This window comes from Triticum urartu, chromosome 2A (assembly GCF_056163025.1).
Source record: "Triticum urartu cultivar PI428250 chromosome 2A, HENAU_Tu73, whole genome shotgun sequence".
In the NCBI taxonomy this organism is placed as follows: Eukaryota; Viridiplantae; Streptophyta; class Magnoliopsida; order Poales; family Poaceae; genus Triticum; species Triticum urartu.
In genome coordinates, this window is record NC_141874.1 from 52225406 (window position 1) to 52296756 (window position 71351).

General features: G+C 46.2%; 6 protein-coding genes across 7 annotated transcripts; 2 read left to right on the top strand and 4 right to left on the bottom strand.

The window, feature by feature from the left end:
• The first annotated feature begins 10771 nt into the window (after positions 1-10771).
• On the top strand, positions 10772-11789 carry LOC147983630 (putative FBD-associated F-box protein At5g50270). Its single transcript, XM_087540800.1, has 2 exons — positions 10772-11209; positions 11298-11789. Exons 1-2 carry the CDS (start codon positions 10772-10774, stop codon positions 11787-11789), a joined length of 930 nt encoding a protein of 309 aa, XP_087396926.1.
• Positions 11790-13765: 1976 nt separating this feature from the next.
• On the top strand, positions 13766-15719 carry LOC147983631 (uncharacterized). The gene is made up of 5 exons (XM_087540801.1): positions 13766-13773; positions 13971-14093; positions 14219-14483; positions 15025-15201; positions 15336-15719. Exons 1-5 carry the CDS (start codon positions 13766-13768, stop codon positions 15717-15719), a joined length of 957 nt encoding a protein of 318 aa, XP_087396927.1.
• Positions 15720-17651: 1932 nt separating this feature from the next.
• LOC147983632 (mitochondrial import inner membrane translocase subunit TIM17-2-like) lies at positions 17652-18074 on the bottom strand. The gene has a single exon (XM_087540802.1). It carries the CDS (start codon positions 18072-18074, stop codon positions 17652-17654), a length of 423 nt encoding a protein of 140 aa, XP_087396928.1.
• A 7736-nt stretch (positions 18075-25810) lies between these two features.
• Positions 25811-28939, bottom strand: LOC125535492 (uncharacterized). 2 transcript variants are annotated; one of them, XM_048698552.2, is made up of 3 exons: positions 28661-28938; positions 28083-28557; positions 25811-27978 (listed from the first exon to the last, which is right to left on the bottom strand). In XM_048698552.2, the coding sequence occupies exon 3, from the start codon at positions 27946-27948 to the stop codon at positions 25909-25911; it is 2040 nt and encodes a 679-aa protein (XP_048554509.2). In that variant the 5' UTR covers positions 27949-27978; positions 28083-28557; positions 28661-28938; the 3' UTR covers positions 25811-25908. The 2 variants fall into 2 exon arrangements, with proteins under 2 accessions (XP_048554509.2, XP_048554510.2); XM_048698553.2 differs by lacking the exon at positions 28083-28557 and having other exon boundaries at positions 28661-28939.
• On the bottom strand, positions 28748-30921 carry LOC147983633 (uncharacterized). Its single transcript, XM_087540803.1, has 2 exons — positions 30566-30921; positions 28748-28889 (listed from the first exon to the last, which is right to left on the bottom strand). Exons 1-2 carry the CDS (start codon positions 30919-30921, stop codon positions 28748-28750), a joined length of 498 nt encoding a protein of 165 aa, XP_087396929.1.
• Positions 30922-66537: 35616 nt separating this feature from the next.
• LOC125534896 (mitochondrial import inner membrane translocase subunit TIM17-2-like) lies at positions 66538-67047 on the bottom strand. The gene has a single exon (XM_048697950.2). The coding sequence runs from the start codon at positions 67005-67007 to the stop codon at positions 66573-66575; it is 435 nt and encodes a 144-aa protein (XP_048553907.2). The 5' UTR covers positions 67008-67047; the 3' UTR covers positions 66538-66572.
• Between the last annotated feature and the right edge of the window lie 4304 nt (positions 67048-71351).

Consider the following 71351-nt stretch of genomic DNA (forward strand, 5'->3'; position numbering starts at 1 on the left):
TCCGCGTTCAACACACGTACAGCCCGGTGACGTCTCCCATGCCTTGATCCAGCAAGGAGAGAGGGAGAGGTTGAGGAAGACTCCATCCAGCAGCAGCACAACGGCGTGGTGGTGATGGAGGAGCGTGGCAATCCTACAGGGCTTCGCCAAGCACCACAGAAGAGGAGGGAGAGAGAGATGCAGGGCTGCACCAACGAGAGATCAAATCACGTGTGTTTTGGGGCAGCCCTAGGCCTCTATTTATATGGGGAAGGGGAGGGGCTGCACCCCCTCTAGGGTTCCCACCCCTAGGGGGGCGGCAACCCTAGATGGGGACAAGGGTGGCGGCCAAGAGGGGATGGGAGAGGGAGGCGCACCAATATGGGCCCTAAGGCCCATATCCCATTAGGGTTTGCCCCCCCTCTCTCTCTTAGGCGCATGGGCCTTAGTGGGGCTGGTGCCCTTGGCCCATGTAGGCCAAGGAACACTCCCTACAGCCCATGTGGCCCCCCGGAGCTGGTGGCCCCACTTGGTGGACCCCCGGGACCCTCCCGGTGGTCCCGGTACGTTACCGATAAACCCCGAAACTCTTCCGGTGACCAAAACAGGACTTCCCATATATAAATCTTTACCTCCGGACCATTCCGGAACTCCTCGTGACGTCCGGGATCTCATCCGGGACTCCGAACAACATTCGGTAACCACATACAAACTTCCTTTACAACCCTAGCGTCATCGAACCTTAAGTGTGTAGACCCTACGGGTTCGGGAGACATGCAGACATGACCGAGACGTTCTCCGGTCAATAACCAACAGCGGGATCTGGATACCCATGTTGGCTCCCACATGTTCCACGATGATCTCATCGGATGAACCACGATGTCAAGGACTTAATCAATCCCGTATTCAATTCCCTTTGTCTATCGGTACGATACTTGCCCGAGATTCGATCGTCGGTATCCCGATACCTTGTTCAATCTCGTTACCGGCAAGTCTCTTTACTCGTTCCGTAACACATCATCCCGTGATCAACTCCTTGATCACATTGTGCACATTATGATGATGTCCTACCGAGTGGGCCCAGAGATACCTCTCCGTTTACACGGAGTGACAAATCCCAGTCTCGATTCGTGCCAACCCAACAGACACTTTCGGAGATACCCGTAGTGTACCTTTATAGCCACCCAGTTACGTTGTGATGTTTGATACACCCAAAGCACTCCTACAGTATCCGGGAGTTGCACAATCTCATGGTCTAAGGAAATGATACTTGACATTAGAAAAGCTTTAGCATACGAACTACATGATCTTGTGCTATGCTTAGGATTGGGTCTTGTCCATCACATCATTCTCCTAATGATGTGATCCCGTTATCAACGACATCCAATGTCCATGGTTAGGAAACCATAACCATCTATTGATCAACGAGCTAGTCAACTAGAGGCTTACTAGGGACATGGTGTTGTCTATGTATCCACACATGTATCTGAGTTTCCTATCAATACAATTATAGCATGGATAATAAACGATTATCATGAACAAGGAAATATAATAATAATCAATTTATTATTGCCTCTAGGGCATATTTCCAACACGAACAACCTTCGGTACATCAAAATGCATAAACTCATAATATAACTGTCATCGTAACCTTAAGCGTGCGGACCCTACGGGTTCGAGAACAATGTAGACATGACCGAGACACGTCTCCGGTCAATAACCAATAGCGGGACCTGGATGCCCATATTGGCTCCTACATATTCTACGAAGATCTTTATCGGTCAGACCGCATAACAACATACGTTGTTCCCTTTGTCATCGGTATGTTACTTGTCCGAGATTCGATCGTCGGTATCCAATACCTAGTTCAATCTCGTTACCGGCAAGTCTCTTTACTCGTTCTGTAATACATCATCTCGCAACTAAATCATTAGTTGCAATGCTTGCAAGGCTTATGTGATGTGCATTACCGAGAGGGCCCAGAGATACCTCTCCGACAATCGGAGTGACAAATCCTAATCTCGAAATACGCCAACCCAACATCTACCTTTGGAGACACCTGTAATGCTCCTTTATAATCACCCAGTTACGTTGTGACGTTTGGTAGCACCCAAAGTGTTCCTCCGGCAAACGGGAGTTGCATAATCTCATAGTTATAGGAACATGTATAAGTCATGAAGAAAGCAATAGCAACATACTAAACGATCGGGTACTAAGCTAATGGAATGGGTCATGTCAATCAGATCATTCAACTAATGATGTGACCTCGTTAATCAAATAACAACTCATTGTTCATGGTTAGGAAACATAACCATCTTTGATTAACGAGCTAGTCAAGTAGAGGCATACTAGTGACACTTTGTTTGTCTATGTATTCGCACATGTATTATGTTTCCGGTTAATACAATTCTAGCATGAATAATAAACATTTATCATGATTATAAGGAAATAAATAATAACTTTATTATTGCCTCTAGGGCATATTTCCTTCACTACGGTGGTGAGGGGCTACGCCGGCGGTGGGGGCAGGGGAGCTACGCTGGCGCGCGGTGGTCGAGCGCAGAGGCGGCTGCGCGGTGCGTGAACTAGCTAGGTTTCGGGGCGGCGGCGGCAGGGGATCTGCTGGATGCAGGGGATTTGGGGGTGGCGTGTTGTGGATCTGGTCGTGGTAGGGCCGGCGCTAGTATTTCTCAATGGGCCAAAATATTCGTCAAGCCGCGCGCTTTTTTTCCTCTCTGGCGCGCGCTTATCAGGGCTGTTTTCCCGTTTCGCGCCAAAGACGGTCTCCGGCATGGGCCGGCAGATTATGGGCCGAGATTTTGTTCTCCCGGCAGACTTTGTGCCGTAAAGTGTACCGGTAGTGCAGATGCCGTTGTTATTAAAGTTCTCCCGGCAGTTTTACCGCCCTAACACGTTTCTAGGGGCAATAACACATGTCCCGGCAGTTAGTTTGCCCTTAAATAGGTTTTTCTCCCGGCAGTTAACTGCCCCCAATCAAGTGTTGTGGTGTAGTGACATTTTAATTTTCAAGATGCGTGAAGATTTCCAAATCCATTGGAAAATAGGATCTACAACAATATCTTGATGCTCATATACACAAAAGGATTTAGGTCTGAAGCACCCCTTATTAAAAGGCCATATCCATGTGTCATAATCTGCAGTGCAAGCATAAGCATTTATCATTTGTTGTAGACATTCTAGCTCATCAACTTTTTCAAAATTGATGAACCTTTTCTAAATAGATGAACTTTTCTTCGAATATGAACATTTTTTCAAAATCAATGAACTTTTTTCTTAAAATACAAACCTTTCTCCAACGTATCTATATATTTTTATTGTTCCATGTTGTTATATTATCATTCTTGGATGTTTTACAATCATTTTATAGCAACTTTATATCATTTTTTGGGACTAACCTATTGACATAGTGCCCAATGCCATTTGTCGTTTTTTTGCTTGTCTTTTACTTTCCAGAATATCAGTACCAAACAGAGTCCAAACGCAGCGAAACTTTTTGGAGATTTTTTTGGACCAAAAGACACCATGTGGGCCAAAGAATTACCAGAGGGGAGGACCGTGGGGAGCACAACCCACCAGGGTGCGCCCAGGGGTTGTGCCCCCCCCCCACACACACACGAAGCCCCCGTGCACCGCCTCTTCACGCTATAAATTGCCAAATATTTCAGAAACCCTACGGGAGTCGACGAAACATAATTCCAGCCGCAACAAGTTCCAGAACGATGATATCCAATCTAACACCATCATAGAGGGGTTCATCATCCTCATTGGTTCCTCTCCGATGATGCGTGAGTAGTTCACCATAGACCTACGGGTCCGTAGGCAGTAGCTAGATGGCTTTCTCTCTCTCCATTGATTCTTGATACAACGATCTCTTGGAGATCTATGTGATATAACTCTTTTTTGCGGTGTGTTTGTTGTGATCCGATGAACTTTGAGTTTATGATCAGATCTATGTCCATGAATATTATTTGAGTCTTCTTTCATCTCTTATATGCATGATTATTTATAACCTCGTATTTCTTTTTCGAATCTTTGGTTTAGTTAGGCCAACTAGATCGATTTTTCTTGCCATGGGAAGAGGTGCTTTGTGATGGGTTCAATCTTGCGGTGTTCTTTTTCAGTGACAGAAGGGTCAGCAAGACACACATGTACCGTTGCTATTAAGGATAACAAGATGGGGTCTATTCCTACATGAATAGATCTTGTCTACATCATGTCATCATTCTTATTGCATTACTCTATTTCTCCATGAACTTAATACACTAGATGCATGCTGGATAGCGGTCGATGTATGGAGTAATAGTAGTAGATGCAGGCAGGAGTCGGTCTACTAATCTTGGACGTGATGCCTATATATCGATCATTGCCTTGGATGTCGTCATAATTATTTGATCTTCTATCAATTGCCCAACAGTAATTTCTTATCGAGAGCTATTTATTCAATATATCACAAATTTTCTCCCATCAACTTGCCAATTTCTAACGCCGTTACCCAGGAGGGATCGACAACCACTCTTACGCATTGGGTTGCAAGTATTTGTTCTTTGTGTGCAGGTGACGTTTATATAGTGTTACTTGGTTCTCCTACTGGATTGATACCTTGGTTTCATAGCTGAGGAAAATACCTACCGTAGTTGTACTGCATCATCCCTTCCTGTTTGGGGAAATACCGACGCAGTTTCAAGCAACATCAGAGCCATGATAGCATGTAGTCGATGCAATGATGATTAGAGATTCCCATGTATGGTTGTGATGCATACGATGCAATCTTTGCGGCAATTCTTGTTGCCATGTGATAAGTCATTACCTTATGTTAAGGTCACACATGTTTTTCCCGCATGGAAAAATAGATGTGTACTTCTCCCGGATTCACTAGTCTAGTCACAAAGGAGATAATTTTGACGTGAAAAATTGTATGGGAGAATTCGGGACGGTAAGATCATACATGCTTTTTCTCACATGGAATGTAGATATATACTTCTCTGATTCACTAGTCCAATCACAAAGTATCGAACCTTGGCGGGAGAATTTGGCCAGCAAGAATATCGGGCGCGAAGCAAAATTGGGCGAAACAGGGAGGGAGGCATGGGTGAACACCGTCATAGACGGAGATGGAGCTTTAATCTGAGTACTCGCCGAGCCAAAACGGAATTCAAGTTATGAGGGACATACGACCGGTCTAAGTGGCCATTGCATTCTTGCATGAAATGGCGCGTTGCGCGAAAGTGCCCGGGAAGTGGAAGGCTATCGTACCTGAGGCTATCATACCCAAAATCGTCTGGATTGGAGCTCATATGCCCAAGCCGCGGGTTCCTCCCCGAGGCTATCATATGTTGCACGAAATATTAGAAATGCCCATTTTATCCTTTTTGGCACCATCCGGGAATTGGGGTCAACCTAACTCCATGCCCTGTGCCTATACCCGTTTTAGACCTTCGGACACGTTTTTAGGCACTCGTCGTCATAGTCACTTTTTGCGATTTTGGGAGGGAATTTTTTTTAGGGCGGTAGGGAAATTTTTTGCTCATACGCACTTTGGTAGGATTGGTAGGAAGAGTGAAACTCGGCAAAAATGAGTTCCCCGTGAAGGCCTTCCGGTACAACAGGTGTATCTCCCTCAGGCGGACACCATTTCGGCTCCGTGGGGCTATCTTTCAACTGGAGACATGATTGCATGTGTTCGATCAGGACTGGAGCATGCCTACCTAGAATATATATATGATAGTTAAGTATCCCCAAAAGCATGTGGGGAGTGTGAGTAATGATATAAGGGTGAGAATGGTACTAGAATAATTTTATCACATGTAACACTATACATTTTGTATGTCCTATCATAAAATAATAATATTCGTTGCACATAAAATAATGGATAGTTTGAAATAATATATTTAGAACATATATGGTCAATTAAGGGAAACTCAATCAAATCACTGAGGCTCGGTCAACTCAACTCAATCCATAATTGTCTCGATGGACTCTTTTCTTTCTTTGGTCCTCACCGTGGCTAATAGCCCTGCAATCAAAATGCCTAATATGAATATGGTTTGTGCATAAACGAGTGATTATGCGAGGACGATAATGATATGTGTGATGACCTAGAGCAATCATACAAGGATGAGAATGATAATTGTTAGAAAAGTTGGATTATAAAGAATGTAATTAATTCAAATAAAAAGATGGACAATGTGTAGTTTGTGAATAGAAAAAACTAGTTCCATAAGTTAGAGTGGGATTTCTACTATGGTGGGTAATTATACACGCACTCATAGTGGTTTATATCTTTCTAAGTTCCGGAATTGCTTAGGGTCTCTTTCTAATGTGAGCACCTACATTAGACATGAGTGCATGCATGCATATATTTTGTGTTGTATAATGTGACCACTTTTCTTGTTATGTTTCTCTATGTATAGATAAAATCAATATGCAACAGTGGTTTTCTTTTGTTTTTGAAAAGGCCACTGATGACGTGGCACACCTCCTTTTCTCCTTGTAGAAGTATCCTCCGTTCTCCCATTTTCTCCACTCGAACGCAAGCCGTCGCATGCATCAATGGTTAGGCTGGTTGTAATGAGGAGTATCATATACTAGTATCATATGCATGATACTAGTGTACGATACTAGATCCCTAATGCATAATATCATATATTGGTATCATAGAAGGCTATATTTATTGTCATGAATGACACAAAGTAGCACAACATTTAATATGATACGGTATCATGATATGATACTCAAGCATCTCTTTTTTCACTTAATTCCATGCCACCTTATCAAAATTGCTTACTAGTTGGCATGCATAATACTTCCTTCGTCCGGGTTTATTGGGCTTGCATGCAGAAACTCAGGTATCAAGGAAAAAAGTTAATACAAATGGTTGGTGATTTAACGCTAAGAATGCATTGTCCCGAGAATGCCAATGGCCAACCAGAGTAGCTCAATTTACGGCATGCAGCTGCTGGCCCACGTTTAGCACTAGCCAAGCAGTTATTGCGTAGTGCATTCAGCTAATGATGCGGCTGCCTAACCAATCCTGCGTGCATGCATAAGAGAGAATCGAGGGAAATTTACTGCGAAAGTTTAGGGGCCTTACAAAAATGGGACGCGGTTAGTTTGCTGAGAGGCCCAATAAACCTGGACGTAGGGAGTACTATTTATGATACTCCTATTACGAGCAGCCTTACCACGGGTCTGAAGTCTTGGTGTGTGTGCCATGCTGCCTCAAGACGTCCTAATATACTCGTGTCCTCTCGCGGAATGGCTCGGCGACAATTTGAGTGGGTGATGTGGTGTCAGTTGCCGCGAACGGTGGGGAGTGTCGAGGAAGAAGGTAGTAATTTGTTGTTGAGAAACCTTTTTTTATCCGATACTCCCTCCTTTCCGCTTTATAGGGCTTATATCAAAATCTTAGTTTTTCCATTTTATAAGACTCAATTTGGTTGTTTCCTAGTATCACAAGTTCAGATACCAAGGTGCATTAAATCATTGCATGCAAGTATTAAGAGAAAATTGATCAATGCATGTACTCTATGCATGCATGCTTTACAATTAATACATTGATAAATATAATTTTTTGAGGAAAACAAAAGCATTAATTGGGTGTTTTTACAAATTACAAAAGGTATTCCACCACTCACCATCTACCTTGGTTGGTAAGATTTTTGAATTGAGCCATATAAACCAGAAAGGAGAGAGTATCATCTTTCTTCAACTATTATTGTGTTTGAGGTGGTGTTTGGTTCTCTAGTTCTACGACTTTTTCTAGTCCCAACTAAAAAGTCCCTAGTCCCTAAAAATTCCCTCCCTGTTTGTTTCCAGAGACTAAAAAGTCCCTAGTCCCTAAAAATTCCCTCCCTGTTTGTTTCCAGAGACTAAAAAGTCCCTAGTCCCTTCCTAGAGGTTATTAAATGACTTTGTTGCCCCTAGTATATAGAAAAATAACAATCAAACAACACCATGGGGTGGCGGGCCAATGGGTGCATAGAGGGGCATTGTCGAAAAAGTCCCAAAAAGACTCTCCTTGAGTGTCTTCTTCATTTAGTCCCAAATGCCTGGTTTAGTCCCTAAGAAGTCCCTCCTGTTTAGTAAAAAAGTCTTTAAAAAGGACTTTTTCTAGTCCCTACATAAAAAAGTCCCTGGAAACAAATACCCCCTGAGCTCTAGTCCGCCTCCGTTTCCGATGGTTGCGCGCGCTAATTAATGGCATGTCATGGAAAATCGTTTCGGGCAAGCTGTTGGTCTAGCTCCTCTCTGCCACAACCCGTATCGTCCGATCAGCAACCACACAACTCGCGACAACGACATGCTCATCCACTACGGCCATGCCGTGGTGGCTGGCACAGGAGGGAGGGATTAAGAGTGTCGGCTAGAATTGTGGCGGTTGGGGAAGGGGGAAAATTGGTGGCTATCGCAGGAGAGAAGGGTTGTGAGTGTCAGCAAGAATTGTGGAGCTGTCTACGGTGGCTTCGATGACTTCCTCCGCTGCGCCATGCCCGACGCCTCTCTTTCCGTCGGCGCATCATCACTGCAGTCACACATGTTGTCGTCCGGCACGGTGGCCATTGCCAACCGCCTCTGACTAAGCGGCAGCCTCTGCAACTACGCCGACGTCGCCGCGACCGTTCTCACCCTGTCTCTCCCTCGGACCTGGCATGGACCAAGGCCATCAGCGACTTAGTGTGGTCGTCCGCACCTACGGCCTTCTCTGTTTCGACACAAAAAAGAGTAAATTCCGGTTTTTACCCCCTATTTTGATATTTTTGACACTAATTACCTCATTTAGCCATATTTCATCCATTTTACCCAATTTAACAAAAGTTCTGCCACAATTTATCCTGTTTAAAATTTTGTGAGCGTTCTGACCGACATGTCCCAATTGTCAGGTCCACTTGGCATCCCACATCAACCGTTTTTTCCTACCTATTTTCTTCCTGCTGGACCGGTCCTCCCAGCTTCTCCTTGACCGGGAACAGGACCAGCCCGATGGAGGTCGCTCGCGTCGCATCCAACGCACAACGCCCCCTATCGCTCGCGTCGCATCCAACGCACAACGCATCCAACGCATCGCTCCAGTCGGTTCTTGCTTGTGTTGCCTGTCCCCTATCGATTGCATCGCCCGTCTAGGTTTCCAACCCACACACATGCTAGGCTCGCTCGAACCTTGGGTTGGGGATTGTCAGGCAGCGGTGATGATGACGGCGGTGGCGGCGATGAGTGCTGAGCGGCCGGCCATGCGATTTCATACCTCCTCGAGCAGGGTTGTATGGCCGCGACATCCAAGCAAGAAATGACCCCGTGGAATCCGATGGCTCCCTCAAGCTCGCCGACGTTGGCATAGGCGCGTCCATGTACATGATCCCATCAGGCTGTGACCAGTTCATCTTACTACTTTGGCGACATAGCAGGGACCCCATGAGGATGTGCTCAGTTGATGGCGGGGCTATGGCGATGGCTGGTCCAACAAATTAGTGAGGTTGGTGAACAAACAATCCCTCTCAGTCGTACCCCATTCCGCAAGATTTTGACCATATCTATCATAGCAATTTGTGTAGTCTGATATTTTCCCGACTCATGCATTAGCCGGCGAGGCGTTTCATTAGGACAGAATTAAGATGCTTATTGAAGATCATGTGTATACATGTCACCCTTCTACAATGTGTACGAGCTAAGAAAGGTGAAGACTGACAAGGTGTTTGTGCCGCTGCTTGTGTAGCCTGTCATTGCCACTGCCACTGTTTGGTGTATTCTGTAGTTTGTGTAGTTGTGAACTAGTGAAGCTATCTATAAATGGGAAGCATTATTCAGTCCTGTTTCGATCATGTGAATCCAGAGCAGTCTATAGCCTATATTAATCAGTTTTGACAGTAGTGTGAAGCAGAAATACGATCTGTTTGGCAAAAGAGAGATAATTTGACAGCATGATCCTTGAATAAGGAGACGAATTGACATCATGACCCAGAGAACAAATAGGCAGAAATAGTTGTCATAACACAAATTTTTCGCATTTTATTTCCATGATCTGTTGCAAATAATAGAGAAGGATCTATTTTATAAATAATAGGAGAATACCATCAACTCCAAAAAATAGACAGGGTAAATAGGCACAACACAATTGGACCTGTCGGTTAGAATGCTCACAAAAAATTAAACAGGGTAAATTATGGCAACATTTCTACTAAACAGGGTAAAATGGATGAAATCCTGCTAAATGGGGTAATTAGTGTCAAAAATGTCAAAATAGGGGGTAAAAACCGGAATTTACTCACACAAAAAACCAGACTCGGAATACTTGATCACGCGCGTACTCGTGATCCAGCTGGTCTTATATTACCTTAATCCTTGATCACGCCGGTGGACCGGCACTGAGCGTTGCCCGATAGGAAAGCTACTGTCCTTTTTTCCGGACTGAACTAGGCAGTAGGCAATACGCAGTATGTAAGGATCCGACTACAGTACTGATTCTTTAAACAGAGAAGTACATATTTCAACCCTGAATTCTTGCCCTAGTCTAATTTACAACCCCGAACTAAATACGCAGGGTTGAATTCTAACCGGTTTTGAGAGTTGGGGGTTATAATTTAGATGGTATTGGAGTTCGGGGTTGTAAATTAGACTAGGGCAAGAGTTCGAGGTTGAAATATGCACTTCTCTCTTCTTTAAAAACCCTAATACGGAGTATTCGTTACCGGTTGGTATAATAATCACATCACAGATCCCACGCCACGCCTCTGCGATTGCGCACGTCGATGCATTGGTGATGGGAAAGAAAACAGCAATGCCCTCGGCGTGCGAGGGCGAGGACGACGGCGTAGACCTGATCAGCAACCTCGGCGAGGACCTGCTCCTCCGCATCTTCGGCCTCCTGCCTGACGCACGCGACTTTGCCGGGTTGGCCGCACTCTCCAGACGCTGGCGCGACCTCTCCACGCGCTCCCCGACACTAGACCTCCACCCCGTCTACCTCACCGACACGGATGACGACGAGACCCGCAAGCGGTTCCGCGCCTCCCTAAGGCGGTTCAACGCCTTCGTCGACGCCGTCCTCGAGCGGCGCGTCTGCAGCATCGACACGCTGAAGATGGACGTCCTGCGCTGGCCCGGCGGAGCGCGCGCGGGCCTCTGGCTCCGCCGGGCGATGGAGCTGGTGGTGAAATCACTGGACCTTCGCATGTCCCCGCCTCTGCGGAGTAGGCCGGGCGACAAGGACTGCAAGGTGCGGCTGCCTCGCTTCACGACGGCGGCGGAGATAAAGCTAAATCTGAACTACGCCACCCTCTGGCTCCCGGCCGGCCGCGGTCGAGTTCAACGCGCTCACCGACCTGTCCCTATGGGTCATATCACTCGCGCGAACCGACGGCGGCCGCCTCGGCCGCCTCCTGTCTTCGCCGTGTTGCCCAAGGCTGCGGAAGCTGCATCTCCTTAATGTGTGCGGGCTGGAGGAACTGCAGCTCCACGCCAGAGCGCTGGAGATCCTGAAGCTGAGCCAGCTCGCCGACCTGAGGCGGCTGGACCTGGACACGCCGCGGCTTTCTTCCTTGGACGTCGGTACCTCAGTGATGTGCAGCAAGCCCTCCAACTTCACCATCCGGGCGCCGGTGCTGGAGCGGCTTCAGTCCACCCTCATGCCCTACCCGTACGAGAAGATCCTGTACAGCTTCAACTTCCAACTACTGCAGAGCTGCACCGTCCGTCGGCTCGTCGTCGGTCTCTACGTCCCAACAAAGGTGCTAACTACAGTACTACTTCCATCAATCCTTCTATATGTTCACGTTGGAGTGAGGACTCTAGTCTAGACCCTAGAGGCTAGAGCACAATTATAAGTCCGTTTTAAAAGTAAATTATAAATGCCAATAAAAAGTATCGGGCAAATAATAAGAACTGATTTTTAACATATGGATAGGTGATTTATTTCTTTGCCCGGTTGCGGCATCATCAGTGTTAGTAGGAAACGATGTCATGATCAGTCGCCAGCTGGCTGAAGCACCATGATAAAGCCGACGCCAAAGAAAGATTGGCTGCTACTAGTTTTTTTCCATGTTATTTAGTAACATCCATGTTCGTCTTAGATTGTAAATTTAAATGCATAATCACTTGCAAAAAATTAGGTGCATAATTTATTACGGACTATTTTTGGCCCATTTACACTTTAGAAGGTGGTAGCTTTAGCTAAACTATCTAATAACAAGATATATCATATAGTGCAGCAGCTATTTCCCGCTATATATAACGATTGTTGGTTTAGTCATACAAAATGTCGTAGCTTAGATTTTAGACTCCAAAGTGTTGCATCGTGGTTATAGCTAGCAATGTAAATCCTCTACATGCCTTTTGATGCAGAAAATGGAGGCAACTAAAGCAGACAATGTGATGGTAGACATACCACTTCCTCATGTCACAAATCTGGAGCTGGATTTCCTGTCGCCAAACAACCACATTTTTGGTGCATGTGTATCTAGCATCCTTGCGCGTTGCAGCAATCTTCAACACCTCAGACTAGGCATCAACAAATTCGTGAGCATACATAACTTTTTGTCCTAAATTCTTTGTACATTCTATAAACTTTAACCATGGGTTCGTAGGCGCATGAGTAATTGCTAACTATATGTATATGTTTCTATGTCGACATGATTGGATGTACCTTCAAAGTACCTTCGCCGATGTAGGGAGGGGTGCTGCATATGCGGATGCGTAGGGAGCTGGAAGGAGGACAAGATCTCACTGGATCATCTTCGCGAGGTGGATTTCAATGGCTTCTCGGGGCAGGAGTGCCATGACATGGCACACTTGTTGGTACTGAATTCACCAGCGCTCCAGAGGATGACTGTGGTCGTTGAGGCATTTGGAGAGATCTCACGGGACGATAGTTCTGATGATGAAAGCCCACCATGCAAGAGAGAAATCATGGAGACTTCGGTGTTAACGCTTCCACGCCCTAGAGGGAAGTGGAGGGCACACGCCTCGACTAATGAGGCAACATCGGAGTACGAGTGGACGCCAGGGCCATGAACACTACTTTCAAGCAAAGCTAAACATTTTGACATCTTACAATTTGTTGTCTATTTTCTTCATTGGAAACTGTGGGCCTTGGTGTTCCTTGATTCAGAAAAATAAAGAGCATCAGACGATTTAAACCATTAAACTCCATAGTAGGAGTGTATATTTTGATTTTCGTACCTTCAAACATGGTGGGTTTTAGCATTGAATCTTCTTGAGACAGGCCTTTCAACACCCGGTGCTCCTACACCTCTATGAACAGTAAATTCAAAAAAATTGAATACGAAATAAAAAACTGAAACTTTGGGACTTGAAACATTTGATGTACTTGCAATGTTTCAGCCACAGATAATATTCATGGAGCTCTCACAAAAAAAATACATGTTTTTTGGCGAGGGCTCCTCGAATGTTATTTGTGGCTGAAACTATGTAAGAACATCAAATGTATGATCATATTTGAGTCCCATAGTTTCAGATTTTTTAAAAAAATCATTTTTTTTCAGCTTACTGTTCATGAGGGTGTAGGGCATCCGGGAGATATACCACACCTTTCACAACTTCTTTGTTAGATTTGCTACCTTTACGTCTGGAACAATAACCTACTGATGGATAGTACGGATCCGACTACTGATTCGTTTACTACTGAACTAGGCAGTAGTATGTAAGGATCCGACTACTGATTCGTTTACTACCCTAATACGGAGTCATACATTACCGGTTGGTATAATAATCACACCACAGATCCCACGCCACGCCTGTGCGATTGCGCAAGTCGATGCAATGGTGATGGGGAAGAAACAATAATGCTAAATATATAAAGAGTTATACGCAATTATACACTGATTAGGATTTTTTTTTATCTACTAACCAATCACAAACTTGCCTCCCCTGAAATTTCAGGAGGGTGGGCCGCCTCCTCACCTATTAACCAATCAAATTAATCCTGTTTGTAAAACCTTGTAACTTGTTTGTACGTGTAGCATTACTCCTGTGCCCTCGGCGTGCGAGGACGAGGACGACGGCGTCGACCTGATCAGCGACCTCGGCGACGACCTGCTCCTCCGCATCTTCGGCCTCCTGCCCGACGCACGCGACTTTGCCGGGTTGGCCGCACTCTCCAGACGGTGGCGCGACCTCTCCACGCGCTCCCCGAATCTAGACCTCCACCCCGTCTACCTCACCGACACGGAGGTCGAGGACGATGAGACCGTAAAGCGGTTCGACCCAGAGCGCTGGAGATCCTGAAGCTGGACCAGCTCGCCGACCTGAGGCGGCTGGACCTTGACACGCCGCGGCTTTCTTCCTTGCACGCCGGCAGCAAGGTGCTGCCCCGCGAGCCCTCCAACTTCACCATCCGGGCGCCGGCGCTGGAGCAGCTGCAGTCCACCATCATGCCCTACCCCCGCGAGATCGAGATCATGTACCGGTTCAACATCCAACTACTGCAAAGCTGCCCCGTCCATCGGCTCGTCCTCGGTCTCCATGTCCCAAAGGTGCTACTACTAACATCAAATCCTTCTATTTTCATGTTGGAGTGAGGACTCTAGACCCTTGAGGCTAGATCGAGCACAGTTATTTAGCACGGTACTTATAGACTCTGTAACTATATAGAAGAATTTGAGTGAGAGACAGTAGATATATAATTTGCATTCCTATATATGTGACTACAAGTCAGCTCCCTACACATTCCTATATATGTGTCAACTCTCAGCTATCGCGGAAGCTATTTACAATAGCATTCTAAAAGTAAATTATTAAAATGCCAATAGAAAACAGCGGCCAGGTAATAAGAACAAAAAAAGAATACATGGATTTACTGATTTTAACATATCAATAGATGATTTATTTTCTTGCCCGGTTGCGGCATCATCAGTGTTAGTAGGAGCCGATGTCATGATCAATCGCTAGCTGTCTGAAGCTCCAAGATTGTAGGGATAGTCATACAAAGTGCCGTAGCTTAGATTTTAGACTCAAAAAGTGCTGCATCGTAGCTATAGCTAGCAATGTAAATTCTCTACATGCTTTTACATGCAGAGAAGGGAGGTAAATATAAGAGATGATGTGATGGTAGACATACCACAACTCCCTCATGTCACAAATCTGGAGCTGGATTTCCGGTCACAAGACAAGCACATTTTTGGAGTATGTGTATCTAGAATCCTGGTTCGATGCAGCAATCTTCAACACCTCAGTCTAGGCATCAACAAACTCGTGAGTATATATAATTTTCCCTCTAAATTCTCTATAAATTGAATAAACTTTAACCCTGGGTACGGAGGCACATGAGTAATTGCTAACTGTATGTATATGTTTCCATGTCGACTTGATTGGATGGACCATAAAAGTACCTTGATCGGTGTGGGGAGGGGTGCTGTATATGCGGATGTGTAGGGAGCTGGAAGGAGGACAAGGTCTCACTGGACCATCTTCGTGAGGTGGATTTCAGCGGCTTCTCCGGGCAGGAGTACTGCCACGACATGGCATACTTGTTGCTCCTGAATTCACCGGCGCTCCAAAGGATGACTGTGGTTGTCGAGGCATTCGCAGAGATCTCATGTGACGATAGTTCAGATGATGAAAGCCCGCCGCGCGAGAGAACGATCAAGGAGACATCGGTGTCAACGCTTCCATGCCCTAGAGGGAAGTGGAGAGCATGCACCACGGCTAATGAGGCGACTTCAGAGTACGAGTGGACCAGGGCGATGAACACTCCTTTAAAGCAAAGCTAAACATTTTGACATCTTACGATTTGTTATCGGTTTTCTTCATTGGAAACTGGGGGCCTTAGTGTTCCTTGATTCAGAAAAATAAAGAGCATGAGGTGACTTAAACCATTAAAATCCATAGTTGGAGTGTATGTTTTGAACGTGGTGGGTTTTACCACTGATTTTTTCTTTGCTGTACTTGCTACCTTTACGTCCGGAACAATAACTTACTGATGGAGAGTACATGTCCTCACCCAATTAGCCCCACATGAACTTCCCTCACACAGTCACACGGTAATATTCTTCTGTAAGTCTTCTCCCGCAGATGTAGCTGCTTTTTTATTACATGATCATGTAAGCTCAAGTCATGAATGTTGGATGGGGCATTTGTAAGAATGATGAATGACATAGATGTCAAAGAGTACTTAGCGGTTGGTACCTAAGTGGACCGACTCATAGAAAAGGTCAGTCTAGCACTCCTTCACGGAAGATTTAACTGAAACTTAGTCGACATCCCAAGCCATTAGGTCATCATCTGATGATCTTGATAATTACCTAAGGGCATGTTCAATAGTTTAATGAACGACCATCAATAATTCTTTTCCATGTCATTTAAAAGAGCTAGCGGCTTCCACATGTTGGCTGGTTGTTTTAGTTGTCCATGAAACACTGGTAGCAAAAAATTGGAAAAAACATCCAGTAAACAATGGATAGTCATTAGCAAAATCATTCGAAATCACACATCGTCTGAGGCTTTGAGCTCTCTTTCAATCTTCCCTCCATGGTTGTAGCTCCCAAATCCAGGACGATTGTGATGTGGTGGATTAGGGATCTTTCTGTCTTACATCGCCTGAACTGCAGCGTGATTTTCCTAAAACTTCTCCCTGTTTTTTCTCGATTTTTAATCTTTTCAGAAAAATATCTAAAACTAAAAATATCAAGAAACAGAGCCGTGGAGGTGTGTTGAATCTTTGAGAGGACTGGTGTATCTCTTCTGGGTCGGTCATTGTTGAAGTACACTCTCTTCTACAATGTATTCATTGTTTATGGTAGGGGAGAGATGATGTCATGGCAAATGTAGTTCTTTTGGGGCACTCCGGGGTTTACCCAATCGCCTTTAGGGTTGCTCTTTATCCAATTCAATCCAATACTTGTGTGGAGTTTCTTCGCTCCAAATATGATTTTCACATGAGTTGCCCACACAAAGTTAGTTGCTGCCATCAGTGGGAATTTCGGTTGTTTATTTTGATCATCTACATATACAACGATTGCGTGAGTTTACAGCAGGTACTAAAAGTGTGAACATTGTACTCGCAGCTTGTAAATTTCTTGAGATTTTATCAGTAATTTGCCCTAATGGCAACTTTAGTTTTCTCGAGATTTTATCACTAATTTTTTATTTACCCATCTACTCCCTCCGTTTTTAAATGTAAGTCTTTTTAGACATTTCAAATGGACTACAAGATACGGATGTATGTAGACATATTTTAAAGTGTAGATTCACTCATTTTGCTCCGTATGTAGTCAATTGTTGGAATATCTAAAAAAAACTTATATTTGGAAACGGAGGGAGTACTAGTTTGGTAGCGATTTCTGGCGTTCGCCCTCTATCATACGGGCATTAGAGACTACAGAGCGCAGTATTTTACATAATAATTGCATTCACAGCTTGACAAGTGTTAACTAGAACAACTGGAATAACGAAAGAACCAAATAAACTGAACAACCCGAATAGCAAAATAACCTCCATGGATGTAATTGGTATGGCAGTCATCATCTTCTAAATGTTAGTAATATTCAGAGTAGAAGCAGTAAAGCTGTAATAATAGGCAGTGAAAGAATTATACAATTTAATATAGGGGAGCAAAGACAAGTTGATGTGGTTTAATTAAGCGCTCCCTGCAAGCTCGGAAAAGCAGCAGAAAAAAGCCTCGCGTCACAACAACATCACTATGATCAGTCTTCGGCCATGAAGTGGTTGAGGCTGTACATAGCGATCCCCACGACGCCACCGAAGGCCGCGCCCTTGAGCCCGGAGAGCACGGCCGCGAGCGGCCTCCGGCGGATGGAGCAGAGCGCGTTGGCGCCGCCCCAGGCGATGAGCGCGTTGATGGGGTCGTCCTCCTGGTTCGCGTGCTCCATGGCGCAGTGAATGGCTCTCACGGCGCCGAGCCAGGCCGCCCAATGGCCGACGCGGGGCGCGTTCGCGAGGACCCCCTCGGCGCCGCCGGCGAGGCGGCGGCCTTTGGAGTGGCGGGCGCCCTTGAGGAAGTAGAAGGCGGAGCCTCCAGCGGCGCCGAGTATGACGACGAGGCCTGCCTTCCCGGCGATGTCCTGCAGCGGCATCTGCTCCGTCGACGTGCCCATCAGGGTCGGCATCGGTGCAGTGGCGAAGGTGGGGCGGCGGTGGCTTGAGTTGCAAGTTGGCGACGACGGCACCGCGCGCGGCCTATAAATCAGGGACGTGGGGTGGCTCGAGTTTGGAGTTTGGACCTCTCGCGTCTACTGCAAGACATCGATACACGAAAGATTGCGTACGTCCACGGTAGTCGTGGTGGGTTCGAAGTTTTCGTGTTCCGAATAAGATTGGAAACTCCTTGGCTCCATCCGGATGCAAACAGCCCCGAGTCATCCGCCTCCAATGTGCGACACGGGTCATGTGGGCTCCCCACGCGCGTAGGGTTAAAAAATTCAACGAAATTTCAGTGAAATTTCACATATTTCAGTGGGGTTCGAAACATTTTTACAACCGAAATTCTGATGTATTTTAAAACTGATTTTAAAATAAATTTAAATTATGTCAGAATTCATTAAAATCAAGTGAAATTTAAAATCTTAAAATCTGAAATAATTTGCGAAATACACGTAATTTCTGAAATTTCGTATATTTCAGTGAGGTCTGAATTTTTTTGTTTCCGAAATTAAAAACCTTGCGCGTAGCATCCTCTGATCCTTATACCGAACAGCACAAGTTCTCTGGTTCTCTCCGACCATCGGTCCATCTCATGATGTTTTTTTGACCTCCTGCAACAACGACGTGAGCCATGGCGGCGCGCCCGCAGCTAACGGCACGAGCCGCCGACCGTCTGCAGAGCTCGCCTGTTGCCATGCCGAGTGGTATGCGCTGTAAGGAACTGCCACAAACGACCACTTGTGCTGCAAGCTCGGCCATCGCCGGGATGTTACGACGACCATGACAAGGCGTGCTCCACCGCTGTGACATGGCTCCTCACCGTAGTGCCGGATGTTGGTATGCTGCAATGACGCTGCAACGGCACTGGCAATGTTGCGAGGAGGATGGGATATTGTGGGGGTGCATTTTCAAGGACCACGGTGATGCTTTGACGACCACAACAAAGCGTGTTCCGACGGTGTCGACGGCCATTGCAATGCTGTGAGGCATGCTTGCTTCAACGACCATGACGATGAGGCGTGTTTCAACGGCGTTGGCAGCCGTAGCCATGCTGCGAGCCGTGCTTCAATAAAATGGTGTGTCGATGCTTCGATGACCACGACACATCACCGCAGTGACGAGGCGTGCTGCAACTATGTCTACGGTCGCGACCATGTTGAGTGTTATGCTTCAATGGTTGTGACAATGCTTCGACGAAAATGACGCATCGCCGCAATGACGAGGCATGTCGTGACGGCGTCGACGGTCGTGGCCATGCTGCCTGCCACGCTTGAATGGTTGCGGCAATGCTTCAATGAGCACAACACATCACCACGGCGAAGAGGCGTGCTTCAATGGCTGTGACAATGCTTCAACAACTACGATGACATGGATGATTGCAACGATGTGTCAACGCGTGCTTAAACGGACACGGCGATGATGCATGTCGCTACGCTTCGGCATTCTTTGACGGCCACGACAACGAAGCATGTTGTGATGCAGCTGGCCATGCTGCAATCACTGAAGTGAGAGTAGGAGCAGTGCTACAACGACCTGCTGCAAAGGTCGGTGGCAGGTGAAGCCAATCTTTTGTCGTAAGTGGCACTAATGTTGTAACGAGTGTCGGCCCGCAGGGGACAGACGCGCTATGGTGCTATGAGCGGGGTGATGGTATGGCCGCTGTGAGTCAAAAGCGAGTAACGCTGTAAGAAGGGAGACTCGGCGTTTGCATGACATGGTCGCGTCGGAGCGGGCCAGAGGAAGAGATCAAACGGTTGTGCACGTCGCATCGGACGACTTCAGAGGCGACTTATTATGTTTGTATATTGTTGACTATAATGATTATTAGGAAGTATAGGATTTGCTCCTACCTTTGACTTGACGAGGCTGAAACAATACAACCATCGATTTCATCAATCTTTCTCTATCCCTTCTAACATAATATCAGCCTAACCGATCCAACTCTAGCCGTCGCATGCCGCTTTCATCCTGCGCGCCGCCCTCGGGGCGATCGGCCTCCATGACCGCCGCCGGGGGCCGCGCCGCCCGTACTTAGGGTTCATCCGCCGGTCGTGTTGACCGGCTGCTTTGATCGGCGTTTACTTTTTTAGTTTTCCGATCTAAGATTGGTTTGCGTCGCCCATCGTCGCCGTCGACCCCGCGCCTCTACTCCGACACCAGCGCGACCACTTGACCTTTTCCTTGACCCGGCGGCCTCGCGCCATGCGGCAGCCCATCACCGTTCGCGCTCCGGCCCGCCCGTCGATCTATGCCGGCCATCACCGCCCTGCTCCGACCGAGACTCCTGCATAGCCCGACTCGGCGACCTCGCTCCATGCGGCAGCCCATCACAACCGTCGTTCACGTGCCGGCCCGCCTGTCGATCTACGCCACGCCTGTACGGCGGCCCTGCCGACCGTCGTCGCCGACTTCGTCTCGGACTCCGCCGCCACCCCTTCTCCACCGAGCGGCGTCCCAGACCTCGCGCGCGATCGGATTGATAACCCGCCCGCCGTTGCGATCCGCCTCATCTACGCCGTGCGATCGACCTAGCCCGTCAGTTGTGCGCGCCTCCGTAGGTCCCGTGAAGATTATCTCGAGTACAGCACGCCCCTCCACCGATCGAGCCATAGGTTGCAGCCACATTGTCCCTTCGGACCGATGCGTTGCCGCCCCGAGGTCTTCTCGTCGGCTGCCCCGAACCGCTGCTACTCCCTCTGACGCCCCTTCAGGTTGTCGCGTCGCGGCCCGCAGTCCACGCCGCCGCCCCGAGGTCCTCCCATCGTCTACCCCCGTAGCCGCCGCCATCTTTGCGTCGCCCCTTAGGGTTGTCGTATTGCGGTACGCGGTTCATGCCACCTCCCGTCGGGTCGTCACCCCCGGCCAGTGGTTCTCCCGACGGATGCCCCGACCCGCGAGCCGCTGCGCCTCTTCAGGCTATAGCGCCACGGAACGCGGTCAACGCTGCCACCCGAGGCCGTCCCGCGGCACGACCCGCGGACCGCCGCTGCGCCACCCCTTCGAGTCGTTGCGCCGCGGCACGTGATCCACGCCGCCCTGAGGTCTTCCCATCATCGCCCCGACCTGCCCGTCGCCGCTGCGTCGCCCCTTCGGGCCACAGCGTCGCGGCCCGCGGTCCATTCCGCCGTTGCCGCGCGTTGACTTCCCATGGTACGCGTCGCGCCGCCCCCCTCGACGCGAGAACGCCACCGTCCGCGCCAGTCTTCGTCACGCTGCCGGGTTCCTCGCCTACTTCGAGCACCGCCGTCGGGCTCCTAACCAAGCCGTAGCCCATCCACCCCCTTTGTCTTCGTCCAGCACCATCCGGCCACCAACGTCGTTGTCATCTACCCCGACCACTTCGTCTACTCCGACCACCGTTGGTGACATCGGCTTCACGCGGTCACGCCGATTGGCGGCACAACCGTCTTCAATTATCTTTCTTTGCTGACCCTCCGACTCCTCGACATGGCGCACAGCTCGTGCAGGTCCCTAGTCTATGCATGCCTAGTGCTGGCAACACCGATGTGTGCCTTCATCCACGACGTGTTCGGTGCGGCGCTTCGTCAACTTCGCCTTCGTCCGTCTTCGCATGCTCGGTGCTGGCAACACCGACGTGTGCCTTCGTCTACGACGTGTCCTCGGGTTTGGCAAACCCGGCGCGACGCCTCATCAACAACATCTTCTCGGCGCACCACTACTTCGACACCACTGCGCCCATGCTAACTCGGTGCCCCCTTGCCCCCGCGGCTCCACGACGACTCTCTCGACACCGGCCACCCCAACTCGACATCGACCACGGCGTTCTTCCCGCGGCTACCTCGACCACGGCTACACCACCCTACTCTCTCAACTACCTCGACAATGGCATAAAGGGCTACCGCCTTGCTTGAGCAACCTCGTCAGTTTCCACTCCAGCCACGACTTCCGCGATGCATGGACCATTAAGACTGTGGGGGGTGTCCGTCGGCTTGCCTTCGGATTCTTCTCCAGTCTCACTGTCTGCGTCGCTACCATTGTGACCGCGGGGGATGTTGAGTATAATGATTACTAGGAAGTATATGATAGACTAGGATTTGCTCCTGCCTTGACTTGTACTCGAAGATGACCATGTACTCTTATATATATGCCTATGAGGCTCAAACAATACAACCATCAATCCGACCAATCTCTTTCTAACACATATGCTGCAACCATTATTTTATGAACAAGTTTTTGTTTCAACGAATTAGGTTGTTGCATATATCTCTACTCTTATAGAAAAACAGAGTTGGTGATGATGGTGTGCCTGCCATCCTGCAATATAGGCCGTTCGATTTATATCCGACAGATAGGAAGGAAACTATGACAATTTTGCAAAAAGACCCACACCCCTCTCCACATTTGCAAATAAGGTCTTTCCTCGTTAATCTTTTCTTTCACAAGATAAACTACTCATACAAATGCATGTTGATATTCCGTGCAACGCATGGGCATCTTGCTAGTACACTCACAAAAATTGTAATATTTTTTATTGTGTTCTATGACATGCAACAAAAAAAATCATTATGACCATGTTGTATACACTCATATTGCAGCAAACTTTGTCTTTTTTTCAACAATATACTACTCCCTCCATTTCTAAATATAAAACTTTTTAGAGATTTCAATATGGACAACATACGAATGCATATAGGTATATTTTAGAGCGTAGATCGACCCATTTTACTCCGTATATAGTTTATATTGAAATCTATAAAATGGTTATTTCGGAAGGGAAAGAGTATGTTGCAAGGTTTGCTTAGTCAACGGCCCTGGCACTTTGCAGCGTGAGGGACGCATGGGCAGCCATGAGCCAACAAGAGAGCCAGAGCTGAATGCCTGAATCCGAAGCTGAGTGCTGGGATCCACCCACAGGGACGGGTTCTACTTTGCAACGCTGTTTGTGCTAAAAGAAGCAAACGGCGCCGCGGATCCAATGGACAGAGCTGAAATCATCCAACGGCTACCAACCTGGCTGCTCCACGCGAGGGAACAGCCGGACGGCGCCTAGCGCCCGCCAGTAAGATTCTACTCCCTCTGTACCGAAATATACTCCCTCCGTTTTTATTTAGTCCGTATATTAGCTTTGGTCAAAGTCAAACTTTGTAAACTTTGACTAAGTTTATAAACAAAAATATTAATATATACAATAAAAAAATCAATACCACAAGATTCATTATTGAATGTACTTTCACATCATATAGATTTGTTATGGTAAATATTTATATATTTTTCTATAAACTTGGTCAAACTTTGCAAAGTTTGACTTCGGTCAAACCTAATATGCAGACTAAATAAAAACGGAGGGAGTAAGTCATTGGCGGGTTTTCCGACCAGGTGAAAAACGAGGGAAATGACCAGGTTACCCCTGGTTCGAATTCCGCCAGATCCCTGAGCCGTCTCCTACCTCCAGCCCTGCCTCTGCCCTCCACCCCCGCCTGCACCTCTCCCTCCTCCCTTCACCCTCCACCTCTGCCTCCTCAGTCATGGCCAGGCCACCATCCCCCTGCTGCTGGCGCCTCCATCCTCTTTGCTGCTGCTCGCCTAGTACTGCTGCTGCCTCCTCTTTGCTGCCGAGCAGGAACTGCTGCTGCCATATGTTTGCTGCTGAGCAGGACCTGCCAGGGCCAATATCAGATGGTGTTGTTCCAGTAACAGGTGAATTTCCTGAACATCAGCAGACATGCACTACCAGGCAGTAATTGACTGAATTGCAGTACGATGATGTGGTAGATTTTGATGTGAAAAACAATGTACTCCAGGAGTACTGTACTGTGAAAAACAATTAGAGTAAAGATGAGCTTGCAACTGAACATCTAGAGAGGACCTGAAAAACACAAACAACATTTATTTTCTGATCTACTACATCCAAAAGAAAAAGGATAAAAACAAAAGTGAACTGGTTGGATAACATTTATCAGTATAGTGCAGAAAATCCAGTAATATTTGGTCCGGATTTCTGTACCAGATCATGGTTCTTACTAATAAAATCCTGTTTGAGTGTCGATTAGAAGAATCTGTTATCACTTGCTGGAACAGGTTAAAGCTTTTCTTGTTCCTTTTCTGTTAATTCTTTGTAAGTTGATACTCCTAATCCCAGGAGTATATGTTACAGGAAATGCAAACCACAAAGGAAAGAATCCTAATCCCAAATTCCTCTCCAGCAACCTGAAATCGTCATAATTAACTGAACAAATCTCAGTTAATTAACTGAAAAGGTTTCATTTAGTTTTAATTAATGAAAAAAGATTCATTTAGTTTTAGTTAAAGGAAAAGATTCATTTAGTTTTAGTGAAAGGAAAAGGTTTCATTTAATTAAAATTAAAAGAAAAGTTCCAGTTAATTTCAATTAACTGAAAATGTTTCATTTAGTTTTAATTAAAGGAAAGATTCCTTTAGTTTTAATTAAAAAAGTTTCGTTTAGTTTTACTTAAAGTAAAGTTCCATTTGTGTAGTTTCATTTAGGAGTACCTACTACTGCTTTCAGTAGGAGTACTGAAACTTGCCAGTTGGCAAAAGTACTACTTCTGCAGTAAAATTACTGAAACTACTCCTAATGCAAGCAAATTTTGCACTACAAAAGTTGCTATGTGCAAGCAAAACTACACAAAAATACTCCTGCAACTTTTCAGTACAACTACACAAAACTGCTGGAGTAAAAGCAACAGCACAAAAGCAAAATGGAGTAGTTCAACTACACAAAACTTGCCATGTTAAACTCTTTGATTTTGATTTTACCAGTAGTTCTTTGAATTTGATTTACAAAACTTGCCATGCTTGATTTACAGAATGGAGTTTACCAGTACAAACTCTTTGATTTTGATTTGTGTACTGCTCAACTATGTTAGTTTTGAGGCTCTGATCTACACTCTAGACCTCTGAAATACGCAAGGCCGCAGCGAGAACGCAACTCACTTCTGGCCGATTCAGTTGACGTGCAGAACAACTAAACTGAACTGATTTAGCTACTGAGGAAATAAGCAGTGACTGAATCAACTGAACTGAACTTATCTAGCTACTGAAAATAGCAAGCAGTGACTGAAACTGCAGACACAAGTACTACTGTCGGTACTCCCTGTTTCTTGGCCTGCTGAAGAAAGAAAGCAAACGACCAAATTCAGAGTTTACCACGGCTCGCAAGCAAGCAAGCAGGGCATGAGAGGGAGCAGAGGAGGGCTTACCATCAGCTATGCCGGAGTGGAATAGATGGTGTGAAAGATTATGTGGGTGCTCATTGCACTGACATGGCAACAAAGAGCACGATGTGCTTCCCCATGGTGCCTCAGCGCCTCCTCGAGCTTCCTGTCATCGTCATCTTGCCAGTCCAGGACCAGCCAAGAGAAAAAGTGTGCGCCGTAGCCAATACCAGCGCTGAACTCCTTCGCATTGCCTGCACCTTAAGCTCTCCGTCACTAGAGGAACTCCGCCAGAACCTGTTACTTCACAGAACACCAACTGGGCGTGACTTTCTGCTGCTGCCAATAAAAACACACAACCGATATGCAAATACTGCACTGCCCACAGCTAAGACCTCCGGGCCTGCATCTATTTTTGAACTTGTTCATAATTTTGGTTGCAGATCATCATTACAACGTAAGCCCTGTACAGCACAATTTGTTCACTGGATCATTGCTGGGCTAGCTAGCATGTGAATGGGCATACTGTGCTCCGCCGTATTCATCATAGGAAGGAAACCGCAAGCTGAGCAAGAACAAAGGGTTCTGAACTGAAGAATGATATTATGCTTACAAAGTACAGAAAGTGAGGATATTTCCGGACATTCATTATTAGTACAGTGTATTACACAGGGCTCTGCCTCTTTTTCCTGTCCTGTTTTACTTGGTGGAGGTGTTCTTGATAAAGCCACACGACGGTCAGCAACTCACCGCCGCTGCCAAGCTTCCTCGCATGCGCCTCCCTGTTGCACCGGTTGGCTGCGTAGAACAGGAAGTCCAACCACAGCCTTTGCAGCATCCGAACCTTATTTTCCTTTCTACGAAGCACTGTTCTCGCAATAGTGCGTGCATAACTAAGCCTAGGATTATTGAAGTTGGGGTCTTCAAGCTCTTTCAGTATGTCAATGGCGATCTCCTTCTCAAGCTCAGAAGGTTTCCAGCCACGGTGATGGTGTGGTCGGAACAAGTTCTTCAGCACAGTGCAGACGCTTTTGCGAGGAGAACCAGCAACGTGTTTACTGCGTATCTTCTCTAGCTGTTTGCAGGTTTGCTCGTACAACCAGTTTTGAGGAAGGCCTGGTAGCATGTCGGGGGAGCCCACGAGGAGGAACATCATGTAGTTGGACAGTACACTGGCTAGCTCCACCTCATCGTCAGACACGTGATCGCCCCTTCGGTCTGTTGCAGCAAGGATCAAGTCGGTGGCGATGTGCCAGCTGATGACGCTCTCATGGAAGTCAACTCCATGAAAGACATCCAACTCAATCAACAGCCCAGGGTAGTGCTCTTCATCCAGTGCCGCTTTACCCCATCCAGTCCTGAGCAAGCCCATTGTGTTCATATCAATTGCTGTGACATTACTCCATGCAAACTTCTTGACCTTCTCAGGGACATCAATGGTCCACAACTGCCTCCTGTCCCACCACTCACCAAGGTTCAGCATCTTGGACAGATTGCCTAGGCATTGACTCATCGGATCCACCTGTCTGGCACAAGACCGCAGCATGTTGCACTGCCCCATGGTGCCTGACCATCTCCTTGAGCTTACTGTCATGATCATCTTGCCAGGCCAAAACCGGCGAAGAGAAAAAAGTGTGTGCCGAAGCCAATGCCATCTTCCAGAACACAGAGCAGAATGGCGGAGCCAATCCCATTGTGTGGTACACAAGAAGGCAAAGACCCAGCTTGACCCTAGTGCGACAAGGAGCGATTTCGTCTCCAGGAACAAGGCGCCAACCAACAAGGTGTACGTGATGGCAACATCAACTAGGCTGTAATCATCTTTGCTGCTCAACTGGAACAAGACGAGAGAGGTGGCAATGGCGGGCGGCGAGATGACACGGATGCAGTAGCCAACCCAAGTGTGGACTGCGCTTGCCTTTGTGTACAGGATATCATACATGAGGGAGAGCTCCATCTCCATCACCCTCCACATGTGTTGACGGTCTTTCGAAAAGCCCTGGATTATTTTGCTGTCCAGAGAATCCACCTCATTCTGGCTATCCGAGTCATCCACCGCAATCACGCAATCAACTATCCCACGCTTGCAGATATGAAACAGGGAGTGAGCATGCTGCAGGACTAGTTCGTCATCGTTGTACCAGTCTTGATACTCAGTGTAAAATTGCTGGTGATGTATGCCGTGTGCCCGTACCTTGAGAGAGCTCCGGAGGTTGCTGAACTTGGCGGATCGGAGCGCCCATGTCCTCTCCCCATACTTTGCAGCACCAACAACAGATATCAGGATGGCAGCCACCATGAGCAAGGTCCCGCTACCGACAATATGCTTGTATAGGACATATCCAGCACCCAGGACCTGGACCAGAAGGATTAGCAAATGGCGCCCCCAGAGCTTGCTATCCTCGAGGGCGTAGGCGGTGATGTTATCCGGGCCGCCGAGGTGCAGTAGGAGGAACGGCACCCAGAAGGCTATGAGGTGGTGGTCTTTTTTTGCACCGCTCAAGAGGAGCTGGCCAGCGGCGTATGTCGCAGTGGAGTCGGACAGCTGGTACGCCACCCAGAGGGGGAACCTCAGCCAATTTGAGCCGTCTTTATGCCGACGGATGTTGGCAAAGATATGGAGCATGACCTGGAAGAAGAGGCTCAAGAGAACCCCGATCTGGGACGCCCAGTCATTCCAGAATCCCAACGGCCCTCCAGCCATTGTTGTGAGCTTGATCCTGCAACGCAAGCACTGTAGATACGTAAAATCAGTAATGACAATTAGACAAGGTAAGAGCGCAGCGTAATTGCATATAGTGAGCTAGGCTAGGAGATGGCAAAGTGGCGGCATGATACCTCCCAACTCTGAAGGAAGAGAACACCTGCACTGGAGAGTATGACACTGCTTGCCAGTGAGTCCAGATCAACTGAGTAGTAGCAGTAGTAGTCTACTGGTGAATGAATATGCTATCCATTTCCATGTTACAGGAGCTAGCCAACAAGGGATGCCAACTAGACACATGTCCACTCTCAACAAGCAGCCAAAGAAGCAAGAAATTAAGAACACTGGTAACAGCGAGGAGTCGCATGTGAGGGTACGTGCTGGATGCACACATTTTGAAGGATAATTCAGATGAGGTGCATAAATAGAGTCTCAAACATGTGCCTGCATCTGGACACCACACTGTCGTACAGTCCTATAATTGACTTGAGAGTTGAGACCATGGTAGTGTGCAAGCTGCATTCAGTCGAACCAACAATACTCTATAAGCCAATCGACCAACAATACTCTATTAATTCCCAGACCATGTTATGGCAGGCCGGCTGCCGTCTAAAACAGAACAAAATTTTAGAAAGAAGTAAAGAACACAACTTTTTTCGACGGGTTAAAATGGGCTCAGATGTGAATAAGGAAACACGGCGGAGGAACTCACATGGCAGCTGGGCGGGCATGGCGGAGTCGACCGCGGGCGCCGATGCATCCGAGAGGCGCTTAACTGATGCGCTCGCGGTCGGTCTAGCTAGGCGCCGCGCCTGAGGACGGCCGCCGTCGGCGACCAGAAGCTCCACGCGAGCAGAGCGGCGACGGGGAAGCTACATGGCGCTTGTGGCCGCGCCGGAGGAGGCGCCGAGGCCGAGGAGCGGTCGCGGACTCCGCCATGGCTGAGCAGAGCGCGATTGATTTTGGGATGACCAGATTTGGGGCTACGGAGACGCCGCCACGGCTCCACGACTGGCCCCGCCAAAGATATGTCCTTTTTTTTCTTAGGCAAAGATATTGCCCAGCCACGCGGTCAGACCTGGCCATATGGGCCGTGCCACATGGGCCCGCCCGTGATCTTCAGCCCGTCGCAGAACAAGGGCGATCTTGAATGACATGCTTTTAGGCCTGTCAGGGCACGGCCCTTTTGAGTTTTAATATATTTTTGTACTTTTTTCTATATTGTTAAATTTCTTATTTTTTTCTGACTTTTTATAAAAGAAATCTCAATTTCTAGTCACAAGGCTGAAAAGCAACACGGGTCGGCCCACAATCATGTGATACGTCTCATATCTATGATTCTCTATTATTTCATGATATATCTATATCATTTTGGTCTAGTTGTACATCACTTTGTATTATTATTTCAGACTAACCTATTAATACAGTGTCAGTTATTGTTTTTTGTTGTTTTTGAAATTTTTAGGAAAATCAATTTATCTGATTCAATAAAATTCAGGAAAAAATCAACGGAAGATTTACATCTAAAAAGACCCGGCAGCGAACAACATAGGTCGGGGGCACACAGGGGCCCACACGCCACCCCACGCAGCAGAGGGGTGGCCTTCCTGAAGCTCTGATTGCCTCTTGGTCCCCATGCCTTTATATACCTCTGAAAACCCTCAGGATTTTGTTGCCTGAAACTTTTTGCCGCCGCACACCCTCTGTTTCTTCGTGATCCAATCTAAAGGCCTATTCTGAAACTCTGTCGGAAGGGGGAATTCTTCACGGTGACCATCTCCATCAACTTAAAGGCCATCATGATCATTCGCAACTAGTTTTCTTTGGACTATGGGTCCATAGCAGTAGTTACATAGTTCTCCCTTGTTTCTCAATACAAGGATCACATGAGCTGCCCTACATGATTGTGATCCGTCTAATGATTTCCTGGTTTGTTTGTTGGGATATGATGAATTATCACTTTGAGCAGTTTTATTCATGAATTCTCTTGAGATTCATATGGTTCTTTTTTTGCATAATTCTTATTCATATATGCTCTCCGATCTATTCTCTCTTTCTGATGGCTCGAGAATTTATCACTTTTTGTGGAGAGTTTTGACTTTGTTTTCACCGTTTTTTCGTTATTTTTCAGTTATTTCTAACACTAATCCTTCCAGAAAGAAGAAAACTCTTTTTTATTTTTTTTTGGCAGGAAACTACATTATGGAAGGAAACCAAGCAATAATACATGAAATCAAGCCATTTGAAGCAACTTTCATATTGGAAGATTTTGCACAACGGCTACTGAACGCAAGATGGCCCCTTTGTCGAGGAGGCCCCTTTGTCGAGTGTATGCATTTTTTTTTTTGAACACGAGTGTATGCTTTTCTACATCCCACGGCAAATGTCTTTTGAGTACACAATAGGAAGAACTTGACAAACTAACCTTTTTTTTAGGGAAACGCCATTGCATTACTTAGCCATAGCTCGAAATGTCATCCGATATTACATCCAGGATACAATCAGGGGGGTACCAAACCAATTCGAACACACACCCTCCCCGACACCAAAACGCGAGAGCTTGTGAGCAGCTACGTTTGCATATCTACACACCCAAGATACACGAAACTCAACACACGAGTCCAGCATCATCTTGATCTCACTGATCCAAGGGCCGAAGACAGACATGTCCTGCTGCTTCCGATTGATCCTTTGCACCGCAGATAAGCAGTCCAGCTCGAGGTGTACCCTATCCACGTTCATCTCCAGCGCCATCCGCAGCGCCTGCCTACAAGCTAGAATTTCAGTGGCCTCAGGATCAGAAATGTTAGGGAAGTGGTAGCAGCTGCCAGCAATGAAGGCCGCATCATGATCGCGCAACATAGCACCCCCGCCACCATAACCACCAGCTTTTGAGACAGCGCCATCTGAGTTAATCTTGATCCACCCCACCTCCGGTGCTTCCCACCTTTGGCGAGGCCTTTCAGCTGTCATCTGAGGCCGCTGTTGATGAACACCACGCCACTCCCGGGCAAAATGCAGAACCCCTGTCATTATTTCATGTGCGGCTGCAATCTGTTTTCCATCACGGGCCTCATTCCACGCCAACCATAGGCCATAGACCGCATGCATAACCAGCTCGCGCTCTTCATCATTAGCTCCAGTGAGCCAGTCAAGAAGCCATCGATGTAGGTCCCTGTGCGACCTCACACAGTCCGGGGGGGCGGCCAAAGCACAACCCGCTTCACTTTGAAGCAGCGTCCAAAACAGGCGAGAATGGGGGCACGACTAAAACCTATGGTGGATGGTCTCCTCCCGCCCACAGGCCGTGCAGAACACTTCCCCTTTTATGCGCCGGCGGTGAAGCTCCGCACCCACAGCAAGGCCATTCTGGAGGAGACGCCAAAAATGGATTTTTACCTTCCCCGGAGAATTGGTGTCCCAAAGGGCAAGAAACGCCTTGTGCTTGTCAACAGAAGAAGACGAGGCCGGCTGTCCGGACTTCCTTCGATCCATAGCCATCCTCAAGTGAAAGGCTGAACGAACACTGAAAACGCCCATTTTTTATGAAGTTCCAGCCGAGTCACGTTTGTGTTGCACTTTATTTTTGTCCACGGTCTGTTTTTGTCCATGGCAATTGGCAAAGTCCCAAAAGTCTGGTAGTCTTCTCTGCAAGAAACCTTTGTCAGACCCGATGAGATACCGACAAGAAACGCGGTAGTATGTAAGAATCCGAGTACTGATTCGTTTACAACGGCTGCCACATTGCACGCCACGGTTCTGCGCACGTCGATTGATGCTATGATGGGAAAGAAAGCAAGGCCGTCGGCACGCGAGGGCGGCCACGGCGTAGACCTGCTCCTCCGCATCATCGGCCTCCTGCCCGACGCATGTGACTTGACTGCATTGGCCGCGCTATCGAGGCGGTGGCGCCACCTCTCGACACGCTCCCCGACTCTACACCTCCACCTCGTGTACCGCACCGGCAAGGACAAGGACAACGAGACCCTAAGGCCTTGTTTGACAGGGGAGGTTTTGCAGCTCCAGAGTGGAGAGGGGTCTGAGGGGATTTGATTAATTTCTCTCTTTCACCCAATCCCCTCAATTCCTCACTAATCCCTCTCCCCTTATAAACCCCTCTATTTGGTTAAACCTCCTACAATAGCAGCAGCAAAGCAAGCATCTAGTTTCATGGGTGCCTTGGAGGGTTTTCTGTACCACATGGATTAAGGAAGATTCGTGAGGAACGGAAAGAATTGGCCTGCTCAATCCCAACGTGTCAAATGGGCTGACAATGATTTCTGAGAATTTTGAACCCTGCGAGGATATTCTCCTCCAAACCTCCCCAAACCTCCCCAAACCTCCTCCACCAAATAAGGCCTAAAGCGGTTCAACGCCTCCGCACACCGGTTCAACGACTTCATCGATGCCGTCCTCCAGCAGCGCGTCTGCAGCATCGACACGCTGCACATAGACGTCCTTCGCTGGCCCGGCGGAGCGCGCGCGAACCTCTGGCTACGCCGGGCAATGGAGCTCGTGGTGAAGTCACTGCACCTTTCCATGTCGCTGCCGCCGTCGAGCGACCACCAGACCCCCAAGGACTGCAAGATGCGGCTGCCTCGCTGCACGAGAGCGGCGGAGATGCTGCTCGACCTAGACTACGCCGTCCTCAGGCTCCCGGCCGTGGTGGAGTTCAACGCGCTGACCGACCTGTCCCTCCGTGTCATATCTCTCTCGCGAGGAGACGGCCGCCGCCTCGGCCGCCTCCTGTCGTCGACGTGCTGCCCGAGGCTGCAGAAGCTGGAACTCTATTACGTGTGCGGGCTGCGAGAGCTGCAGCTCGACGCGAGAGCGCTTTCTTCCTTGGAGGTCCGTAGCTCGGTGCTGCGCCGCGACCCCTCCAACTTCACCATCCGGGCGCCGGCGCTCGAGCAGCTGCACTGCGCCCTCATGCCCTATCCACGAGAGATCGAGATTCAGTACAGGTTCAACATCCAACTGCTGCAAAGTTGCACCTCCGTCCGTCACCACATCGTCGAGCTCCATGTTCCACAGGTGCCAACTACTTCCATTATATTTTGTATAACTTGTCACGATATGATAATAGCTTTTCACACTCGATCCAAGAAAAAGACCCGGGTTATCAAAGGGACAATGGAACAAAAGTGAATCGGGTGTTATATCTCAAGACTTGAGTATCTGGACCCCCCCCCCCCCCCCCCGTGCGGCGGCGCCGCGCCGCACCGGGGCCTCCCCGCCGGCCCCCCTCTCCTCCCGCCGCCGCCGCCGAGGGCATCGCAGGCTAAGCCCGTGGGCCGCAGCGGCGGCGGCGGTAATCTTCCTCGGCCGGCGATCGGATCTGGGTGGTGGCGACCAGGGTTGTCGTGCTGGTGGCGGCGACGAAGAGATCATGTCGGCTGTTAGGGTGTCCGATGTGGATCCCATTCGGATCTGGATGGTGGTTCCTCGAGCCGTCGTGCGCATCCTTTGTTCCGGCGCGGCAAGCGGCCTCTGGACTACACGCGACACGAGGACGTCGGGGGCTCAGGCCCTTGGCGTGGAGGTGGTGGCCATCTTCTTCGCCGAAGGTGGTCGGCTAGATGGTTGTGGATTCTCGCATCCAGTTCCGGCGTACAGTGGGGAGACGGGGTTGCCGGTGAAAACCGTGCTATGACTCGGGTCATGGTGGGCGATGGCGGCGTTTTTGCGTCGTTATCTTGTTGAAGACATCGCCTCTGCAGCTTCTGTCGACTTGCTTGCGCTGCTCTGGGTGAAAACCTTGATCCGGAGTTTCCGGATCGGACGATGGTGGTGCTTTTGGGGCGTCGTTTTTCCTCATGGGGGCATCGTTTTTTGAGCAGCAGCTGGATGCAGGATCAGAGGACGGATTCTTTGGTGGAGCGGTGCGGCATCGCACTCATTGATGGCGGCGGGTCTCGGCGGCATGGCGCTGTGGTGACTCTGCGTCCGATGCGCGGAGATGGACTCGCGCAGGAGGGTGACGCGGTCTGGCGTCGTGGTGGCGTCGACGGCAGCTAGACCGAGCAACGTAGATGCAGCAGTACAACTCTGAAGATGGATTGGTGGCAGGTGGCTGCGGCGGCCTCAGACCCGGCAGGCGTCCTGGTTGAGGAGTGCGCCGGACTAGTAGGTGACCCATACCCGGCAGGCGTCCTGGATGGGACCTCAGGTCTTAGATGTTAGTTTTGGCTGCGAGGTCTGTTTGGTACTAGGCCAGACTATCAGCATTCCTTCATCTCTTGGATAGGAGTAGCGACACTTGTTAGAGTTGTGTCGAATATTGTGTACAAGGTAGGTTACAGTTGGACTATGAGTTGTATTGTGTTTACATAGGATGTGGAGTCGTGTCCTAGTAGAACACTTGTATCCTAGGCCTCTCTTATATAGCGGGGGTAGACACATGATGTAACCTATGCCAACATAATAGCACCGAAACGCAGGGGAAGCCGGCTTCATGTGCAGGCGTCCAGGGCGATCGGGTGCGGTATTATAGCGGTGTCATGGGGAGGAGCGTCCATAGTCAAGCCCTGAGGATGTAGCCATATCGGTGAACCTCGTTAACAAATCTCGGCGTCGTGCTTGTGTGATTGCTTGGTCCTCGGATGATCAACGGTATGCCTCGAATTTATTCTAATAAGTGGTATCATGAGCTAGGTTGTCGGAAGCTTGTCTGGATTGTTGATCTAGAGGAGAACAAGTGGAAGCTGTCAACAAGATCTTACGAGATGCAACATGTGTGATTGGAGACATGGCAGCGAAGTTGTTGCGTCGGTGGATCAAAGGTTGCTTGAATTGAAGATTCATGAAGGACGGCGTCGTGTTTGGAAGAAGCGATCGGAAAGCAGGCGCGTTAAGCGAGCACGCTGGAGTTCTTGCCGATTGGATCTATACGTGATCGATCTGGTTTCGGAAGACGAGCGTGTAGCAGCAACTTGTGCGGAGCGAGCAGCGGCTCGATCAGCAGGCGGTGAGGCAGGCGATTGGCACAGAGTGCTGCAGCAGCAGCGATCAGCAAGGCCCACGTGGGCTGGCAGGGCTCGTGCGTTTGTTTTCAAGGTGCATACACTAGCGCTGGAGGCCGCAGTACAAAGACATCGTTCGTGAGATTTGTTTTGGACGCAGTACAAAGGCATCGTTTGTGAGATTTGTTTTGGACAAAAAAGGACCGAGTTCTTGTTATGACAGCACAAGACAGCAGATCGATTCAACGGAAGAAAAGATCCATCGTTCTATTCCATCGGGTAGCAGGAGGTTTTGGTAAAGCACTTACTAGCATTGGAAATTGTGCCTGGGAGCTACACGTGAGTACAAGAAGGATTTTTGGTAGGAATTTGCTACTGGTGCATCTTGTGTACTTGAGCACATGTTGGAAGCTCGGACATTTTTTCATACTGTCATCCGTATAAAGAACCATGACGCCAACGGGTACCAGGTTTGAAGTGGAGAAGTTTACGAAACTGAAAACCTTGAGTTATGGCAGATAAGAGTGAAAGATTTGTTGGCACAATGGGGATGCTTGAAGGACTTGCAGGAAGTCGTGTCAGCTAAGATGGAATTATTAGGTGATGGACGGAGATTCGCAGAAAATGATTTGGGAGCCTCGAGCGTGTCATACAGTCGAACGAGTTCGGCTGGGTCGGACTAGGCAGTCTGACGGACCGACGAAAGTCGTTTGGTACAGAAGACGGTGGTGGAATCGGCGACGACGACATAGGAGCGTGATACTGATGGTGACCGACTTCTGGGCGTGGAAACACGTGGCGCAGGCCCCGAGGGATGTGTGGCTTTGACAAGACTATGGTGTGGGGTTGATTCAAGACGGTGCACATGAGAGCTTGAAGTCCACGGGGCGCGAGGGTGGACTGATCATCTACCATGGAGTCATGTTGAAGGTGGAGCTGGATTGAGGGGCTATGATATAAGGATCCAGAGAATCAAAGCCTATTCAGTGGGGAAAAAAGCGAGTGACACGTAATTCGGACTAGAGCCCAGTGGTCTGATGAAAGTGTGAAACTCGTCATCGGTCGGTGATAATTGGTGGTACTCTGCAGTGGGGGTTGAGTGGTGTGGGTTTGCGACCCTTGAGACTCGACCGGGACAGTGGAGGCTCGGCACGGTAATAGCGGCGAGGTGTGCGGTATGCACGGGACATGGAGACTGTTGGGGATCGTAGCAGAAATTAAAAAATTTCTACGCATCACCAAGATCAATCTATGGAGTATTCTAGCAACGAGGGGAATAGGAGTGCATCTACATACCCTTGTAGATCGCGAGCGGAAGCGTTCAAGTGAACGGGGATGATGGAGTCGTACTCGCCGTGATCCAAATCACCGATGACCAAGTGCCGAACGGACATCACCTCCGCGTTCAACACACGTACGGTTGGGAAGACGTCTCCTCCTTCTTGATCCAGCAAGGGGGAAGGAGAGGTTGATGAAGATCCAGCAGCACGACGGCGTGGTGGTGCATGCAGCAGGATCCCGGCAGGGTTTCGCCAAGCACAAGCGGGAAGGAGAGGTGTTATGGAGGGAGAGGGAGGCGCCAAGAGCAAGGTGCGGCTGCTCTCCCTCCCTTCCACTATATATAGGGGCTAGTGGGGCGCATGCCCCTTGGAGATCCCATCTAAAAGGGGGGGGGGGCGGCGGCCCCTGGGGGCAACGGCCCCCTAGGGTTTCCAACCCTAGGCGCCTTGGGCCCTTGGGTGGGGCGCACCAGCCCATCAGGGGCTCGTTCCCACGCCACTTCAGCCCATGGGGTCCTCCGAGATAGGTGGTCTCATTCGGTGGACCCCCGGGACCCTTTCGGTGGTCCCGATACAATACCGGTAACCCCCGAAACCTTCGACTTCCTATATATAAATCTTTACCTCCGGACCATTCCGAACTCCTCGTGACGTCCGGGATCTCATCCGGGACTCCGAACAACTTTTGGGTTACTGCATACTAATATCTCTACAACCCTAGCGTCACCAAACCTTAAGTGTGTAGACCCTACGGGTTCGGGAGACACGCAGACATGACCGAGACGCCTCTCCGATCAATAACCAACAGCGGGATCTGGATACCCATGTTGGCTCCCACATGCTCCTCGATGATCTCATCGGATGAACCACGATGTCGAGGACTTAATCAATCCCGTATTCGATTCCCTTTGTCAATCGGTACGTTACTTGCCCGAGACTCGATCGTCGGTATCCCAATACCTTGTTCAATCTCGTTACCGGCAAGTCACTTTACTCGTACCGTAATGCATGATCCCGCGATCAACCACTTGATCACATTGAGCTCATTATGATGATGCATTACCGAGTGGGCCCAGAGATATCTCTCCGTCATACGGAGTGACAAATCCCAGTCTTGATTCGTGCCAACCCAACAGACACTTTCGGAGATACCTGTAATGTACCTTTATAGTCACCCAGTTACGTTGTGACGTTTGGCACACCCAAGGTACTCCTACGGTATCCGGGAGTTGCACAATCTCATGGTCTAAGGAAATGATACTTGACATTCAGAAAAGCTACAGCAAACGAACTACACGATCTTTGAGCTAAGCCTAGGATTGGGTCTTGTCCATCACATCATTCTCCTAATGATGTGATCCCGTTATCAATGACATCTAATGTCCATAGTCAGGAAACCATGACTATCTTTTGATCATCGAGCTAGTCAACTAGAGGCTCACTAGGGACGTGTTGTGGTCTATGTATTCACACATGTATTGCGATTTCCCGGATAACACAATTATAGCATGAACAATAGACAATTATCATGAACAAGGAAATATAATAATCATTTTATTATTGCCTCTAGGGCATATTTCCAATAGAGACAGGCCAGGGCTCTGGTGGTCATACATGTGGTGAGACAACTGTGAATTTGACTCGGGATGATTACAAGCAACGGTGAAATTCCCTCAAGTTTCAGACAGGCAGTCAAGAAAGGAGCGGTAATGTTGAGTTCAGGTAACTCTTATGTGTGACACCCAATATGTGAGTTGTTCACTTTCACGCAGATTAGTGATCAGTGTGTGATGGCGTTGGATTGATACTCCGGAAGTTGGGAGCACAAACTAGAGTAAAGAGGAACTTAATTTTGCTCAAGTGTTGACTGTGGTCCAGAAAAGAAGGGACTACAAGTTACAGGTGGAGTCATATGGGGTCTTTGGAGTAGCAGCGGTACTCATGGGATAAGTTCAAGTCCAATGTACATTGAAGTTTGATGCATGGACAAATTCAGGGTGGTGAAGAATATTCGCCAAGGTGGAGTTTGTTAGAGTTGTGTTGAATATTGTGTACGAGGTAGGTTACAGTTGGACTATGAGTTGTATTGTGTTTACATAGGATGTGGAGTCGTGTCCTAGTAGGATACTTGTAACCTAGGCCTCTCTTATATAGAGGGGGTAGACACACGATGTAACATATGCCAACATAATAGCACCGAAATGTAGGGGAAGCCGGCGGCATGTGCCAGCGTACAGGGCGACTGGGTGCGGTGTTGTAGCGGTGTCATGGGGAGGAGCGCACATAGTCAAGCCCTGGGGATGTAGCCATATCGGTGGACCTCGTTAACAAATCTCAGCGTCGTGCTTGTGTGATTGCTTGGTCCTCGGATGATCAACGGTATGCCTCGGATTTATTCTAACAACACTTTTGTTGCCTAGACGGTTGCTTCAGTCTTACTGTTGTATGACTTTGTAAAGTCTTATGGGAATAATTAATAAAGTGGCTGCATGCATCGTTCAGATGCAGAGGCCAGGGGTCCTCCTCCATTTTCAAAAAACTCTTTTTTTTAAGAAATCGGGTACTTGATTTTTTTTTTTGAGATGAATCGGGTACTTGATTTGTACAAGTGTAAACCGAGTACCCAAAAAAAAACACGGCAACTGCAGGTCCTCGGCTGATTTTCCTATAAGCAAGGACAGCCCAAAAAGACACATGGCTTAAAGAAAAAACTCGCGGCATATTATGTGAAAAGTAAAAAATCAGCATACACGTGTGTCTCGGCGAAGCACTTGCCATGTGTCCACCACCGCGCTTGATGGCTCCGTGGCGGTGGCTTGCTATAAGCCAAGTCTTTTCTAAGGGCAGGCTTAGATATGTATAGGGCCGTGCTACAAATCAGGCGCCTGTTCAGCTGTCCGATCTACGTCTTGAGGCCGTTGGATCACAGGCAGCAGCGCATCACCATTGCAGCCCCGCACGATGCTCCAACGCGGCACCGATGCTCTGGCGAAGCAGCTCCGGCCGAGCTCCACTGCAGCACCGACGATTCCGGCGAAGCAGCTCCGGCCGAGCTCCACTGCAGCACCGACGATTCCGGCGGAGCTTCAATGCAGCACATGGGCATCCGGAGAAGTTCCATTGCAACTCCGGCGAGGTTTCATTGCAGCGCCGTGTCGCTCCATTGCAACACCGGCGGTGCTCTGGCAGCTTCAGGGCAACAACACTGGAGTTGCAGAGCCTCCGTCGGCCACTCACCACAGTCACCATCGCAGCATCGTGCGAGGCTCCATTGCAGCTCATGAAGGCAGCCATGGCAGGCGGTGGCGACACAGAAGCTACTCGCGATTCGTGGTCTCTGGCGCGGCGTCGCACCACCGGCTACCTCCGTCGCAGACGGCCATGGCAACACTCCATTGATGGTTCGCTGCAGCGCAAACACTCCTCTCTCCTCCCGACTGCTTTTGGAGGCGGGCTTGCAGCATCCCTCAAACGAGCCGGGGGAGGAGGAGCAAGTCTCCGGCAGTGGCGACGGCCGGCTCTGCTTCGTCCCCGGCGGTCTGCATCATAGAGACGAGAGGGAGAGAGACGCTCGAGAGGGAGACGACCAGTGGCTGATTGGGATAAGGTGGAGACGGGGTGGAGAGGATAAGGCTGGGTGGACGCTGTGGGCCATGAGGGCACATGTCGAGCGGAGGAGCAGGTTTACGAGAGAGAGAGAGAGATCATCCGGTTGGTTTTGATCATTTTCCTTTTATAAATGCTCCAGCGTAAACCTACTGCCTGGTAGAATACACTCGACTTAAACTACTGCAATTTTTCCCCTTCATTTCTCCATTAAATAATACACAAAGCATTTTTTTCACTCTTGTGTTCTTTTTATTGTATTTTCTTTCTTTCACCTCTCTTTGTCATCCCCTTTGCCATATTTTTACTCGTGTTGTTTACTATCATTGTACTAGAGAGGACAATGGGGCAACACACACGTGAGCTAAGTTAAATCAATGTATATTGATGTTATTAATTCGACTGCTATTCCAACTTCCAAGTGTGTTTAGGCTGTCAAAGTGCCTTTAAAAATTAAAGTGTTTATGTGGTTTGTCCATAAACAAGTTATTTTAACAAAGGACAACTTGATTAAACGCAATTGGACAGGACCTACTAGGTGTAGTTTCTGTGATCGGGATGAGACAATTAAGCATTTATTCTTTGATTGCCCGTTGGCAAAAGTTCTTTGGCGGACGGTCCATATTGCTTTTAATATTACTCCGCCGACGTCGGTCAATGCTTTATTTGGGACATGGCTTAGTGGGGTTGAGCCTGAATTAGCAAGACATATTCGGGTTGGAGTTTGCGCTTTGTTATGGACTATCTGGAATTGCAGAAATGATTTGGTTTTTAACAGAATTCACGGATTCATTTTTTGCAGGTTATTTTCCGAGCTACGGCACTGATCCGTTCGTGGTCGCTACTCACTCCGATGGAGGCCAGGGAGCATTTGGTTACTGGATCTATCCGTTGGGAGATGGTAGCTCGGGATATCTTCAACCGGTTTGGATGGCGGTCATGTAATAGGATAGGCAATTAGTTTCCCTATCTATTGTTAGCCAGCTGGTTGTGGCATCTTTTTCGGGCTAGTTTGTGTATCTAGCCGTCCATCGCTCTGTGTGAGCTGCATTTAGCTTTTCTTTTTTAGCTGGAGACTGTGGAACCTTGTTGGCACTTTTTGTTATTTGGTTAATAAGATGGCCGTATGCATCGTTCTGATGCAGAGGCCGGGGAGCCTCCCCTTTTCGAAAAAAAAGAAAAAGAAAAAAAAGAAAAAAAACAGTGCGTTTGACATGGTGATCCTCCTATTTGTATTCATGTTGTTATGGCCGATGCTATTGTGCCGAAATAATACAAACTGGCATGATGGCTTTCCCTGCAAATAGTTAACAATTTAATGGAAAGGCAGGGGTAATCAAGAGCATAATTATTTAGCAAGGTAGTCATAGACATTGTAACCTTATATATAATGCGATAATACCCTGTAATTTAATGGAAAGGCAGGGGTAATCTAGAGCATACTTATTTAGCACGGTAGTTACAGACATTGTAACCGTATATATATAATTAGATAATACCCGGTGTGTTGTTGCGGTAATTGGTTGTCATATATTTCAATGAGTTTTGAATGTATTGAATACTTGGATTAATATATACTACTATAAACTGAAAATAAATGTGATTTATTGTATTTAATTATTATACACTGGATTTTCTTTTGAACATAGTTCCATAAAATAATCGAAAGGAAAGCATTTTTCCCATGCATATTGAGGTGGGGCTTTTTACATGCATGGTTGCATTGATGTGGGCCTTTTCTCCATATTTGCATGTTGAGGAAAATAGATTAGTGGGAGTCATCTATTTTCAGCGGCGGAGGCAGGATTGCTTAAATCTTGGTGTTGAGGAGGGCCGGTTAGAGTAAACCTGCACTATTCACACACATATTAGGCTGAAATCAAAAGTGTGGGCAGGGCCCTGCTGGTCCCCTGTCTCTGTCACTATATTAGTTATATAGGTTTTGGGTGACACAATATTTTTTTTTGTTTCTAGTGTGACTAGTAGTTGAGCAGCTCGTACATGTCTTTCTATGCAGGATATGAACCTAAATGAAGGAGACAATGTAATGGTAGAAATACCCCCGCTCCCTCATGTCACAAATCTGAAATTGGATTTCCGGCCACGGAACAACCACATTTTTGGAGCATGTGTATCTAGCATCCTTGCGCGATACAGCAATCTTCAACACCTCAGCCTAGGCATCAGCAAATTTGTGAGCACATATAATTTTTCTGTCCTAAATTCTCTATAAATTAAATAATTTGTAACCATGGATTCGTAGGTTCGTGAGTAATTGCTAACTATATTTATATGTTTCCATATTGGCTTGATTGGATGGACCATCAAAGTACCTTGATCGGTGTGGGGAGGGGTGCTGCATATGCGGACGTGTAGGGAGCTGGAAGGAGGACAAGATCTCACTAGATCATCTTCGCGAGGTGGAGTTCAGTGGCTTCTCTGGGCAGGAATGCCATGACATGGCACACTTGTTGATCCAGAATTCACAAGCGCTCCAGAGGATGACTGTGATTGTTGAGGCATCTAGAGAGATCTCATGTGACGATAGTTTAGATGATGAAAGCCCACTGCGCCACAGAACGACCATGGATACATCGATGTTAACGCTTCCACGCCCTAGAGGGAAGTGGAGCGCACGCGCTCCGGTTAATGAGGCAACATTAGAGTACAAGTGGACGCCAGAGCCATGAACACTCCTTTAAAGCAAGGCTAAACATTTTGACATCTCATGATTTCCTATCAGTTTTGATCATTGGTAATTGGGAGCCTTAATGTTCCTTGATTTAGAAAAACAAATAGCTTTGGAAAATTTAAACCATTATATGTTTTGAATTTTAACCGTTCAAACATCGTGAGTTTATAGCACTATTTTTTGTTGTTGTTGGACTTGGTACCTACAAGTGATACTTGGCATGAAATTATTGCGCTTTGATCTTTCTTCTGCTGGAACAATAACCTGCAGATGGAGAGTACGTGTCCTCGTTTACCTATTAGCCCCCCCCCCCCCTCCCCCCCGCCCCCATGAATTTCACTGCGGGCCCTAATTACATGGTAATTTTCTTCTGCAAGACACTTATGTATTTTGATTGGGCATTGTAGGACAAATTACAGTTTAAGTAGAAACCATCTATAATGCATTTCCATGTCATCTAAAAAGAAGCACTAAGGGCTGATTCCACATTTTGGGTGGTCGTTTCAGCTGTTCATAAAATACCGGTAGCAATTTTTTTATAAACATCCAGTAAATCCTCAAATGCCATCATGCATCGATATAGGGAAGAAGCTCGATGGCGCAACAAAGAATGAAAGAGACAAATAGAAAGGGACTAATCAATTCCAATTGCTCGATTTTATGACAAACCAACATGATTGTGCTAATAGACCTTTGAAATGCATCCTCCCTCCATCCCTAAATATAATTGAACTGTCAAAATGTCATATATTTAGGAGCAGAGGGAGTAGTTAGTAGCCAATCAATCGAGATTACACATCTGAGGCTTTGAGATCTCTTTCTATCTTTTTCTCCATTGTTGCAGCTCCCAAATCCAGGACAGTTATGATGGGGTGGATTATGGATCTTTCTGTCATATGTACATTGCCAGAGTGATTCTCGCTGAAACTTCTCCATTGTTTTTCTCGGATTTTGACCCTTTCTGGAAAATTTCGGGTGTGTTTGATTGCAAAGTATTTTTATAAATTATTCCAAGAATACTTCAGTATCTTGAAAAACTGTGGTTTCAAATACTTTGAGGTGTTTGGTTCCGGTTAAAAGTGTTTTTGCAGTATTAAAAAAAGAGGTCCAGACTCTTTATTAAAAACTGAGAAAGAGAAAAGGAGGACGTTGGCTAAATACAACACTGCACACTTTGATTGCCAAAACACACCACTGTTTTGCATTAAAAATCAATGTTTTCATAAACTACATATTGCTTTTTTCTCGGCATAAAAACTGTAGTATTTGTATACTGAGTATTGAAGTTTTTTAAAAACATTACTTCCAAACAGAACCAAAGCTAAAAATATCAAGAAAGGGCGGGAATTGTGGAGGTGCATTGAAGCTTTTGGAAGACTGGTGTATTGAAGCAACCTCGGCTCAGTCCATACTTGATGTAGACAATCTTATGCAATGTACTCACTGTTTAGGGTAGGGAAGAGAGGATGTCATTATTATGGGAGAACAATGGGAATAACGAGAGAACCAAAGAAAATAGAACAACCGGAATAACGAGAGAAAGAACCAAAAGAACACTCCATGTATGTAATGAGAATTCAGAATACATGCAGTAAAGTTGTAGATAGGAAGAGAACTTTACACAGTTTATTAATGGGAAAGTAGTGGCTGAACCCCAGCTCGGTGCACCCATGCAAGAAAATGTAGCAAAATATTTTGAAAAAATATTAAGCTTTGTGGGGATGATTATAAACAAATGTTATGTATGCTTCCAAAACTTAGTGGTCAAATAACATCTGAGGAGTTCTGTACAAAAAAATTAGAATTGCAAATTTTGCTCAAATAGTGCACATACTTCTGAGTTATTTTTTTTTTACTGTTATTTGACCACCAAACTTTGCAAGCATCCATAACATTTATTCATAATCATTGCCACAAAGTTCAGATTTTTTACAAATGTTGTGCTATGTTTTCTTGTGGGTGCACCGAGCTGGGTGTAGAAAAAAATTCTCTTAATTAATAGTGGAAGCAAACACAAGTTCCCAACAAGCTCAGAAAAGCAGTAGAAAGGAACCTCACAACAGCATCAGTCCTCAGCCATGAAGTGTTTGAGGCTATACATAGCGATCCCCAGGATCCCACCAAAGGCCGCACTGTTGAGTCCGGAGAGGGCCGCCGTGAGTGGCCCCCAGCGCATGGAGCAGAGGGTGTTGGTGCCGCCCCAAGCGATGAGCGCGTAGATGGGGTCGTCCTCCTAGTTCGCGTGCTTCATGGCGCAGTGAATGGCTCCCACGGCACCAAGCCAGGCCGCCCAATGGCCGACGATGTGGGGCGCGTTCGTGATGACCGCCTGGGCGCCGCCGGCGAGGCGGCGGCCTTTGGAGTTGCGGAGGCCCTTGAGGAGGTAGAAGGAGGAGCCTCCAGTGGCACCAAGGATGAGAGAGAAACCTGCCTCCTCGATGATTTCCCGTAGCAGCATCTGCTCCGTCGACATGGCCATCTCGGTTGGCATCCGGTGGCGCAGGTGGTGCGGCGGTGGCTTGAGTTGCAAGTTAGGGACGTTGGCAACAAACGCACAACCTATAAATCAGGGACATGTTGTGTCTTGAGTTTGGACCTCTCACGTCTACCGCGAGACATCGATAATCGAAAGGTAGTCGTGGTGGGTTCGAAGTTCTCGTTTTCCGAATGTAAGATTCAACATTTTATTTAATAAAACTTTGAAAGATATGCAGGAAATTCCAGAAAACAAGGAAATTACACATATGGTTTTCACTTTCAGTGACATTTCGATGAAATTCACTGAATTTCATTCATTTCAGCACTCACTAAAATATACCTTTCGGCCAAAATATTTCAGCAATTTCAGTACTACACATGAATTCAAATATTTTTCAAGATTTCATAAAATTCAAATATTTAATTGAATTCAACCAAATATTTCGGCCTTTTGGCTTAAATGCAAACTGAAATCACTGAAATTCACTGAATTTCGGTAAATTTGGTTCGAACTGAATTTTTCCTGAAACTGAAAGTGAAAACCTTGATTACACACCAGTTCTCGGAAAGCGAAACAGACTCAATCTCCAACCTGAGCCGAAGTCCGAAGCTGGCCTGGCATGCACTAGTAGAAAACAGGGCTTTGGTCCAGGCCGAGGTGGCCCATTAGTCCCGGTTCAGACCAGAACCGGGACCCATGGGGCCATCTGTCCCGGTTCGTGAGGCCAGGGGCCTGCCGGGCCTCGTGGGGGCATTGGTCCCGGTTCGTCATGCCCCTTTGGTCCCGGTTGGTGGGACGAACCGGGACCAATGGGCCTCGCTCCTGGCCCACCATCATTGGTCTCGGTTGGTGGCTTGAACCGGGACCACAGGCTTCCCTTTGGTACCGGTTCATGCCACGAACCGAGACCAATGAGGTGCCTATATATACCCACTCGCCGGCAAGCAGAGCACTCCACACTGCTCTGTTTTTTCTGGCCGGCGAGGGAAGAGCTTTGTGGTGCTCTAGCTCACCTCCTATGCACATGAGGTGTTCGATGAAATGCCCGAGCCACACTAGTTAAGCTTTCTCCTCTCGAAGCTCGACCTTAAAGCTTCATTTTCCTCGAGATTTGTCTAGGTTTAGCGGCCCGTCACGTCCCACTCCCGTCTTCACCGCCGTGGATCGCCCGCACCGATCTCGTCGCTGGCACCACCGTGGTGAGCCTCTTGTTCTTATCTTCTTTCTGAAAGAAAAAATTCTTACTTTAGCTAGATAGATACTTGTCTAATTTTCTTACTTTTATTATTGCTTGTTATTATATAGTGCGATGGTTTTGGTATCCGCCCCCGTCGTCCCTCATCCTGGCTATGATTCGGATGTGGTATATATTATCTTTTTATAACTATTTGGTTCATTTATTGTTTATGACAATTATGCCGACCAACGTGACATAGATTTTATTTATCTAGGAGGTAGTTGAACCGGAAATTCCAACCGACCCTATTGTCGAGAGGTTAAATTTAGTTGAAGAAGAAAACAATTACTTGAAGGAAAAAATAAAAAAATTGAGAAGGAGATGATGATATTGGGGTTGCATGTTGCGGATGTCGTCGATGATCACAAGATCAAGATGGATGCAATGCGGTTGAAGATGAGAAAGATTAGAAAATATGCCATTCATACCGAGGCTTGGTATCATTATGCCGTTGGATCAATTGTTACCTTGGTTGCGATTATGATCGCATTTGTTTTCGCATTGAAATGTTTTACATAGTTTCAATGTATGGTTTAATTAATTAGATGCTCTGGAGAGCTATATGTTGTTAGATGAGAACTATGTATGTACTTTGGTTTTAATGTGATGATGAACTTATATTAATTTGGTCACTTAATTATCTATTCATGATGTTCTGTAATGGTTTTTGACACACTTAATTATATATAATGCACGTAGATGAACCGGCAATGGATGTACGGTGGCAGACACATCTTCGAGTACATTAAGGGCGTGCATGATTTTCTCGAAGTGGCTGAGGCAAACAAGTAGAATGGTTTTATGTGTTGTCCATGCCCTAAATGTGGGAATACGAAGTCTTACTTTGACCGGAAAATCCTTCACACCCACCTGCTTTACAATGGTTTCATGCCACACTATAATGTTTGGACGAGGCACGGAGAAATAGGGTTATGATGAAAGACGGTGAAGAAGAAGAGGACGATGACAACTATGTGCCCCCTGAATACGGTGATGCTGCAACGGGGGAAGCTGTTGAAGATCAAGAGGAACCAGACGATGTGCCCAATGATGCTGCAACGGGGGAAGCTGCTGAAGATCGTGAGGAACCAGACGATGTGCCTGATGATGATGATCTCCGCCGGGTCATTGTCGATGCAAGGATGCAATGCGAAAGTCAAAAGGAGAAGCTGAAGTTCAATCGCATGTTAGAGGATCACAAAAAAGGGCTGTACCCCAATTACGAAGATGGCAACACAAAGCTCGGTACCGTACTGGAGTTGTTGCAGTGGAAGGCAGAGAATGCTGTGCCTGAGAAAGGATTTGAGAAGCTACTGAAAATATTGAAGAAGAAGCTTCCAAAGGATAACGAATTGCCTGACGGTACATACGCAACAAAGAAGGTCGTATGCCCTCTAGGATTGGAGGTGCAGAAGATACATGCATGCCCTAATGACTGCATCCTCTACCGCGGTGCGTACAAGGATCTGAACGCATGCCCGGTATGCGGTGCATTGCGGTATAAGATCAGACGAGATGACCCTGGTGATGTTGACAGCGAGCCCCCCAGGAAGAGGGTTCCTGCGAAGGTGATGTGGTATGCTCCTATAATACCACGGTTGAAACGTCTGTTCAGAAACGAACAACATGCCAAGTTGATGCGATGGCACAGTGAGGACCGTAAGAAAAACGGGAAGTTGAGAGCACCCGCTGACGGGTCGCAGTGGAGAAAAATCAAGAGAAAGTACTGGCATGAGTTTGCAAGTGACCCAAGGAACGTATGGTTTGGTTTAAGCGCAGATGGCATTAATCCTTTCGGGGAGCAGAGCAGCAATCACAGCACCTGGCCCGTGACTCTATGTATGTATAACCTTCCTCCTTGGATGTGCATGAAGCGGATGTTCATTATGATGCCAATTCTCATCCAAGGCCCTAAGCAACCTGGCAACGACATTGATGTGTTCCTAAGGCCATTAGTTGAAGAACTTTTACAACTGTGGAATGGAAACGGTGTACGTATGATACGTCTCCAACGTATCTATAATTTTTGATTGCTCCATGCTATATTATCTACTGTTTTGAATGTTTATGGAATTTATTATACACTTTTATATCATTTTTGGGACTAACCTATTAACCCAGAGCCTACTGCCAGTTTCTGTTTTTACCCTGTTTTAGGGTTTCGAAGAAAAGGAAAATCAAACGGAGTCCAATTGACCTAAAACTTCACGGAACTCATTTTTGGAAGGAAAGAAGCCTAGAAGACTTGGAGTGCACGTCGGGGGCTCTACGAGGAGGCCACGAGGCAGGGGGCGCGCCCACCCCCTGGGCGCGCCCTCCACCCTCGTGAGCCCCTCGTGGCCCCCCTGGCGTACTTCTTCCGCCTATATATCTCCATATACCCTAAAAACATCCGAGGGCACAATAGATCGGGAGTTCCGCCGCCATAAGCCTCCGTAGCCACCGAAAGCCAATCTAGACCCGTTCCGGCACCCTGCCGGAGGGGGCAATCCTTCTCCGGTGGCCATCTTCATCATCCCGGTGCTCTCCATGACGAGGAGGGAGTAGTTCTCCCTCGGGGCTGAGGGTTTGTACCAGTAGCTATGTGTGTGATCTCTCTCTCTCTCTCTCGTGTTCTTGAGGTGATACGATCTTGATGTATTGCGAGCTTTGCTATTATAGTTGGATCCTATGATGTTTTCTCCCCCCTCTACTCTCTTGTAATGAATTGAGTTTCCCCTTTGAAGTTATCTTATCGGATTGAGTCTTTAAAGATTTGAGAACACTTGATGTATGTCTTGCCGTGGATATCTGTGGTGACAATGGGATATCACGTGATTCACTTGATGTATGTTTTGGTGACCAACTTGCGGGTTCCGCCCATGAACCTATGCATAGGGGTTGGCACACGTTTTTGTCGTGATTCTCCGGTAGAACTTTGGGGCACTCTTTGAGGTCCTTTGTGTTGGTTGAATAGATAAATATGAGATTGTGTGATGCATATCGTATAATCATGCCCACGGATACTTGAGGTGACATTGGAGTATCTAGGTGACATTAGGGTTTTGGTTGATTTGTATCTTAAGGTGTTATTCTAGTACGAACTCTAGGGCTGTTTGTGACACTTATAGGAATAGCCCAACGGATTGATTGGAAAGAATAACTTTGAGGTGGTTTCGTACCCTACCATAATCTCTTCGTTCGTTCTCCGCTATTAGTGACTTTGGAGTGACTCTTTGTTGCATGTTGAGGGATAATTTTATGATCCAATTATGTTAGTATTGTTGAGAGGAGTTACACTAGTGAAAGTATGAACCCTAGGCCTTGTTTCCTAGCATTGCAATACCGTTTACGCTCACTTTTATCATTTGTTACCTTGCTGTTTTTATAATTTCAGATTACAAATACCTTTATCTATTATCCATATTGCACTTGTATCACCATCTCTTCGCCGAACTAGTGCACCTATACAATTTACCATTGTATTGGGTGTGTTGGGGACACAAGAGACTCTTTGTTATTTGGTTGCAGGGTTGCTTGAGAGAGACCATCTTCATCCTACGCCTCCTACGGATTGATAAACCTTAGGTCATCCACTTGAGGGAATTTTGCTACTGTCCTACAAACCTCTGCACTTGGAGGCCCAACAACGTCTACAAGAAGAAGGTTGTGTAGTAGACATCAACGTACGTGGGATGAGCACAAACAGGAGGAATTTAACCTGCACGCGTTGCTGTTTGTAACCATCAACGATTGACCCGCTCTCAGTAACCTTTCAGGACAGACAAACAAGGGATATCATGCATGCACGCACTGTTTAGAAGAAACTGAAAGTATATACCTAGACACATGCAGGAAGAATGTGTACCTGGGCCATCGTTGATTTCTTCCGACCAACCATCAATGTCGAAAGAAAGGCAATCATTTCAAAGGCGAGGCAGATCACCGGAAGAAGCCCGCCATGCGTACCGGTGATCACGTACTTGCTATGGTCAATGATTTACACGTAATCTTTGGAAAGGGTCCCGGTGGACTAGCTGTTCCGAATGACGCTGAGGGACACGCACCCAGGTGGAAGAAGAAATCTATATTTTGGGACCTACCCTACTGGAAAGACCTAGAGGTCCGTTCTTCAATCGACGTGATGCACGTGACGAAGAACCTTTGCGTGAACCTGCTAGGCTTCTTGTGCGTGTATGGGAAGACAAAAGATACACCTGAGGCACGGGAGGACCTGCAACGTTTGCACGAAAAAGACGGCATGCCTCCGAAGCAGTATAAAGGTCCTGCCAGCTACGCTCTTACGAAAGAAGAGAAAGAAATCTTCTTTGAGTGCCTGCTCAGTATGAAGGTCACGACTGGCTTCTCGTCGAATATAAAGGGAATAATAAATATGCCAGAGAAAAAGTTCCATAACCTAAAGTCTCATGACTGCCACGTGATTATGACGCAATTGCTTCCGGTTGCATTGAGGGGGCTTCTACCGGAAAACGTCCGATTAGCCATTGTGAAGCTATGTGCATTCCTCAATGCAATACCTCAGAAGGTGATCGATCCAGAAATCGTACCAAGGCTAAGGAGTGATGTGGCGCAATGTCTTGTCAGTTTCGAGCTAGTGTTCCCACCATCCTTCTTCAATATCATGACGCACGTCCTAGTTCATCTAGTCGACGAGATTGTCATTCTGGGGCCCGTATTTCTACACAATATGTTCCCCTTTGAGAGGTTCATGGGAGTCCTAAAGAAATATGTCCTTAACCGCGCTAGGCCAGAAGGAAGCATCTCCATGGGCCATCAAACAGAGGATCTCATTGGGTTTTGTGTTGACTTCATTCCTGGCCTAAAGAAGATAGGTCTCCCTAAATCACGGTATGAGGGAGACTGGCTGGAAAAGGCACGCTGGGAGGGGCCTCAATAATATGCAGGGATGGATATTCTTGGTCTCAAGCACGCTACACAGTTCTACAGAACTCTACCTTGGTGACCCCGTATGTCGATGAACACAAGAACAATCTACGCTCCAAACACCCGGAGCAGTGCGACGACTGGATTACATGTGAACACATCAGGACTTTCAGCAGTTGGTTGGAAACACGTCTCAGAGGTGACAATACTATTTGTGATGAGCTGTACTTGTTGTCCAGGGGACCATCTTTGACTGTATTGACTTACAAAGGATACGAGATAAATGGGAATACATTTTACACGATCGCCCAAGATCAAAAGAGCACCAACCAAAACAGCGGTGTCCCCTTTGATGCAGCAACCGAGAGGGGAAATGACACATATTATGGTTACATAGTGGACATATGGGAACTTGACTACAGACATGATTTTAAGGTCCCTTTGTTTAAGTGCAAATGGGTCAATCTGTCAGGAGGCGGGGTACAGGTAGACCCACAGTACGGAATGACAACAGTGGATCTCAACAATCTTGCGTATGCAGACGAACCGTTCGTCCTAGCCAATGATGTGGCACAGGTTATCTATGTGAAGGACATGTCTACCAAACCGAGAAAAATAAAAGATAAGGAAGCGAATACATCATACGATGAGCCAAAACGCCACATAGTTCTATCAAGAAAAAGGGACATCGTGGGAGTGGAGGGCAAGACAGACATGTCTGAAGATTATGAAAAGTTTCATGAAATTCCTCCCTTCAAAGTCAAGGCTGACCCAAGCATCCTGATAAACGACGAAGATTATCCATGGTTACGACGCAATAAGCAAATGACACAAGCGAAGAAAAAGTGAAGACTTTCTCCCACAACTATTATGATGATATCATGCCAACTTTGTAACAGACGAGTATGATACCATTGTCCGTTTTGTACATGCACATGCTATGTGGGTGAAATTATGATAACATGCCAACTTTCAACTTTTTCAGAGTTCATTTGAAATGCTTTAATGTCTTATGGTTCGGCCCTCGTAATACCATTATTCAAATTTTAACTATTCGAATTTGAAAACTAATGGCACTAACAGAAAGTTTATAATTTTTCTAAAACTAATGGCACTAACGGAAAGTTTAAAAAATTTCTGACGTAAAAGCAAAAAGAATTAAAAAATAAATCAAAAAACAAAATAAAATAAATAATGCAAAAAACAAAACAAAAAAATTGGAAAAAAACTATTTTTATTGTAAAGTTAATCATAAACTTGTGATTCACACAAATTTCAAAGAATTCAAATTTTAACTACTCAAATTTGAAAACTAATGGCACTAACAGAAAGTTTATAATTTTTCTAAAACTAATGGCACTAACAGAAAGTTTATAATTTTGCTGACCTAAAAACAAAAAGAATTTAAAAAGCAAAAAACAAAAGAAAATAAATAATGCAAAAAACAAAACAAAAGAATGGAAAAAAAGCTATTTTTATAGTAAAGTTAATCACAAACTTGTGATTCACACGAATTTCAAAGAATTCAAATTTTAACTATTCAAATTTGAAAACTAATGGCACTAACAGAAAGTTTATAATTTTTCGGACCTAAAAGCAAAAGGAATTAAAAAATAAAGCAAGAAAAAAAGAAAATAAATAATGCAAAAAACAAAACAAAAAAACTGGAAAAAACAAAAAAAACTGCCACCTATTGGGCCACCACAGCCTGAATACGACTAGAAACCCAACCTGGGCCACGATTCAGGCCCGCAAAAGGCCCAATAGACCCACAGCAGTAGAGTGTGAGATTAGGCCCGTAAGCCTGCATTTGAGACTCGCCCCTCGCCCATGACCATTAGTCCCGGTTTGTGCCACAAACCGGGACTAAAGGGTTGGTCCTCGTTGCAGGCAGAGTTTAGTCCCACCTCACCAACCAAAGGGGGCTCACACCGGTTTATAAGCCCTTCCCTCTCTGCCTTGTTGAGCTCCTCTCAAAATGAAAATAGATGCCCTTATAGAGGAAAGTTTAACCTAAATTCAAAGTGAATTTCTCTGAAATTCATAGAAATTTACTATGAATTTAGGTTGAATTTTCTCTATAAGCGCATATATTCTCATTTTTAGTAAGTTAATCACAAACTTGTGATTCACACAAATTTCAAACAATTCAAATTTTAACTATTCAAATTTGAAAACTAATGGCACTAACAGAAAGATTATAATTGTGCTGACCTAAAAGCAAAAGGAATTAAAAAATAAAGCAAAAAACAAAAGAAAGTAAATAATACAGAAAACAAAACAAAAAAACTGGAAAAAATATTTTTCTAGTAAAGTTAATCACAAACTTGTGATTCACATAAATTTCAAAAAAAATTCAAATTTTAACTATTCAAATTTGAAAACTAATGGCACTAACAGAAAGTTTATAATTTTTCTAAATCTAATGGCACTAATAGAAAGTTTATAATTTTGCTAACCTAAAAGCAAAAAAGAATTAAAAATTAAAGCAAAAAACAAAATAAAATAAATAATGCAAAAAACAAAACAAAAAACTGGAAAAAACTATTTTTATAGTAAAGTTAATCACAAACTTGTGATTCACACAAATTTCAAAGAATTCGAATTTTAACTATTCAAATTTGAAAAGTAATGGCACTAAGAGAAAGTTTATAATTTTTTTAAAACTAATGGCACTAACAGAAAGTTTATAATTTTTCTGACCTAAAAGCAAAAAGAATTTAAAATTAAAGCAAAAAACAAAAGAATATAAATAATGCAAAAAACAAAACAAAAAAACTGGAAAAAACGAAAAAAATTGCCGCCTATTGGGCCACCACGGCCTGAATATGACTAGAAACCCAACCTGGACCAGGATTCAGGCCCGTGGAAGGCCCAATAGGCCCACAGACAAAGCAATGTTAGATTAGGCCCATAGGCCTGCAGTTCAGAGGAGTTCGAGAGGGAGGAGGCAGCGGAGCTTATAAACAGGTGTTGGGCGCTCTCAACTAGCGAGGTGGGACTAAACTCCCACCACCATGCCGCTGTGCAAGGCCACTGGCCCCGATTGGTGGCACGAACCGGGACCAATGCCCACCTTTGGTCCCGGTTCGTGGCACCAACCGGGACCAATGCCCACCTTTAGTCCCGGTTGGTGCCACTAACCGGGACCAAAGGCCTCTGCTTCCCGCCCTTTGGGCTGCTGAAAAGAGGCCTTTGGTCCCGGTTGGTGGTACCAACCGGGACTAAAGGAGGCATTGGTCCCGGTTGGTGCCACGAACCGGGACCAATGCTCTTAGTATATAACCAGGACTTGTGAAAATTTCAGTTTCTCATCGACCATTTGCCCTGACGACGTCGAGCTCATCGACACCGCCAGGCTGCCCCGACGCCGTCCGCCGCCCCTGCCGTCGCCCCCGACCGCGCCGTCGCCGTCGCCCGTGCCTCGCTGTCGCCGTCTCCGTCGCCGTCCCCGAGCCCGCGCGCCCCTGCCCTCGCCCCCAGGCGCGCCTTCACCGTCGTCGTCCCCGAGCCTTCCTTGTCGCTGACGCCACCTCGCTGTGAGTGCCGCCCCGTTCCCCTGCTCCTCCCCCTGTACTGGCCGCGCGCTGCCACCGCGCCGCCGCCCCTGCCCTGCGCGGCCGCTGCACGCCGCCCCGCCGCGCCGCCCCTGCTTACGATCATTTCATAGTTAAATTACGTTTGGAATTCAAATAGTTACATTTCTATTGATTCACTACGTAAAATTTGACATAAGAAAATTAAAATATAGGTCATAAGACAAGAAAATTTGTAGTTTATGTGTATTTTAGACTATGTTTTTACGTTTGTAATTTTACATAACATAAAATATTTTTTACGGCGATTATATATTTTCTTACGGTCTCTTTTTGCGTCGAAAATAAGACAAAACTTACGGAACGTAAAATTACGGTGCATTGATGGTAAAATAGAGGGGGTGAAGAATAACTATTCCTCACCCAGGGTGACGAATAGCGCGACCCTATATATATATATAATGTATATGTGTATGTATGTGGCTATGTGTATGTATATGTTCAAAATGTATAAAAATATTGTTCAGAGCATGTTTTTGTTCATATATGTATTTTTTTGTTCATATGTGTATACATGTTTTTTCCATATATGTAATTTTTCTGGTTGTAAAATTTAGAATATGCTAAATATATTTGTCAAAAATGTTTTTCGTTCATAGAAAGTTTTTTGTTCATATATAGAAAGTTAGAAGAAAATAAATAAGAAGAGGAAGAAAGAAGAAAATTTTGTTCATAGAAATTTTGTTCATATATATATAGAAAGTTTTTTGTTCATAGAAAGTTTTTTGTTCATATCTAGAAAGTTAAAAGAAAATCTAGAATATGCTAAAATTTAGAAGAAAAAGAAGGATAGGAAAAAAGAAATAAGAAGAGGAAGAAAGAAGAAGAGGAGAAATAAATAAGAAGAGGAAAAAAGAAGAAAAAATAGAGGAGAAGAAGAAAGGAATAGAGGAGAAGAAGAAAAAATTTCTATTTCTTCTTCTTCTCCTCTATTCCTTTCTTCTTCTCCTCTTTTTTTCTTTTTTTTTCTTTGATCTTCTCCTCTATTCCTTTCTTCTTCTCCTCTTTTTATTTCTTCTTTGTTTTCTTATGTTTTATCGAGTCTGTCGTCGTCGATATACCCCTCCCGATAACTTCAACACGTGTGGGGGGGGGGTCGATATACCCCCTTCCCGATAATATTTTTTCATGTACGTATGTCGTGTCGATATAAACTCCCGATAACTTCAACACGTGGGGGGTCAATATACCCCCTCTCGATAACTTCAACACGAGGGGGGTCGATATACCCCCTCCCGATAACTTCAACACGTGGGGGGGTCGATATACCCCCTCCCGATAACTTCAACACGAGGGGGGTCGATATACCCCGTGTCCCGATAACTTCAACACGAGGGGGGTTTCGACCTACCCCCTCCCCGATAACATTATTTTCGCATGTATGTATGTCGTCATTGTCGATATAACCCCCTCCCGGATAACTTCGACCATAATAACTTATACCCTAGAAAAAAACGATGTCGGTCTCCTACCCCCTCCCGCCGCATGCTGTCATGTTTGTGTAATAATTGCCATGTTGTAATATTTGCAGAAACAATGGAGTTCGGACGAGACGAGGAACAAGAACAGGTGTTGGGGGACATAATCTTAGCCGGAGGTGATGTCATGTCATATCTTAACGACAATGATGGTCTGGAAGCAGAACAGGGTGAAGAAAAAGCAGGCTACGGTGATCGAAGAATGGAGGAGGAAACACATGATTATGATGGCTCCGGTGACCCAATGATGGTGCAAGAAGGAGCCCGTGGTGACGGCTCCGGTGACTGAACAAAGTCCGGCTAGGTAAATATATTGGTTAAGCCTGTGATGACTAGCTAATTGATGCATTCATTGTTTTGGTATGTACACATATTAATTAACTCTCGTCTAATTCTTCTTTTTTCTAGCCCTCTGGATCGAGCACAACTTCGGTAAAGAGACGAGGCCCGAAGAAAAAATTGCGCTCGGATGAAAGGTTTGAGATCACAGAATTGCGCGCGATGGCATGCCGATTGAACCCATCCGGACAAAGGAAGCATTCTCTGCTCAGTGCGGGGTTCTTGTTAGGGACAAGATCCCGATCAGCATCCAACAATGGTATAAGCCTAAAAACGAAGACCCTGAGGTGTCTTATGTCAATGATATGCAGAAAGATAATCTTTGGACTGAGCTGATGGAAAATTTCACCCTACCGCCAGAGGAGGATCCGGAGAAGCCAGTTAAAGAGCAATTAATCAAGTCTCATGCTCTTAAGAAGATGGCAGAGCTATTCAGGAGGTGGAAGAATGAGCTGAAAATGTTTGTCGACAACGAAGAGACACCAGAATTCATCGGCAGATATGAGAAGATTAGAGATCACTAGCCCGCATTTGTGGCCTACAAGACATCGGAAAAGAGTAAGAAGATGTCGGCGACTAACAAGAAAAATGCTGCAAAGAAGAAACTTCACCATCGCACGGGGTCAGGTGGCTACCTCAAAGCCCGGCCTAAGTGGGCCAAGGATGAGAATGATCTGCTTGATAAAGGGATCGAACCAGAGACAATGAACTGGCCAGACCGTTGCCGGACTTGGTTCTTCGGGGCTGGCGGAACCGTGGACCCTGTATCAGGGAAATGCGTTTGGACGGACGAGCAAATGAACATACCAGTCAAGAAGCTAAAGCACTATATCGATGCAGCGCAGCAAGGGACGTTCGTTCCAGACAGAGAGAACGACGAGCTCACAATGGCCCTCGGAAATCCTGAGCACCCTGGACGGACACGAGGCACCCCAGACTCTATTCCGTGGAGGGCTGGTTTTCCGGACGCAGGCGGTTACAAATGCCAGGAGAGGAGGAAAAAAGTGCAGCAGACCCAAATGCAGGCGTTGCACGCAAGGGTACAAGTGATAGAGGAACGGGAAGCAAATCGCAGCAAACAAACTGCCGAAGCTTCCCCCGAAGCTACCCCGCCATCTCAACGGAGAAGTAGCGTGGCTTCCACCGAGCTGCTTCAGCCGGAGCATGTCTTGACGGCTCCTGCCAGCTATCCCGTGGATGCTATCACGGAATCTCAAAATTGCCACCTTATGACGCAATGGATGAATTTGAAGGCCAAGGCGGCTGTTGGCTCTATTTTTCCTACTGAACCCGACGCAACTTTTCATTGCCGGCCGATTCCAGAAGGATATGCTAGGGTGATGGTGGATGAAATAACGGAGGGATTTGAGGACCTCCAGCTTGACCACCCTACCGGTGAAGGGGAGACTCGGCTGAGTTCTGCTCTGAAGACTCCATGCCTATGGCGGAAGGAGCTCATCAACCTTCCGAACTGGACGCCTCCGCCGCCTCCTCCTCCTCCGGCGAGTCAGGGCACTCCGCCTCCTCCACCGCCTCCTCCTCCGGCGAGTGACGATCAGGGCACTCAGCCTCCTTCTCCGGCGCATGGCGGCACTCCGCCTCCTTCTCCGCCTGCGCCGGCGCACCCGAGCAGCCAGCCTCCTCCTTCTCCGCCTCGTCAGCAAGGGCGGAAGAGACCCGCCGCCGCTTCAGCTACTCCGGCGCGTCCTAGTCCTTCTCCTCCTCCTCCTAAGTAAGGAAAGAAGACAGCCCCAGCCGCTCCTTCTGCTCTGCCGGCGTCTAGTAGTACAGCCAGAGGTGGGAGGCAATATAGATTCGGTCCTTCTCTGAAGACTCCAGAGAAGTTACCATACGAGAGGACCCCGGAGGAGAACGCCGAGATCGTGCGAGAAGAAGTGAGGAACTTATTTGAAGGGGTGAAAGCAAAGAAACATCCACCTCCGGAGGAGAAGGTAGATCCAGTGAAAGCGAAGGGCACTCTGGCTGCCCTGAAAAAACCAGCAAAGTCTCCGCCGAAAGGCAACTATGAGCGCATTATTGAAAAGTCATTTGTCGAAGAGGAGCGGTCGGGAAGTACTGTCAATGATCAAAGGTTAAAAGAACGACGAGCTGGGAAAAAAATTCCCCAGCTCGGCGAACAAGCGAACCAATCGTGCCCCCCGCTCAAGGTGCCTACTAATGATCCGAGGATGGTACCCGGTTATAGCAATCTTGGAGATTACCTGCCCGACGATGTACATTATGAGTTCTTGGAGGTGGAGGAACACAAATACGAGTACGGGAAGCCTCTCGTCAAAGATGAAAGATCTCTAACAACGACGATGCGAAGATTCCATGATTGGTACATGAAAACCTGCAGAGAGTCTGGGGGGAGGAATACTTTGATGCTCAGAGTTAGAGAGGAGCATGACCTCGTTGGAATTGAACTGTTGAATGTTCCATTTGAGGAGTTCTTCCAGTTTTTCAATCAAAAGGCCCTCGATAAAGCAACGGTCACTTGCTACTGTCTGTAAGTAGTACTACTTCTGTTATTAAGTCTCTCTATATAGGTCAGCTCTTTCATTGCATGTATTTATAATTATCCTCACTATATTATGCAGATTGAAGATCGCCGAATTGAAGAGAAGACAAATCGGTGATATTGGGTTCATTAACACAAATCTCATAGATGCAACTGAGGTTAAATATCGTGCTGACGATACCGAGGCCAACTTGCTACGATCGTTGGTAATAAATGAAAACAAAGATATAATACTCTTTCCTTACAACTTCAAGTGAGTGTTACTGTCTTGTGCATATTCGGTTTCCCTTATTAGTCCAGGTTATAGTAATGTAATTGATGAGTTATGCATGCGTGCACAGGTTCCACTATATTCTCCTAGAGATTAAGCTTGAGCAGAGACTAGTAACCGTCTTAGACTCGAGACGAAAAGATCCCCAGGACTATGCGGACATGACTCAAATGCTCGAGAAGTAAGTTAAATCGATTATTATCCACCATATCAGCAACTTTGTTCATTTCCTGATATCAAGTAATTGTTTTCTTTGTCTGGCAGGGTTTGGAGAAAATTCACCAAAAAAGCTCCGGGACTGCCGAAGAAGCTGCAATTTAGACACCCGAAAGTAAGTACTATAGTAACATTTTCCGCGCATCTCCTAGTGATTCAAGCGCTAGTTTCATCAATACCATTTGGCATGATTGCTTATCAGTTTCATTGACCTCTATTTCTTGTAAAGTGGTTGTGGCAGGAACAAGGGAATGATTACTGTGGATACTACGTTTGCGAGTCCATCCGCCACACGACCTGTGAACGAGGGTACTCTGAAGAACAATATGAAGTGCGTAAGCAATAATATTCACAATTTTATTTTATTACCATCATTTGTGTTGAGTTTTATTTATTCATATATATATATATATTGACCCCTTTTTCAAATTAGATCTTTCGGATGTGGGATGAACTCCTAGCACCAGCTCGTATGCGAGAAATTCAAGAGGAATTGGCGGCATTCTTCCTTGACCACGTGATCGCTGAAGACGGAGAATACTATGTGGATCCTGTGTTCGTATATAATTAGGAGATTATATTGTAAGAGATAATTATTGTGTATATGTAGCCGGTAGTGTCGGATAGATCTATGAGAACTCGTTGTTCGACCAATCTCTCGGAGAAGGAGAGGTGGTCGATATCACTTCTCTCTGTATGCATATATGTTCATGACGATCTTCTGTTCCCTTCGTTTGCTTACTAGCTAGCTAGCGTGTCTAGTCCTCTCTATACGTATATAGTACATAGTGTCGACCAAGTACGGACATAAGAGAGGACATTGCTCTCTATTAATTAGCTAGCTAACACAATATATGAAATACCTAAATTAACCTCCCAAAACCCCCAACCCCCCCCCCCTTCAAAAAAACCCTCAGCCCCTGAAATGCTGACCCGTGGATGCCTGTTGGTCCCGGTTGGTGCCACCAACCGGGACCAAAGGCAAAAAAAAAATCTCAGCCCCTGAAATGGTGACGCGTGGATGCCTATTGGTCCCGGTTGGTACCACCAACCGGGACCAAAGGCCCTCCTGTCTGGACTCGGCGCACCGGCCATGTGGAGGCCCATCTGTCCCGGTTCTTATTTGAACCGGGATTAAAGGGCCAGGGCATTAGTAACGACCCTTTAGTCCCGGTTTAGAAACCGGGACAAAAGGCCCTTACCAACCGGGACAGAAGACCCTTTTTCTACTAGTGATGGTAACCATTAGCCGGGATATTGACGTGCTAAGTTCCATGTGGACAACGACCCAGAAAAGAAGCTACAGTTTCGCAACAACGGTGTATAATATGTGGTGTCATGAAGACATCGAATGGCAGAAAAAGAAACCACAACCACGTTGTTGCTGCAAATAAGGCCCGGGGAACATCACTCCAAACCCCAAGGGCAAGCCTTCCATCATCAAAACTGCATGGTATCACACTTGACTAGCATGCTTCCCAACTTGGGAGTTAGAGGGGTGAAAGTTCACGCATTTATACACTCAAGAGGGCTACTCCGATATCGACAACCTCTACTAGAACAAGTTCACCATGTTTTCCTTCCACCCAACACTGTCAGGGCAGCCAGTGGAGATGAGGGAAGCCTATTAACACTCGAGTCTGAGGCATCCCCTCCCTCCTCTTGCTAGGGTTGAAGGGTTGGGGTGTGCAAGCAAATGACTCCGCGATTGCCCTTAACAAACATATAATTTTATTAAAGTCGAGGCTTTTTAAGGTTGATCAAATTTATGAAAAAATAGAAACTTTATGGTACCAAATATATTCCATGTGAAAATATATTTCATGATAACACTATTCGTACTGATTTGATATTCTAAATATAGATAATATTTCCTACAAATTTGGACAAAGTTTATAAATTGACTTTTAAAGAAACTTATATCAGTTGGATTGCAATCAAAAAGCTATGGTTGCGAATATTGAGATTTTAATATTAGTATAAAAGAATGTTATACCTAGAAAATGTATCCTCGGCCTACCGCTCTGTGCACTTGCACAAAGAAACTAAAAATAGGATATATTGGATAAATATTTGAGATTTAGAAAGGAGAAAAAAAAACTTTTTTAGAAGCACCTGTAACTTTCATACTCGCAACCATTACAGGTACACTGCTTTGGATCCACTATCCAAGAAATTATGAAGTAAGTCCTACAATTAAGAACAATGAAATTTTTTCAAGTCGTTTCTCCATAATATCAATCTTTGCAAGATTGAAAACTGCCATGACTTCTTCAATACTACCACTCGTTCACCTACATGAACTTGATTACTGATGAAGGTTTCTGAAAGCCTCGAGCCACCCGTTCGAAAAGATGGGAAGCCATGAACGATGAACGTACTTGGGTGGGAATGATATCCTAGAAGTGCAGACCGCCAAACCACAAAATCTTCACCATAATGTCAGGAAAAGATTCCAACTCACAAAGAATCAAACCAACAAAATCAACATCACACATAAATTCACCATATCCAAATAATTGGATTCACAAGGACACATACTCTAGTTCCAAATCACCATCACAAAAAACCGAAGTAATTTTATTCGTAGAACACTACGACTACCACTAGATGTTGATGAAGACTACAAATTTCTTGAAGATTTAAGGCCCCCCGCCTCTTAGCACCAAGATGGAAGTCGGAGGCGAGAAGATGAGAGTATTTTTCCTCCGACAGCAACTAGGGCTCCATTCCTGTGCTAACTCGATCCAATCTAGATGGAAACATATGCAACATTCTATGCACCTTATGTGTTGGATCAATATGCTAAAAAAACCATAGAACTAGCCTCATTATGGGAGGTGTGTTCTAAAAGAAACTATATAGCATGAGTTTGTGTGCAAATCTAGGTATCGCTCATTGTGAGCAATACCATAACGAGTGCCCACAGTGTGCTACTTGTGTGTCACCCCATTAGTGGGCGCGGACAAGAGCAGTTTTGGGTTTGGGTTTGGAACATTTCATCTGATTTTAACAAGATTCCATCAGGATTTTTTTATTGTTTTTTTCATGTGTTTCTTTTGATTTTTTTCCTTTTCCTTGTATTTCCATTTTCTTTTTTTACTTTAGTTTTTCCTTTTTCCATTTTTAATTCATGAACAATTTTAAAATTCATTAACATTTTTTTGAAATTCATATTTTCATTAAGAACATTTTTTATATTTGTTACTCCTTGAACTAAAACTAAGACACTTGTTATGGACTAGAGGGAGTAACATGTTTTTAGATATGTGAGTATTTTCAAAATTCCTCCCCCCTAGGCCCAAAGTTGACCTGGTTTTCACCCCTCCTAGGCCTGAAGAGCCCGTGCAAGTAGGGTTTAGTGCCTAACCGACGGTTATAGTTCTGTAGGCCAAATGTGAGGTCCATGGCGATAGTGTGGCTTGCACCCACGCAACAAGGGTAGAAGGTGATTGGTTCGACGCGTTGTTGGGTCAAGTTCATTCAAACCTGATTAGTAGGGATTGTTCATACACGGATCAATATTTCATCCTGTCTCGAAACAAGCGTTTGCTCTACTTTATAAATAAAGCAACAACCACATCCAGTGGCATAGCCAACCCAACGCCACGTGCAAGGCCAGCTTTAGTGCTATAGGGCTAAACAATACTGAACAGTGATATTATATGTATCATGAACGAAGACAGTTGTTGCCACGCCCCGGGCCAAGGCCCCTTTTGCTCGAGACCTGGCTACGCCACTGACCACATCCATACAATAATCCCAAGTGCATAACAGAAAGAATAGAGTTTGTTGGGGCATCAGCACAAACACGCCCAAAAACATAAAAGAAAGAGGGGAAAAGACCACCAAGTGGCCGGAAACTTAGGCAGCCTCTGGAAATGCAAGTCGGTGTTTGGTAGTATTCATCGCGTCCATCATGTGGCCAAGACGGTCATGATCCCTCTGCCTAGATAACGGGCTCCGATTATGAAAAAATGTGACAAATTTGAAGATAGAGTCAGAGGTCTGCCTAACAAAGACTCGGTGAATAACCATCTTGTTGTGTGTCGTCCATAATGTCCAAGCTAACACCGCCAACATAAGTCAGAAGAGACGTATCCTCCTCCTGGTCTGTTTGGCCTGGGTTTGAAGGAACCTGGCCAGGTCCAATGCCTCCGAGTGGGGCCCCAGAGCCTCACGTACAAAGCACCAGAGAAACTGCATGTTGGGCACAAGAAGAAGATGTGTGTCCCCGTCTCTAGGACCAAATAGAGGGGGCACAACCCATCCCCGGGGTTATTCCGCTTGACCACCTCCATCATAGATGGGAGGCGATCCCGCAGTAGTTGCCAAACAAAGATTTTGATTTTTAGTGCCAAGGACAGTTTATACAACGGAAAGGTCCAAAAAAGAGGTGGTCGTCAACCCAAGGCATAATACGTCGAGCCAATAGAAAACACCCTGAGGGGGTCAATCGCCAAGACACGACATCTGTATATCCTGGGAGCATCGACAGGAGGGTTGTCCGCAAGTTGGCCACTCTCGGTCTACGCAGGCCCAAATGTTTGCGAAAACAAGGCATTCCAATGTCCATTGTGGGCAGCCATGGAAAGCAACACCATCGTATCCGAGGTGATAGCAAACAAGTTCAGGAACTTTGAAGACAACAAAGACCTATCCACCCACGGATCAAGTCGGAAGAATAGAAGATGAGTCCCCTCTCCATTGCCAATGGAGATAGAGATCTGAAGGCAGAACTCATTCTTGATTCGTTGAGTGGACCTCCAGAACTATGAGCCCTCCCTATGCTCATAAGGAAGGAGGGGCTGGTCATGCAGATACTTTGCTTGAATCAGCTGCAACCATAATCCCTCCTCTCGGCGGAGGATCCGTAAGACCCACTAGTTGTCCTAGCTCCTTGGGCATGCAGACGTCAACCCCCACTTGACCATATGGTATTCATGTCGGTCATTTGTCGCCTGCTAAAAGAAGTAAGAAAGGTCTTTATCGAAAGAGCTATCTACCCGTTCTGGCAAGATATACAATCCCATATCATATATGAGAGATTAGACACACAAGAATCAATATGAACAATCTTACTCCCTCTGGATGTAAAAGGACAATTTATTCCTTTGCAGTAGGGAAAAATTGGCTTTACGCAAAACTGTAACCATAGAGCTTTCCACCAGCCAAATATGCATATAGTATAGCTGTTTCATTCCATTACTCTCTATGTGTTACTTTGCCAGCATATTCCATGTGCTGACCCGTTTCGGGCTGCAACGTTAATATTGCAGACTTTTCAGACGACGATTAAGGAGTTTTTAGGTCGTGGTTCTATACTCAGTGATGCCGTTGGAGTTGATGGACTCACTTATCTTCCAAGCCTTCCGCTGTTCTCGTTATTAGATGGCCTTAAGCCATATTTATTGTAATAAGTTCTTATTGAGACACTTGATGTAATAAGTGTGTGATTGCTGCTCTGTTATAAATCCTTCAAGTACTGTGTGGTGTCAGCATTACTGATCCAGGGATGACACCTGAGCACAGAGATCAGACCGCACCATCATGGCTTCGTCCTAGATGCAACCCGACTGATAAGCGGGTTGAACTCACTCAAGGGTACGCTCGAATCAGACAATGACATCCCTAAGTACGAAATGGGGAACGGGGACAACATGCGATTCAAGTTGCCTGGGATCCACTGCTGATTGTCATCCGATTAGCCTAAAACCACAACTTCACTCTTACTGAAGTTGATCTTCAGACTAGACAAGACCTCGAAACACAGAAGAATGAACTTGATATTGGTGATGTCAAGTTCCGACCACTCGGCCATAATCATGGTATCATCCGCATTGCAGGTGTGTGACACCATCTCCACAAATAAGATGCACAACCACCCCAGAGAGGTGGTTGGCCATCCTTGCCTTATCGAGGATGGCTGCAAGGGCATCGACTACGAGGTTAAAGATGAGGAGGAAATAGTATCCCCTGCCTCAACCCACGTGAATACCCAAAAAAAGGGCCTACCTTCCCATTAATGTTAATATAATCGTAATGCTGCTGCTCCGGATCAACTTCATGATCCACGAGCACCAGCCTTCCTCAAACCCCTTCGCTCAAAAACTAAACGAAGGAAGGACCCGTTAATGTGATCGTATGCCTTTTGAAAGTCTAACTTAACACACCTTTACTTAACCTCATGACCAAATCTCATGAAGAACCAGAATCCCACCATGAATATGACGACCTTTTAGAAAAGTGAACTGATAGGGGCGAGAAATGTGTTCCACCACCGGGGCAAACCACGACGCCACACACACCTTCGGAAGTATCTGCCGGGTCACATTAATCACCGTGATCGGTCTAAAGTGTCGAATATCCGTTGCCTCAACCAAGGATCAGGGTAATGACACCAAAGTTCAGATGTGACATGTTAAGAGTCTCATTGTAGAAACATTGGCACGACTACCGACTGAAGTTGCCGGCAGACCTTCTCAAAGCCATTAGGGAACTGCGTTTGGCAGATGCCCTCGACATCGAGGTGCTAGTTTTTGCTGATTGTGCGGTGTGTGGATCATGCATGTGTGCACATGCTAATGCCTGGCCTTACGGCCACTTCTTCCGTGCGCCAAACAACTAGAACGATGGCTTTGGGCAAATATTTGCATCCGGTGTGGTCGTGTATAGAAGTCAGTGCTAATTCCATGGAAGTTCAATGAAGGCTTCGGTGCTGAGAAGGAGCAGGGTGGAGAGGATGGCGCCGAGCTCCTACGTCATTGCTCCTCGTTGCGCGTTTCGGTAGAGCTCTGTGCAGCTAACATGTCGTGTCTTTGGACAGGGATCTAGATTTCACGATGATCGCACTCGCATCTTGACGACAGTCAAGAGTATAACAACGGGAACAACGGCTCAAGAAACAAAGAACGATCCATGTATGTGATGCGTACTAACAAAAATTACGTACAGCACCTCAATTTTAGTAATATTCAGACTTTCAACGTACAAGCAGTAATAAAAGTTTAATAGGCAAGCTCGATCGGAAAAGCGGCCGAAAAAACCCTCAGGGCATCAGTGATCACTTCTCCCGTTCCGGTAGGTCGGCCACCAAGCTTTTAAGCCTGCGCATAACGATCTCTGCGAGCCCGCCGAAGACCGCGCCCTTGATCCCGGAGAGGGCGGCGGCGCGTGGCCCCCTGGCCATGGAGACGAGGGCGCTGGCGGCGCCAAAGGAGGTCATGGCGTTGAAGCGGTGGTCCTTCTTGTTCACGCGCTCCAGGACGCTATCAATTGCTGCCTCGACGCCGAGCCAGACCCCCCAACGGCCGATTCGGGGCGCGTTCGTGAGGACCGCCTGGGCGCCGCCGGCTAGGCGGCGGCCTTTGGGGGAGTTGCACAGGCCCTTGAGGAAGTAGAAGGCGGAGCCTCCGGTGGCGACAAAGGTGAAGCACTGGCCTGTCCCCTTGGCGACATCCGGTAGCGGCGTCGGCGCCGTCGTCGTGCCCTGCTCCATCGGTTTCGGGCGGTGTGTGGAAGTGGCGTGGCGGTGGTGGCCTGCGGCTTGAGTTACAAGTTGGCGACGACGGGAGATCGGGTGACCTATTACTATAAGAGTCAATTACAGTGGTGGTGCTAGAACTTGTCGGAGACGGTCACTTTAGTGCTATAAGTTGTGGCATACATCGAAGTGGTGCAAAAACTTGGCTTTGACGTGCAAATACAGTGTGTATCTCGCGTGTATGTGGAATCAATGCTGACTAGGCACATGGGGCCCATTGTCAGTCACTGGACTGGGAGTTTTTTTTTTAGAAACACCCTCAAAATATATATTATATATAAGTTGACGTGGACCAGTGGGTCGCGCCTGTTGGAAGAGAGTGAAAAGTAAACAAAAAGAGTGGCCCCACAGTATCGAAAACATGATGAGCAACTTGCATGCAAGCCGGCTAGCCATCGAGGGTGTTTACTTCGGATAAGGACATTATAGCTACTCAAAGTGGATGCATGTGGAACTTAAATGGGCTACCTATACTGTGGATTATATTTAAATTATTAAATATTAATATTAATATCAACAGTTTAAGGTTTAAATTAACTATACAAACATGTGAATGGTTAAAATGTTTGTATAACTATATTTTTAATTGTAATTCTAAAAAATATTATTTTTTATTTTAAATCATACAATATTTTTGAAACTCACAAATATTGTTTTAAATATATATTTATTTTCTAAATAATACGTCATTTTTTTTAAAATAATTTATTTCGTTTGTATGTAATATTTATGCACACAAATATTCAAACTTTTATTTTGGTACTGAGATTCTAATTTACATACTTTCTATAATATAAATGAAAAAATTGAACTGGTGTAAAATGGGCCGCAGTATCTGCAGCTCGTTTAAATTCCACATGCTTCGTGGTTAAATAGATACAAGTTATTCCCCTAAGAAAATATAAGTGGTGCTCAAAAATACATTTGTTATCCACTGTGGGCAAGCGAATGTGACTAGTGGATTGGTCTAGCCAGCTTGGTAACGACGTCTAGTTCGCGGGTTTGAGACCTGTGGGCACATTTTTGTTTAATTTTCACTTACACCTGACAGGTGTGACCCACTGGTCATACAGGTGAAAAAATTAGCATCCCTCCCAGGCCGCCAACAGTCTTTTTGTAAAAAAAATATTTCAAGGGTGTTGCTGAAAAAATGCCTCACACCGCCTTCTTCGGTGCAGTGGCTGACAGCGGGCCCCATGCGCCGTGTCAGCGCCTGTTCCGTATGCAAAATGAGATAAGCATTGTATTTGCACATTAAAGCCAAGTTTTTGCATCACTTTGATGTATGCCACAACTTGTAGCACTAAAGTGACCGTGTCCGACAAGTTCTAGCACCACCACTGTAATTGACTCTTACTATAACTCAAGTTGGCTTGAGTAACAAGTACTCCGTATATGCTGCAAAAACAAGTACTATATCTTAATAGATTAAAATATTCGTGAGTCAAAAAACTTGTTTATGAATTTATAATAATTATTTGTTTGAGAAACTTCATAAGTTCAAAAAATATTCACAGATTTTAAATGTACGGACCAGCACATTTAGCTCTCAAGACCGGGTAAAATGGTCGCGGCTGGGTGTTCACTTCCACACGGAAAACCGGTTTTACGCTCTCTTTGAAAACAACTACCTTTTACAAAGTAAATAAAATGTGTATTCTAAAAATTGTTCACGAATTTAAAATAAGGTTAACTTTTTTCAAAACAGTTCAAGAATTTAGAATTTCAAAAAAATCATGATAATAAGAAAAAATCATGAATTTTAAAAAATATTTCTTAAGTAATGTTCATGAATTTAAAATTGATCAAAAATATGAATAAATGTGCAAAATTTAAAAATTCATAAATAATTAATAGTTCAAATGATTTAAAAATGCTTCTGATTTTAAAAAATCAAGTTTAAAAAGTGTTAACAAATTTAAAAAAATATTCATGAATAAAAAATAAAACCTTAACAAGACAAAAAGGAAAAATTGGCAAAGAAGATACACAAAATAATAAACAAGTAGGCAGAATCGCTGAGAATTTGCCTATACGCCAGGTGTGAGGCTCTTCGCCGAGAGCCAAACCACGGGCACTCGGCAAAGTAAGAGACGCCGAGAGTGCTCTCGACTCTCGGCAAAATGTGCATCTTGGCAAACACAAGATATTGCCGAGCGTAGACCTTGGCAAAGGCACTATTTGCCAAGAGCCTTGCATGGCTGCATGGCAATGTATTGCCACGTGGCACATCCGGCGGCGGTTAACGACATGGCTACGGTTTGACTTCTTTACCAAGAGCAGCTCTAGGAATAGTAAGAGTTGCCTATTTAGTCCCACCTCGCCTACCTGTTTAAAACGTCTCATAGGCCAACAATTGCATTAAACTTTGATATTTATTATTAAGAATGTGTAACACCCACAATGCGGCTATATCTCCCACGTGTCAGGGCACGACTTAAAGACATAGCCGCATGGTAGGCTTGTCACAAGAGGGGTAATCTTCACACATCCCATGTACTGAATAAGAAAGGGATAAAGAGTTGGCTTACAATCGCCACTTCACACAAATACAAATTAAATATACATTATCCAGAATACAAACAAGGTCCGACTACGGAACCAAAATAAAAGAAGAAAACCCCAAATGCTAGATCCCCGATCGTCCCAACTGGGCTCCACTACTAATCAAAAGGAAACAAAACAACACAACGAACAAGATCTTCATCGGGCTCTCACTTGAGCTCGGTTGCGTCATCTGCACTGGTATCATCGGCACCTGCAACTGTTTGAAAGTATCTGTGAGTCACGAGGACTCAGCAATCTCACACCCGCGAGATCAAGACTATTTAAGCTTATGGGTAGTGCTACCTCTTGAGCACCTGCGTTGGTTTTCCCTTGAAGAGGAAAGGGTGGTGCAGCAAATTAGCGTAAGTATTTCCCTTAGTGTTTGAGAACCAAGGTATCAATCCAGTAGGAGGCTACGCGCGAATCCCTCGCACCTACACAAAACAAATAAATCCTCGCAACCAACGCGATAAAGGGTTGTCAATCCCTACACGATCACTTACGAGAGTGAGATCTGATAGATATGATAAGATAATATTTTTGGTATTTTTATGATAAAGATGCAAAATAAAATAAAAGCAATGAAAAACAACTAAGTATTGGAAGATTAATATGATGGAAGATAGACCCGGGGGCCATAGGTTTCACTAGTGGCTTCTCTCAAGAGCATAGATATTTTACGGTGGGTGAACAAATTACTGTTGAGCAATTGACAGAATTGAGCATAGTTATGAGAATATCTAGGTATGATCATGTACATAGGCATCACATCCAAGACAAGTAGACCGACTCCTGCCTGCATCTACTACTATTACTCCACACATCGATCGCTATCCAGCATGCATCTAGAGTATTAAGTTCATAAGAACAGAGTAACGTCTTAAGCAAGATGACATGATGTAGAGGGATAAATTCATGCAATATGATAAAAAAACCCATCTTGTTATCCTCGATGGCAACAATACAATACGTGCCTTGCTGCCCCTACTGTCACTGGGAACGGACACCGCAAGATTGAACCCAAAGCTAAGCACTTCTCCCATTGCAAGAAAGATCAATCTAGTAGGCCAAACCAAACTGATAATTCGAAGAAACTTGCAAAGATAACCAATCATACATAAAAGAATTCAGAGAAGATTCAAATATTGTTCATAGATAAACTTGATCATAAACCCACAATTCATCGGTCTCAACAAACACACCGCAAAAGAAGATTACATCGAATAGATCTCCAGAAGAGAGGGGGAGAACTTTGTATTGAGATCCAAAAAGAGAGAAGAAGCCATCTAGCTAATAACTATGGACCCGTAGGTCTGAGGTAAACTACTCACGCTTCATCGGAGAGGCTATGGTGTTGATGTAGAAGCCCTCCGTGATCGATGCCCCCTCCGGCGGAGCTCCGAAACAGGCCCCAAGATGGGATCTCATGGATACGGAAAGTTACGGCGGTGGAATTAGGGTTTTGGCTTCGTATCTGATCGTTTGGGGGTACGTAGGTATATATAGGAGGAAGAAGTACGTCGGTGGAGCAACAGGGGGCCCACGAGGGTGGAGGGCGCGCCCCCCTACCTCGTGGCCTCCCTGTTGGTTGCTTGACATAGGGTCCAAGTCTCCTGGATCTTGTTAGGTGAGAAAATCACGTTCCCGAAGGTTTTATTCCATTTGGACTCCGTTTGATATTCCTTTTCTTCGAAACCCTAAAATAGGCAAAAAAACAGCAATTCTGGGCTGGGCCTCCGGTTCATAGGTTAG

Bases quoted from the DNA above. Each gene is read 5' to 3' on its own strand.
- LOC147983630 (XM_087540800.1), top strand. From the start codon at position 10,772: ATGCCCTCGGCGTGCGAGGGCGAGGACGACGGCGTAGACCTGATCAGC. The intron at 11,210-11,297 runs GTGCGGCTGCCT...GCCGCGGTCGAG, and splicing joins CGGGCGACAAGGACTGCAAG to TTCAACGCGCTCACCGACCT.
- LOC147983631 (XM_087540801.1), top strand. The intron at 14,094-14,218 runs GTTGGCCGCACT...GGTTCGACCCAG, and splicing joins GACGCACGCGACTTTGCCGG to AGCGCTGGAGATCCTGAAGC. The intron at 15,202-15,335 runs GTGAGTATATAT...GGACCATAAAAG, and splicing joins GTCTAGGCATCAACAAACTC to TACCTTGATCGGTGTGGGGA.
- LOC147983632 (XM_087540802.1), bottom strand. From the start codon at position 18,074: ATGCCGACCCTGATGGGCACGTCGACGGAGCAGATGCCGCTGCAGGAC.
- LOC125535492 (XM_048698553.2), bottom strand. From the start codon at position 28,708: ATGCATCGGCGCCCGCGGTCGACTCCGCCATGCCCGCCCAGCTGCCAT. The intron at 27,979-28,660 runs GTGAGTTCCTCC...ACGTATCTACAG, and splicing joins CATGCCCGCCCAGCTGCCAT to TGCTTGCGTTGCAGGATCAA.
- LOC147983633 (XM_087540803.1), bottom strand. From the start codon at position 30,921: ATGACAGCTGAAAGGCCTCGCCAAAGGTGGGAAGCACCGGAGGTGGGG. The intron at 28,890-30,565 runs GTGTGTTGAGTT...CGCTCTGCTCAG, and splicing joins ATCAAGATGATGCTGGACTC to CCATGGCGGAGTCCGCGACC.
- LOC125534896 (XM_048697950.2), bottom strand. From the start codon at position 67,007: ATGGAGCAGGGCACGACGACGGCGCCGACGCCGCTACCGGATGTCGCC.